Source organism: Hirundo rustica, chromosome 13, assembly GCF_015227805.2.
Source record: "Hirundo rustica isolate bHirRus1 chromosome 13, bHirRus1.pri.v3, whole genome shotgun sequence".
Taxonomy (NCBI): domain Eukaryota; kingdom Metazoa; phylum Chordata; class Aves; order Passeriformes; family Hirundinidae; genus Hirundo; species Hirundo rustica.
Genome location: NC_053462.1, coordinates 19,524,792 through 19,585,739, shown reverse-complemented (window position 1 = coordinate 19,585,739; position 60,948 = coordinate 19,524,792). Strand labels below are relative to the sequence as shown.

Sequence of the window (60,948 nt, the reverse complement as noted above, 5' to 3'; positions counted from 1 at the left end):
GAAAGCAGGACTGGACACGGGTTCTTGGACCATAAAAAACTTTACAGCACCTTGGAAGGGAATGAAGCACAAATGAAGTCATGGCTTGTGTTTCACATACAAATCACACTCAGGAATTTCCCCTCTTGGACTGAGCGCTGCTCTGGATGCACCTGGAGCTCCGCAGCTCGGCTCTGCCCAGGGCAGGGAGGATTGCCCTTCAAGGTTTTTGGGCATCCCCCACAGCCTGAAGAGTAAAAGGGGAAGGAATTCCTACCCAAACGCTCCTGCCCTCCTCCAGAGCCCAAGCAGCCAGCAAACCCTCCCCGGGACAAGGCAGGATTGTTCTCACACTGCTCCGGGAGCAGTGCCTGGGAGTACATTGGATATTCTAGTTAAAAATCAGCTAACCTCAAGAGAGGAGAACCTAGATCAGCAGGGGAAAAAAGGGATGCAGCCTGTAAGGCCACAGAAAAACACCTTAACCAAGCATTACACACTGCTACACACAGAGAAATGCAGGGACTGAGCACCTGGCTGCCCACCAGGGAGGGGATGTGCCACCCACTGCCACTGCCAGGACAGCTTCCCTCTGCTGCCCCAATGCTGGGAGCGAGCTGGGGCTCTCCAAACCCCAGAGGGACACAGCAATGGCTGTGGCAGAGAGAGCCAGCAACGGGGAGCTGGGGCACAGAGCCCTGCACAGCCCCAGCTGAAGGTGAAACTTTATTCCAACGCCCTGCCTCCACTTCTTAAATTAATTCTGGCTTCAGTGTGTAAACGTTTTAATGAAAATTACAGGAATGGGTTGCCGGCTTCAAGTCCCTTAAAGGAAAACAAAACAAAACAAAACAAACCCAAACCCAAAAATCCCTACCCCAAAGGGTGGGCAGAGCCGGTGGAATGCTGGATGCTCACCTCAGAGATATAAAAATAATAATAAAAGTCAAGGTCTGTGCTGGCCAGCCAACACCTGTGAGAGGCTGCAAATGTCAAATGATAGCACCATAAGCATTTCTGAGAGCTCTTCCCCGAAATATTGCTGCTTTCAGCTCCCCTTCCCCCTTTGCTTCCCCGCGGGTCTCCGGGGCAGAGCGGCCCCGGCGGGTCCCGGAAGGTCGGTGGGAGCAGCGGGACCCCACCGATGGTTTGAGCACCGTTGGAGAGCAGCACGGACCGGAGAGCCCGGGGCGTGCGGCACGGAGCGGGCCCTGGGGACGGCGCCGTCACCTCCGGGAGAGGCGCAGGTGGCCGGGCGCTGCCGGCAGCCCGCGCCGGCCGCAGCTCCGGCAGCACTGCACCCGCACCGTGGGCAGGTGGCACCTGCCCAGCAGCCGCAGCGTCTGGCAGAAGGCGAAGGTCAGGCGGTCGCGCTCGCAGGGGACGCCTGGAGGGGACACAGGAGGACAGCGGGGTGTCAGCGTCGTCGGGCGTGCGATGTGAGAACGTCCCCGCGCCTGGCACGGGTGGAACGCGTCGCCCTGGGTTTTTCTGAGTTTTTTTAAAGCCTTTTGATTGTTCATAAGATGGAGTCAGACCTTTTAGCTACTGTAGAATATTAGGAGCAGTTTTTGCCTTTTCTCACAGATGTAACATAAACGAATCCTTTGTTTTTCATTCTCTGTCCTTTGTTTGCACATTTCTAACCTGAAAACAATTGTAACTGACAGCTGCTCTGGCCATTTGGCTGAGGGGTGAAAACTCCAGAAGCCAATCTACATCAGACCCACAAATGTGTAAAGAGTAAGAAATAAACAGGCAGAGGGGCTCTGGGCCTTGGCCCTCTCGGAGGAACACCTCTGCCCCGCAAAATCTCTCGTCTCCGTGTGATTGCTTTGCGTATCCCGATCACAGGCACGACCTGAGCTGAAGGTCCCAAACCAACCCAAACCATTCCCGGGGTTCTGGCTCCGGCTGGGCAAACACGGCCCCTCTGCACTGGGGCACCTGTGCCACGTCCCACCCACAGCAGAAACCACACCGGGAGCTCCGAGCATCCTCCCGGGGCAGCGACACTCCCGGGGAGCAGGGGACAAACCCCCCGTGCTGCCACCTCCCGCCGGTCCCCAGCGCCCCCGGTGCCAGGAGAGCGGCGCCAAGGCCACGATTCCTTTTTCTTTGAATTGCTTTGGTTATTTTGAGAACCTGCATCATCTGGTTCGCTTCCTGCAGGTGTCCTGCAGCCCTCAAAGCAACTCCGGTGCTGCGCCGAGGACGGGCTTTGTTTTGGGAACGGCTGCTCCAGCAGCACAGACCCACCACCAAATGCTCATGGTTTATATGAAAACAGAGCTGGTTTGTTTGAATTTTCCGTTTCCTCCTCCTCCATCTCCGAGCAAGGCTCGGCTCCCTGAGCCTGCAGCTCCTCACCCAGTGCTGCGAGACTCGTTTAAATCACATCAACTCAAAATCTGACTCCGTTTTACCTCCTGTACCAGGAACTCAAACAAATGGCAGCTTTTCCCTGGAGAAGGGCAGAGCTGATCCACTCCGGGGCCAGGCCCCCCGTTGCCTCCCCCCGGGCACCCTCCACCAGCACCACGCAGAGCAGGGACAGAAATGGGGCAGGGAAAGTGGGATTTTCTCTTTCTCAGGAGGGAAAACACCGTGACCGAGCCCGGGGAGCTCTGGCTGACCACTGCCCCTGGCCCTGTCCCCTCTGGGAACAACGGCAGTGCCGGGGGAACGGCTGCTGCCCCCATTCCCATGGGATGAGCGGCAGATGAGGGCAGAGACTTTTCCCCCAGTCTGGGATTTCGGTCACAGCCCCCTCCCCCAGCCCAGCGGTGAGGAGGAACCACACTGCTCCAAAATTTATTTTCTGTTTCAGCTGAGGTATTTCCTCCCTGCTCTCTGTGCCCGGCCAGAGCGTCCCTGTGCTCCCAAAAAGCGATTTATCACTGGCCCCAACAGTGCCGACAGAGCGGGATGGATGCTGCGGATGCCAGCCCCACATCACGCTCCAGGCTCGCTCCAGCCCCTGCTGGGGTGAGACACCGTGGGTTTTCCCTGCTGGGGGAGCAGAGCGGATGAGAAATCTCTGCAGAGCCCAGCCAGGGCCGGGCCAGCAGCGCCCTGGCTGGATGTGACACCGTGGGCGCATCCCGTGAGAGCACCAGAGCCACTGGGAAAAGGGAAGTGCTCGCCGGTGCTCCGCTCCACGGGGCTGCCAGGATAAAATTCCCTTGGGAGCATCCCTGTGGCTCCACAGGGCACCCCCCGAACCCCCAGGGACACTGGAGCACAGGAACGCGGGTACTGCCCTGTGCTGCAGGACAGGGAGGGCTCAGCAGGGCTCCTGAGACGCCTCGGGGTGTCCCAGGAGAGTGGGAACGAGGCTGGATGCCCACGGATGGATGGGGATGGATCTGGGCACTGCTGGGGCATGCTCTGCCCTGCCCAGCCCCTCGGTGTTTGCAGCGCTCGCAGCTTCCTAGAGAGTCATTCATGGATCACAGCCGAGCTGCCTCCTGCCGTCCTTGGAAGGAGCTGGGCAGGGTCACGCTGGGAGGCTGCTGTCCGGGCTCGGAGCCACGGCTGAGCTCTCTCCTGACCCCTTCCCAGCACCCTGGGCAGCAATGAGCCCACCCTGCCGGGGGCTGCCGCTCTCTGAACCTCCTCAGCCACAGAGGATGGGGATACCACGGAAAACAGCAGGGATGGGCTTGGGGCCGGGGGAGAAGAGCCACCACCCTTGGCTGGAGGCTCCGCTGACCTCGCAGGAGCCCAGGGGTCCAGAGCCAGATGATCTCACAGATCAGAAACTATCCGGACTGGAAGGGACCCAGAGGGACCATCCCGGAGGGTGCTGGCCCTGCACAGCCCCTGACCCCACCCCACGGCCGGGAGCGATTTCCCGCCGCTCCCTGAGCCCAGGGAAGTCAATGGGAGCCGCGCAGGGGCTGAGTTCCCACCGCTCCCCAGATCCCGCTGCACTCTCAGGGTGGATCTGCGCGGGGTCAGGCTCAGGTCTGAAAATCTTGGCCGAGCTTGCGATTCCTCCCCGGAATTTGGTCTTGGGCAAGGGAAGCTGCAATAAGCACTTCATTTGTCAGCTCTTCGGAGAGGGACGCGCAGAACCCACCCAATCCTCATTTAATCCTTTTACTGCTGTTTCTTTCTATTAACAATATTTTTTATATAATCCTTGCACTTCATTTGGAAACACGTTCCGTAAGTCCACGCCAATTTTTAGGCTAAAGAAACAGCTTAGAGCAGGGCTTTAAAAATCCAGGCTAAGTCAGCACATTAGAGACTGAAAACCCCCACTTTTTTGGGGGGGCTGTTTTTTTAGGTCGGTGTGGAAGTCGCTTTAAATTTCATTTAAGCTTCTGCCAGCCAGGCCTAAGCTTTTACTTTTATTCCTGGGAAAAATAAACTTCCTGGAACACGTTTTGTGAAAACAAGGAAAGGTTGAGCCGGGAGCTGAGCTAGCAAATCCAGGGAATTAGGCTGCTGACCTCTGGCCCTCGGGATGCTCTCGGAGCCAGGGGTGAATTTAACGAGTTAATTATCCCAGGGTCCTGCTCTGGGGCTGAGGGGCCTCCCTGTGGTCTCTGGTCAGTGGGATGGGATCATTGGGATGGGATCATTGGGATGGGATCATTGGGATGGGATGGGATCATTGGGATGGGATCATTGGGATGGGATGGGATCATTGGGATGGGATCACTGGGATGGGATGGGATGGGATCATTGGGATGGGATGGATGCACGGGATGCACAGGATGCATGGGATGCATCCCCAGCTGCCAGCCTGGCACTCACATGGCCACAGCTGGGAAAACTGGGAAAAAACCACAAACCCCACAGCTCTCAGCTGTTAGCCCTGCTGCAGGCAACATCTTTCTCCTACATTTTATCCAAACAGGGAGTCCTTTCTGGAGCATCCCTTTCCCCGCTGGCTCCTGTTGTTAATTAGCAGTTAATTAATTGCTCTCCATGCCTCACTCAGCAGCACCTCCTGGCCTCACCACTTGGATAGGGCCTTACACGCTCAAACGACGGAGAAAATTGGGATTTGCTGCAATTATTTCCCACACGGATCCCTTGTGGACGAACTCTGCGACTCGCAGGACCGTGAACAATAATTCCATTTCCCCGCTCGGAGCAAGCAGGGGCACCAACCACGTTTAATTGCCAATTAATCCTGCGGAAACGCAGCCAGCCCTGGCTAACGAGCCGGCGAAGGGGAGCAGTGCGGAGTGAGGGGTGTCTGGGCTGTGAGCAGAGCCCCGTTCCTCGGTCCCCCGGGTGCTCCCACAGCCCCCAGCAGCGTCCCCGGGGCTGGGCTGGGCTCCATCCCCACTGCTGTGTCCCTCCACACGCTCTTGTCCTTGGGCCAGGGAAGTTTTTACCTCATCCCTCTGGAATTCCCAGCTCAGACACCTGTGCAACAGCCGAGTTCGCTGCTGGAGCCGAGAAGCGGCCCCAGCACCTGCCTGGGGCAGCTTTGGGGAGCTCAGACCGCCCCGGGATGGGATCCAGGAGCGGATCCATGCCACGGCACGGCCACGAGGAGCGGCCGGGGCTGCCCCGGGGTGTGCTGGGCAGGGATGTGCCACCGTGCCACACGCAGCACGGGCAGCAGCCTGCAGTGCCCTGCAGTGCCCGGCTCCACGCAGCCCTGCTCCCTCCTCCAGCACACAGCGATTCCCACTGCGCTGCTCTGAGCTGCTGAGCTGCTGCTGAGCTGCTGCAAGAACTGCTGCATGAGCTGCTGCATGAGCTGCTGCCTGAGCTGCTGCATGAGCTGCTGCATGAGCTGCTGCATGAGCTGCTGCCTGAGCTGCTGCCTGAGCTGCTGCAAGAACTGCTGCAGCCTCCTCCAGTCCCTCATGCAGACCTGGGGCTCAGCTCCTTTCCAAGACACCCTAAACAATTCCCAGATAAGTGTCCCAGCCTCTGGAGCATCCCAGGGAGGCACTGGGGTGCCCACGGCCCTGAAGCTCCCAGAGCCACCTAAGGACACCCTCACAGCTGGCTGCAGCTGCAAGACAACAGCCACGCTCAGAAATAACCTTGGTGAAATCTCCAATTAATTTATAACCTGGCAGCGGCTCAGCTCTCTGCTTCTAATTAATCCCGACCTCCTTTAATTGAGGAGCCGATGGCTGCGAGATGCTTCTCTGTGCCTCATCTGCTCCCTCTCTGCTCAAAACCCATCTGATCCCGGCTGGAACATTTAAACCCTGCCCTGCTGGGGTCACTGGCAGTGTCCAGTGAGGACACGACCGCTCACAGACCCGGCCCTGCCTCTGCTGCTACCGGAGCCCCTCGTGCCACAGGAGGGAGAGAAGAAACACGTCACAGAAACACGCATCGCTCCAGCCCGAACCCTCCTCGTGCAGTAAGGACCCCTTAAGGCACAGGAAAGGGCTGGAATTGCATTTATGTCTTTCTGGGAGCCTTCGCCTGTGCATTTACACATCTGGGATTTCCTGCCATGTGAAAGTTTTGTTCCCCCTCATGCTTTGGCTGGAAACGTTTTGTATTTCCAAGAGGCGTTTCCTGCCCTGGGCTGCAGCCAGAGCATTTATGTCATTTCTGATCCAGGATTTTACCATTTATTTGTGTGCTTCCTACACATCTCAGTGGTTATTCTGGTCCAGCCTTGGCTCCGCAGCTCTCATCACCAAGCCTGGCACGGAAATTTTCCCCTGACCAAAACAGCCGGAACCACACATCGTGACTTGAGCAGGGCTGACTCATCATTTCCTAAAGGCCGGAGTGCCCCACGGCCCTGCAAACGCTCCAAAAAGGAGCAAATTCACGGCTAAAAACATCCTGGTGGCCAACGGTGCCCGAGTCCCAGTTAACCAAAGGCAGCGCTCCTGCCTGCCCTGGAATAGCTGCCAGGAGGAACTCGCTGGGCACGGGATAAACACAGAGAGCTGGGTGTCCCAGGCCGCAGAGGGGACCTCAGCCATGGATCCAGCTCCTCCACCCCAGGCACCAGCTCCTGCTGCCCCCCTGCCCCATCTCTCAGCCCTCCCTTCGTCCAGCAAACCTCCTGGAGGTCCAGCAATGCTTTCTGGGCAGCCAAAGAGCTTTTTCTTCTGCACAGACACATTAAAAAGATGAAGCTGATATCAGTGACATCTAACCCCTCATTATACTGCTGCTCTGCAGGTGCTGTTAACCCTTGCAGTGCCCAGGCTCCCAGGGAGCTGCCTGGTGCTCGGGATGGATCGCTGCGAGCGGAGGAGGGAGAGGAAGCCGAGCCAGTGCCCGTGGTGTGGCCAAGCACGGTGGCTGCAGCCGGGGCAGGTAAATGACAAGCGGGTTAAAACGGGGCTGGCTCCCTGGAGCACCTGCTCACACACACCTGAATACGCCGGAGAAATGCTCTTTACTCTGTTTCCTGACGCTGGGCCCAGCTTGTTTCACAAGTCTTGTCTCCTGGGACTTCACCGCCCAACAGCTTCCTGAGAGCTCCATCGGCGGCTGTTCCCTCTGCCCTCCTTTTCCTGAATGCCCCCTGGCTGGGTCCCTTCGCCCCAGAGCCCACCCCAGGGCTCCCTCGGCTGTCCCTGAGCCGGGTGACGCTGCTGACCCCAACCAGCACTTCCCGGCCCGCATCCGTGCCAGCAAAACCCTGCCTGGCCCCCGGAGGGACGGATGCTGCGGACATTGATAGACGGTTACAACATTCCCACCTAATTACCAATTAGCCAAGTCAGCCTTGCACAACCCGGGCGGGAAGCGCTGGCTCCACCTCCCCGCACGCTTCCCGCACCGCTTCCCGGAGCGGCTCCGCTCACCCGGCTCGGGGCTGTCGCAGTCCTGCGGGTTGCACTTCTGGGTGCTGTCCGGCCAGGGCTCGTGGTCACACAGGCTGCTGTCCTCCTCGGCCACGCCCGTCCTGGTGTCCATGCACTTCACCTGGCGCCGCTGGATGCCCCCTCCGCAGGGAGCCGAGCACTGCGGGGCCGGGGGTCAGCCTGGGGACAGCCCAGTGCCACCCCGGCCCGAGGGCTGGCACCCCACTCCCTGCAGGGGACAGCCTGGGGACAGCCCAGTGCCACCCCGGCCCGAGGGCTGGCACCCCACTCCCTGCAGGGGACAGCCTGGGACAGCCCAGTGCCACCCCGGCCCGAGGGCTGGCACCCCACTCCCTGCAGGGGTCAGCCCCAGTGTCACCCCATTCTATGCAGGGGACAGTCCCGGTGCCACCCCATTCCCTGCAGGGGACAGCCCCGGTGCCACCCCATTCCCTGCAGGGGACAGCCCCGGTGCCACCCCATTCCATGCAGGGGACAGCCCCGGTGTCACCCCGTTCCCTGCAGGGGACAGCCCCGGTGCCACCCCATTCTATGCAGGGACAGCCCCGGTGCCACCCCATTCTATGCAGGGACAGCCCCAGTGTCACCCCATTCCCTGCAGGGACAGTCCCAGTGTCACCCCATTCCCTGCAGGGACAGCCCCAGTGCCACCCCACTCCCTGCAGGGGTCAGCCCCGGTGCCACCCCGTTCCCTGCAGGGGACAGTCCCAGTGTCACCCCATTCCCTGCAGGGACAGCCCCGGTGCCACCCCATTCCCTGCAGGGACAGCCCCAGTGTCACCCCGTTCCCTGCAGGGACAGCCCCGGTGTCACCCCGTTCCCTGCAGAGGATAGCCCCAGTGTCACCCCGTTCCCTGCAGGGACAGCCCCAGTGGCACCCCGTTCCCGCGGGCCCCCGTGCAGCGCAGCAGCCCCGCTCACCTGGCCCCAGGATCCCACCACCCAGGTGGTGCAGGGCTGGCTGTTGCAGGGCCGGGTGCTGTTGGGCCTCGATGTCTCCTCGCAGCGCCCCGGCTCCGGGCACGTCACCAGGCGCGCCTGCTCCCCGCCACCGCAGGGCTCCGAGCACTGCGGGACACACCGGGCACGGCGTCAGGGCTCAGGGCTGCAGCGCCTCGGCCCCACAGAGAGCTGGGAACGCTCGCCTGGAGAGGAGAAGGCTCCAGGGAGAGCTCAGAGCCCTTTCCGGTGCCTAAAGGAGCTCCGGGAGAGCTGGAGAGGGGCTGGGGACAAGGGCTGGAGGGACAGGACACAGGGAATGGCTCCCAGTGCCAGAGGGCAGGGATGGATGGGATTTGGGCAGGAATTGTTCACTGGGAGGGTGGTGAGGAGCTGGGATGGAATTCCCAGAGCAGCTGTGTCTGCCCCATCCCTGGAAGTGTCCTGGGCCAGGCTGGACAGGGCTTGGAGCCGCCTGGGACAGTGCAAGGTGTTCTTGCCTGTGGTGATGCCTTCAGTTTTGGATTTTGTGTATTTCGGGTTCTGCGCTGCCCAGGGGCACAGCTCTGAGCTCACACTCGGTGTCACTCAGCTCTCTGCACACAGCAGGGACACAGAACAAATCCTTCTGCTGATGGACAACTTTCAGCCCAAAAGCACAAACAAGGGTGGCTGGAGGGAGGAACGGGAAGGACGGGACCTCACAGCCTGGGGATGGAATGGGACAATTAAACCCCAAGGTGCAAATGGACCAAAACTTATAAAAATGTAAGGCCTCGTTATTGGTTGTCCATTTTGTGACTGTTTTGGGTCCATTTTGAGACCATTTTGGGTCCATTTTATGCCCATTTTGAGACCATTCTGGGTCCATTTTGTGACCATTCTGGGTCCATTTTGAGACCATTTTGGGTCCATTTTGTGACCATTCTGGGTCCATTTTGAGACCATTTTGAGACCATTTTGGGTCCATTTTGGGTCCATTTTGGCTCCACCCTGTCCCACCCAAGGCGAATCCTGGAGGACCTTTCAAGAAAGAGGCCTCCCATTCATTCTCCAGCTCCGTCCGGTCCCTGTCTCAGGTGGCCCTTCCCACGGCAGCGGCGGCGGCTGTGAGGAGCCCGTACCTCTCTCCAGGAGGACGTGTACCAGGCCAGGCAGGGCGCGGCGCGGCACGGCAGCTGCGCCGGCGGCTGCGCCAGCCCGGCCCGGCAGTGGAACGGCCGCAGCAGCCGCTGGTCTCTGGTGTCCACGCAGTGAACGTCCCGAACCTTGGTGCCCCCGCCGCAGCTCCTGGAGCACTGCAGGGGACACAGCGGGAAGGGCAGCGCGGCCGGAGCCCTGCGGGGACGGGAGCCGACCCCAGGGACGTGCTCTGCCCTGACGCTGCGGCGCTTTTCCCCTCGCGCTGCAGGCCAGGCTGGAGCCCGTGAGCGAGGTGAGCGAGGTGAGCTAGCGCGTGCAGCTCATCTGCCACCACCGCCCCCGCGAAGCCAGCTGTAACAAGAACAACCTCTGTGCCTTCAAGGGCTGAGCGTCCCAACCAAGGAGCAGCCGCCGCCCAGGGCGAGGTTCCCCGCCACCAAACCTGCCCAATTCGCCCACCCCGACTGCGAACGTCCCTTGGCAGCGCGGGGCGGCCAGAACCTTGTCCAGAGACTGACAAATCATAGAACCCCCGGACGGTTTGGGGTGGACCTCAGAGACCCCCCGGTTCCAAGGCCCTGCCACGGGAGGACACCGCTGACCAGGCCGTCCAGCCCCACCCAGCCCGGCCTTTCACCGCGTCGCTTCGTTCAGCTTTTGCAAATCCCTGACTTCCTTTACCGGCCCAAGCGCAGGGAAAACGACAGCGCTGCGGGCTGAGCGGTCCAAACCCCGCTGCAAGCCGAAACCTTCACCCGCGTGAGCCACGGCGCAGGAGCTGCCCCCGAGGGCGGCCGCGGCCCCGCGGGGTTCGGGGGCCCCGTGCCCCCCCTTACCTTGCTCCAGCTGCCCACACGCCAGGACGAGCAGGGTCTGAGGGAGCAGCGGCGGGCAGGGACCGGCCTGTCTGCCACGGCGCAGCCGCCGCCGCCGCTGCTGCAGCGCACCGGCCTCCACACCGCGCCCACGCCGCACGTGGCCGAGCACTGCAACACAGGGAGCTGCTGCGGCGCCGCAACACGGGGAGATGCTGCGGTGCTGCAACACAGGGAGATGCTGCGGTGCTGCAACACAGGGAGCTGCTGCGGCACTGCAACACGGGGAGATGCTGCGGTGCTGCAACACAGGGAGATGCTGCGGTGCTGCAACACAGGGAGCTGCTGCGGCGCCGCAACACGGGGAGATGCTGCGGTGCTGCAACACGGGGAGCTGCTGCGGCACTGCAACACAGGGAGCTGCTGCGGCGCCGCAACACGGGGAGATGCTGCGGTGCTGCAACACGGGGAGCTGCTGCGGCGCCGCAACACGGGGAGCTGCTGCGGTGCTGCAACATGGGGAGCTGCTGCGGTGCTGCAATGGGGGGAGCTGCTGCGGCGCCGCAACACGGGGAGCTGCTGCGGCGCCGCAACACGGGGAGATGCTGCGGTGCTGCAACGGGGGGAGCTGCTGCGGTGCTGCAATGGGGGGAGCTGCTGCGGCGCCGCAACACGGGGAGCTGCTGCGGTGCTGCAACACGGGGAGCTGCTGCGGTGCTGCAACACGGGGAGATGCTGCGGTGCTGCAACACGGGGAGATGCTGCGGCACCGCAACACAGGGAGCTGCTACAGTGCCACAAAATGGGGAGCCGCTGCAGCGCTGCAACACGGGGAGCTGCTGCGGTGCTGCAATGGGGGGAGCTGCTGCGGCGCCGCAACACGGAGATATGCTGCGGTGCTGCAACACAGGGAGCTGCTGCAGCGCCGCAACACGGGGAGCTGCTGCAGTGCTGCAACACGGGGATATGCTGCGGTGCTGCAACACGGGGAGCTGCTGCAGCTCTGGAACACAGGGAGCTGCTGACCCAGCAGAAAGGGCCCTGGGCACTCAGCTCCTGCCCCTTCACGGGCACTGGGAGGTGCTGGGGGAATGGGGGCTGCAGGCAGTGTGGGGACAGGAGCTTTCCCCTCTCAGGAAGCCCAGGGAAGGAGGAGGAGGAGGAGGAGGAGGAGGAACACGCTCCTCCACAGCCCACTGCAGTTGTCCCTGCTCAGGAGGGTTCTCTTGGGAGCATCCTCATCCCATCTGGGAAAAGGGGCAGCACCCTGGGGCTGGGGCTGCCTTTAGCTCTCGCTTATCAGTTGTTTATTAATTAGCACTAATGACCCCAGGCACTGACTGCTGCCCAGAGCAACGTCCCTGAGCCAGGCAGGACAGGGACAGGTCCCACATCCCTGCTGGCCATGTCACCCCTTCAGCGGGGCTCACCACCACCTACCTCGCTCCAGTTCCCGACCTCCCAGCTGGGCTTGGCAGCGGCTGCTGAGCTGGTCGATGGTGGAAGCAGAGCCTCCTCCTCCTCCTCCTCCTCTTCCAGCCCCTTCTCCCAGAGCACGGGGGGCAAAGGGGTGGGCTGGGACAACTCGTGCCCCCCAGCACTGGAGACAGATGTCCCTGGGGGCGTCCATGGTGTCTCTGGGGGTGTCCATGGTGAGGGTTCCCTCAGAGGTGTCCCTGGGGGTATCCATGGTGTCCCTGGGGGTGTCCCTGCGGGTGTCCATGGTGTCTCAGGGGGTTTCCATGGTGAGGGCTCTCTCAGTGATGTCTCTGGGGGTGTTCCTGGGGGTTTCCATGGTGAGGGCTGCCTCGGTGGTGTCCCTGGGGGTGTCCATGGTGTCTCTGGGGGTGTCCACGGGGGTGTCCATGGTGAGGGCTCCCTCGGTGGTGTCTCTGGGGGTATCCATGGTGTCTCGGGGGGTTTCCATGGTGAGGGCTCTCTCAGTGATGTCCCTGGGGGTGTCCATGGTGTCTCTGGGGGTGTCCTTGGGAATTTCCATGGTGAGGGCTGCCTCGGTGGTGTCCCTGGGGGTGTCCATGGTGTCTCTGGGGGTGTCCACGGGGGTGTCCATGGTGAGGGCTCCCTCGGTGGTGCCTCTAGGGGCGTCCATGGTGTCTCTGGGGGTGTCCATGGTGAGGGCTCTCTCAGTGATGTCCCTGGGGGTATCCATGGTGTCCCTGGGGGTGTCCATGGTGTCCCTGGGGGTGTCCATGGTGTCCCTGGGGGTACCCACGGGGGTGTCCATGGTGAGGGCTCCCTCGGCGCAGTGACTCTGAGAGGGGTCCCACGGGCGCTCAGCTGGGTGCGGGGCGATGCCGGATCCGGGTGCTGGGTCACCCCCTCTGTCCCCCATTCCCGGGGGGACCCTGCTGTGTGGGCAGGTGTGCCGTGAGCCGGGGCAGTGCCCACGGCTGGGCCCGGGGCATCCTGCAGCATGGGGGTGACCCGGGGGGCCGGCGTGGGCAGGGCGGGGGACAGGGACACCGCAGGGGCTGCCGTGGCCACCCAGGGGGGCGAGCCGGGGGCTCTGGGGGCGTGCAGCTCTGGCCGGTGCCCTCCCCATCCCACGGGAGCCCCCTCAGCACCCGCAGGAGGGGGGCTCACGGCAGGCTGGGGGCTGCCAGCGCTCCCTGCCGCCTCCCAGCCCGGGACCTGCGGGGTGGGCAAGGCGAGATCTGCCCTCTCCATCCCCCGGGACTGCCCTCCGGCCTGCGTGCCCAGCACCCCCTCTGCCGCTCCCGCCCGCCCGTGCCGCCCCGTGGGCTGCGGGGCTGCGCCGTTGCTGTCACCGCCGATGGCCAGAGCCGTGTCCCTGGAGTCCTGGTGGCCTGTCCCTGCAGAGCTGGCCGTGCCGTGTCCCTCTGTGCCCACACGGCCCCGTGCTCCCGGCCCAGGGGACGCCGTGGGCAGCGGGTGGGGACCCCAGGGAGCGGGGCCATCCTGCCCAAGGCTGGTTCTGGTGGGCACAGCTCTGCGGGGCTCATCCCAGGGCTGCTGGCCGTGGCTCACGGAGCTCTGGGTGGGCAGGCGGTGCCCAGAGCGGGGCACGAGCGCTGCTTCCTCCTCCTCCTCCTCCTCCTCACCCAACAAGCCAGGGGTGGTGGATCTGGGGGTGGCAGATCCCACATCCTCGGGGAGCACGCTCAGGAGGTCCCTCGTGGCTGCATCCCCGCGCTCTGTGTCTCGCCCCTCCGCAGGAGCAGAAGCGTTTTCCTGCTGGGTGCCCGGGCGCTCCTCGCCGTCCCCTCCCAGCTGGCGGGGGAGCAGGGCCTCGGTGGGCAGCTCCCGGGGCCCCTCCGTGCCACCAGCGCCCGGCTCCTCGCCTTTGGGCTCCTTCTCCGTGAAGGGGTAGTAAGAGAGATCCTCGTGGAAGTTGATGAAGTTATAATCGTAGTAAAAATCGTCCACAAAGACGTTTCCCTTCCTGGCCGAGAAGTCCTCCTCGGCGATGACGTTGACGTCGTTGGACTCCGGGACGTTTGGGACTAAGGGGCTGAATTCAGGAATGTGGTTGCTGGGGATGTAATGGATCTCATCGAACACCTCCCTGCTGGAGGAGCCGCTGCCAGACCAGTCCGTGTCCCAGCCCTGGTGGCAGGGCGGCAGGGAGCAGGGCCTGGCGGCGCCGGGTCTCTGGGCAGGGTCGCACGCGGCCCCGGTGCTGTTGCTGCAGAGCACAGGGCGCCGCTGGGTCCCGTTCCCACAGGTCACGGAGCACTGGGAAGGGAAGAGAGAAGGGACAGGGCTGTGGGACGAGGCCGGAGTGCTGCCCTGCCCTCCCTCCGTGAGGGCTCCGCTGTCCCCTGTGTCGCTGTGCCAGCTCTCAGCACCCACCCAGGGCCCTGGCCGGCTCCTGTGCCAGTCCCGGCCCTGCTGGGGTTCTGTTCACGCTGGGAAAGCAGAGCATCGCTGCCCAAATCGCCCTCTGGGGCTGGAGCCCGGCCCCGAGCAGGGCTGGGGCTGCGGGGACTTTGCTCAGGGTGATCCCTGCCCTGCACTCCAGCCAGAAGGAGTTTTCCCGGGAGATGGGCGCTGGGAAGGGCAGGGGTGAGATGATCTAATAGGTCTTTCCTGTGGCCTCGTGCCACGAATTGCATCTCTTCTCCTAGAAGAGCGCTCTCTGAAGCGGGGAACAACAACACGGGTGTTGTCCGAGTAGGGAAAAGGCAAAGGTCAGGGAGGAGCTTTGCTGGGGACACACCACCCCCCATAAAGGGCTCTTTGAGATGGCTCAGCACAAAAGAAACAGAGAGGCTGGGAAGGAGAACAGCAGCGCTTTCTGCCGCGTTTGGGGCCGGGAGCAACCTGGGCTTGTGAAAGGCGTCCCTGCCCACGGCAGGGCAGCGGAACCGGGTGAGCTTTGAGAGCCCTTCCACCCCAGAGCATTCCAGGATTCCCTGGTAACCCCACCTGGCACTTCCAGGAGCTGGAATCAAACGTTGCCACCCGGCAACGCCCCTGAGAGGGCTGCAAGGAGCTGCTCCTCCCGCCGGGAGGGCACTGCCAAGCCAGGGAGAACAGATCAAACTTCCCAGCTCCATCCAGGAGATAACTCCAGGCACCACGGGGGGGCAAGGAGGGAGGTTATTTACCGGGGCTGGGTTATCAGGGGAGCCCTCGGGACGCAGATAAGGAGTGAGGGCTGCCAGGAGCACACCGAGCTTGGCGGAGGGCTCAGCTGGCACGGCGGGATGTGCTGCTGCCAGGACACAGCCACCCCGCTCGGGAGCTGAAGAGCAGCAGCCCGGCCCTCTGACCACATCTGCCTCTCTGGAAAGCCCTTACAGCTGGATGCACTGTGCTCAGGGGTGCTGCTGAGGGGCTGGGTCCCAGCTGTGGCCACCTAAACCCCAGAGAGCCCCTCTGGCCCCTGCGGCAGTGCCAGGTGGGCACACGGGGACACAGCTGCCCCACCCTGCTGGCACTGCTGACAGAAGGAGCACGGTCCTGGGGAGCTTCCAAGCCCCTCCAGTTCCCCTAATGATGGCGGTGGAAATGGAGGAGAAAGAGGTCCCTGACTTTAAATTAAAGGACAGGAAAATCGCAGAACCTCAAAATCCCAAGCACATTTCTCCCGGGCTCACAGATCCATCGGTGCCAGCACGGCAGAGGACGGCTCTGAGGGCTGGGGCTGGCCCTGCCCAGCACCGACCCACCAACAATTCCCCACCAGTAATTTCCCCGTTAAACCACTGCTTCCATCTTTCTCAGCCCTTAATTGTGGCTTTCGTGGGCCCCTAGAAAAACATTTCCAACTCGCTCTCATCTAGCCTTCAAATTCTCCGTTCACATTTGATTCCGTTTGTTCCTTAGCAACAAGCTCTGTTCCCAGGCTCTCCTTTCTCTCCTGATATTTGTCTTCTCTCTGAACACTTTTGGAAGGGCTGCTTAAATTAGGAGTTATCATTTTCTGCTTGAAACCCTCAGCCTGTGGCCAAGCTGCTTCACATAAACATAAAATTAAATCAGGGCTACAGAGAGTGTCACCACCAATCACCCCGTGGAATCATTTTGGCTCGGAAGCGTCCTTGAAGTCGCTCCAGCCCCACGCCCCGCCACGGGCAGGGGCACCTCCCACTGCACCGGGCTGTTCCAAGCCACGTCCAGCTGGAAACCTCACTTCTGCCCTCCGTGTGCCAAGCACGGCCCTCGCCCCGCGCGAGGGAGCTGCGAGGCTCAGAGATGGGGCACGCTCAAACCCCCAACGCTCCTTCCTCGCCCCCGGACCTCTCCAAGCAATGGAATTCCTGCCACGGGAGCCGCTGAGCGCGCAGAGACGCATCCATGGGCTTCGGACGGGCATCCAGGAGCGCACCCGGGGCGGGCTCGGGCGTCCGGGGGCAGCTCCCACCCCTCGGCACGGCGTCCCCGGCGCTCCCTCTCACCTCAGACCAGTTCCCCGCGGCCCACGGGGAGGGACAGGGCACCTCGGGGTGACAGGGCGCGGCGGCGGGGGGCCGGGGGAGGTGCTGGCAGTGCGCCGGTGGCAGCGCCCTCTGCTCGTCCAGCCCCACGCTCTGGATGCACAGCACCGTCCTCTTCATCAGCCCCGCGCCGCCGCACGAGGCCGAGCACGGCTGCCACTCCGCCACCCACCACCTGCGGGGACGGGGGAGAGGGATGGGGATGGGGGACAGGGGATGGGGGACAGGGGATGGGGGACAGGGGATGGGGGACAGGGGATGGGGGACAAGGGGATGGGGGACAAGGGGAGAGGGACAAGGGGAGAGGGACAAGGGGAGAGAGGACAAGGGAAAGGGAGGGGGAAAAGGACAGGGAAGAGAGACGGGGATGGGGAGATGGAAGAGGGACAGGGAGAGGGACAGGGGGAGAGGGGAAAGGGGAAATGGACAGGGACGAGGGAAATGGGAGAGGGGAAAAGGACCGGGGACAGAGACGGGGACGGGGAGATGGGAGAGGGACAGGAAGAGGGGGAGAGGGGAAAGGGGAAATGGACAGGGACAAGGGAAATGGGAGAGGGGAAAGGAGGAAGGGGGAAGAGAAAAAAGGAAAGATCTCAGGCAGAGCAAGCAGCCGTGCCTCATGGATCCATCCCATTGCCCATCATGTGGGGCCACGGGGAAAGGAAGATCCCAAATGTGCCAGCCCAAGGTCTGGGAGCTCGGACAGAGGGTCAGGGACGGGACAGTCCCTGAGCCGTGCCGGGGTTACCTGCACAGAGGCAGAGAGGAGAATCCTGCCAGGGCGGGACCTCGCGTGAGGCTCAGCCACGGACAGGCAATGCCCGGCAGGGATGCTGCCATGGACCCACACGGGGCCTGGGCACAAAACCAGGAGGAGGGCGGGGCAGAGCGGGGCAGAGCGGGCTCACACCTGGCAGGGCAGGCTCACAAATGGTGGGGCAGGGTAGGGTGGGGCAGGGAGGGGCAGGGAGGGGCAGGGAGGGGCAGGCTTGCACCTGGCCAGGCAGGGCGGGGCGGGGCAGGGAGGGGCAGGCTCATACCTGGCGGGGCAGGGTGGGGCAGGGCAGGGAGGGGCAGGGCAGGGCAGGCTCACACCTGGCAGGGCGGGGCAGGGAGGGGCAGGGCAGGGCAGGCTCGCACCTGGCCGGGCAGGGCTCCTCGCTGCAGGTGCGCTGCTGGTCGTCGGGGCGTGTGAGCGCGTCGCAGAAGCGCTCCTCCACCAGGCCCGCCAGCCTCTCCACGCAGTGCACCGCCTGCCGCTGCACCCCTGCGAGAAACACGCATCGCACAGCTGGCTTCTGGCAAATATTAACCGTCTGTGCAACGGGGAAAGACTGGACTGTGTTTTCAGTCATCAGTAGAGCTTAGAGCTGTGATGAATGTATATTCTTTTTATGATTGTAACATAGTGTTAACAGTAAAAGACTGGGGGTTTTTTTGTAACATCTAAACTGGCCAAACCAGAAGGTAAGGGGAGTCATCCTTCATTCCTGCAAGAAGATTGCTGACCAAAAAGCTACTGAACTTCTGTTATCAAATATCTTATCCCAATGAAGATGAGCAAAACCCCGGGAGAAGAATTTCTGGGACTTGTGCTATCAGAGGGAACGGAGCCACCCGCAGATGGATCTATTGGATAAAACGACTGGGGGGGCTTGAAACCGAACAAAGAAATTCACACTCAAAAGAAATGTTTGAATCATGCGTGCGAATTTATAAATATGCTACAGGCTGATAACTTTTAAGGAGCAAACATTTTGTTAGCAGGCATGCTGGCTGGCTAAGTGCCAAGCACCCTCGGCCTGGAAACTGTATTTTGCTTTTTTCTCTCCTAACTGCCTATTTTTATTTATTTTTTTTCATTTTTATTAAACTTATAATTTTTTCCAAGAAAGTGAACCTTGTTTTTCACAGGAGGGACGCTGAGGGCACCCCTGGGAGCACCAGGGACAGCTTTGCAAACCTGAACAGCCCTGGTGACGCGAGGATAGCGGGAAGGAAATGAAACCACCCCTTGGAGCTGCGAGCTCGTTCGTGCTGAGGGTGCAATGCCCTCACGGAGCCCCACGGCACCCGTGCAGCTGGAGCTGCTGCGGCGTCCCGGCAGCACCGCAGCCCGTGTGCCCCGCGAGCTCTGGGGGCTGTGGGCAGCACGCAGCTCCTCTGGCAGCCCCAGCCCGGCTCAGGGACACGACACCGCCCAAAGGCTCGTGTCCCTGTCTGCTCACGGGGTTTTAGGGGTGACCTCGGCACACCGCCTCTCTCCGGCCTCTGTCCCCGTTTCTGTAACACGTGCTTGACCTGTGACACGGAGAGCTGTCACCACGGGCTCAGCTGAGACTGACAGAACCCTGCTGGAGCTGCTGGGCTGCGCCCCGGCTCAAGCGCTTGGGAGCTTACAGGGCCCTGGGACTCACCAGAGGCTCAGCGTGAGCTCTCCCAAATGCAAATCCCATCTCACACCATCACTCAGGGCAGGAAGAGGGGGCTCGGCCCTCCTCCAGCTGCTCACCCTCACCCTGCTCCTGCCTGATTCACTCCTCGATTTCCCTTCTGTTCTGGAAGCCAAGCACTCGAGTCACACAAAGGAAAGCTGGTTTTAAACAAAGCCCACCACGTCCTGGCACTCTGTGCTACCTAGAAAGCACCAGCCTCCTTGAATTCCCCTTTTCTGCAGCGCCAGCTGCGCTCCAGGAGGCGCTTGCTGCTCCCAGCACTGCCTGGCAGTGCTCCAGAAACGTCCCTCTGCCCCCAGAGCTGCCCTGGGGACCCCGGCACGCCCCGGCAGTGGGGCAGGATGGGGGGAAGCAAACGTCCACACGCGGACACCGTGGGACCCCAGCGCTGCCCGTAAAACCCCGGTACTCTCCCCCCGCGGAGGGGCCCGGGCAGGCAGGAGGCAGCCGCCCTTCCACACTCCCTGGTTTCTCCAAAGCTCCTTTGTCTCCATCCCCTGCCGGGCAACAGGACACCGAGGCGGGAGCCAAGCGCTGATGAAGCCCTGGGGTTCCCGGGGAGCACCACGGGGAGCCCTGACCTCAGCGCATCTCCATTCCTTCTGTCCCCCAGACCCAGGAACGGCCAAGGCTCGCCAGGGGGCTGCACCCACCTGTGCCGCAGGTGGCCGTGCAGCTGGTCCAGGAGCCGAAGCGCCACAGGAACTCGGGCTGCTCGATCTCGTTCTCGCTGTCGGCCGGGCGCTGGATCGTGTACTGGTACCTCACCCCGGGGTTGGTCTCCTGGAACAGCAGCTGGGGGACACAGGGGACAGGCAGGGGGTGAATGGGAGCTGGGGGACACAGGGGACAGGCAGGGGGTGAATGAGAACTGGGGGACACAGGGGACAGGCAGAGGGTGAATGAGAATTGGGGGACACAGGGGACAGGCAGGGGTGAATGAGAACTGGGGGACACAGGGGACAGGCAGGGGGTGAATGAGAACTGGGGGACACAGGGGACAGGCAGGGGGTGAATGAGAACTGGGGGACACAGGGGACAGGCAGGGGGTGAATGAGAACTGGGGGACACAGGGGACAGCCAGGGGTGAACAGGGACTGGGGGACACAGGGGACAGGCAGGGGGTGAATGAGAACTGGGGGACACAGGGGACAGGCAGGGGGTGAATGAGAACTGGGGGACACAGGGGACAGGCAGGGGGTGAATGACAACAGGGGGACACAGGGGACAGGCAGGGGTGAACAGGGACTGGGGGACACAGGGGACAGGCAGGGGGTGAATGAGAACTGGGGGACACAGGGGACAGGCAGGGGTAAACGGGAACTGGGGGACACAGAGGACAGCCAGGGGTGAATGGGAACTGGGGGACACAGGGGACAGCCAGGGGGTGAATGAAAACTGGGGGACACAGGGGTGAACAGGAGTTGGGGGACACAGGGGACAGCCAGGGGGTGGCCGGGCAGGGCAGTGGGAAGTGACGTTGCCCCAGGAACTTCTCAGGAGAGAAGGAGCTGCCCAGCAGGGCCAGGGGGACGTGAGCCTGTGCCCAGCTCCGCAGCAGAGCTGGATGGGCCGCTGCGTGGAAGCTGTCCCTGCCCAGGGGTGGAATTTCCTCCCGCTCCAAAGGGGGTCCTGCTGCTCCCGGGGTTGACACGAGCCCTGCTCAAAGCGCCTCCCGCACCCGCGCTCGCGAGGGCCGGGAGTTCATCCCTGTTTTCCTTAGCCTAAGCGCTCCCATTATTGCCAAAGCTTTGTTGTTCTTGGAGCTCCGGCGGGAGCCAGGGCGTCTCTCCAAAACCTCTCCGTGAACATCGAACCGTCCTCGTCCAACGGTTTTAATTAGGCGGTGAATCCCAGCCAGCCATCCGTGGGTGCCGAGCGCTCCAGCGCTCCCAGCAGCAGCAGCAGGCCCAGGATCCCGCTCACATCCCAGCCCCAGCTGCTGCTGGAGCCGAGGCAGAGGCAGATTTGGGCTGCTCGGGGTGCTGAGCTCCGGGCGGGCCCGTGCAGAGGTGGGGATGCTCCGGGGAGCGCCAGGGCAGGGGGTCCTGGGGGTCCCCAGCACGCAGCTCCGTGGCCATCAGCACCTCTGCACCGCAGCTGGCACCACGAGGGAGCTCGGCCTGCTGCCAGCTGTGCCATCACCCGTGGGATGATTCCCACCGGTTTCTCCAGAGGAAGGCTCGGAGAATTGGGCACAAGGACACTGACTCCCGACAGCTCTGCGTGAGCTGGCAGCTCCCTCACTGCCGACTGTCCGGCCCAGCCAGAGGCACTGGGGCTCCTTCCCTGCTCACGATAAGCTACGGGAAAGGCCTCAGGAAACGGCTCTTTCTCCTCACGCTCCCTCTCCCGCGAAAATATTTTGCGGAACGCTGCAAAGGGGATGAGGCTCAGCTGGAAGCGGCGAGGGCTGGAAACACTCCCAGAGAAACACGCCCCGAGGAGGCGCAGAGCCCGGCCGCTGGGTGCAGGGAGGGCCCGGGAGGGAGCGGGGAGGCTCAGCCCCACCAGGACGGCAGGATCCATCCTACCTGGATCCACACGGGCTCCACGGTCGGCCCCGGAGAGGTGAGGTTCTCCCAGTTCCCTGTCCTCTTGTAGGTGAAGGTGGTCCCTGCCACCCTGTAGTCCCCGTTCCACTGGATGGTCCAGCCACCGTTCAGGAAATACTTCTCCGGGTCCTCGCTCCGCAGCGCCAGGAAATTCCCGGCTTCTGCCACTTCTTCAATCCGGATCTCGCGGGCTCCCACGGGGATAATCCCGATGTCGACGTAACCTGGGAACGGAACCGAGCGCTGGTCTGGGGGGAGGCAGAGGTGTCCGAGGCGATTTTTGTCCCTGGGTGGGTGCTGCGTCCCCTGGGTGCCAGCACTGTGCCAATCCTTACACCTCTGTAAGGGCACCAAGCCCCACCTCGCCCCGAGCCCACCTGCGTTCCCTGCTGCCTTATCCCCCAAAAATCGACAAGCTGGAATTAAACACCCCCCCCCCCCCGTCCGAAGGAGCAGCAGCAGCCCAGCGGTGCTCCGGGAGCAGCACGAGGTGCCCTCACCCAGCCCCTCGCTGTCCTCGAAGGTTTTGTGCACGGTGTGGCAGGTGGAGCCGTCGCCGTGGCACACCCCGCAGCGATCCTCCACGGCGTGCGAGTCGATCTCGTAGTCACAGCCCACGTTCTGCAAGGGAGCCCCGTCAGCCCCACAGCAGCGTCCCCGCGGGGCCCCGGGATGGCTCGGGTCGGAGGGGACGGTAAAAACAGCCCGGTTCCAGCCCCCTGCCACGGGCAGGGACACCCTCCCCGGGAGCAGGCCGCTCCGAGCCCCGTCCACCCCTGGGCTGTGCTCTGGCTCCCCGAGGCCAGCGCAGAGGCTGACACAGCGCTCACCCCCCGGGAACGGGGAACGCTCTGCACGTGGGCGTTACCCTGGTTTTTCTGAGCCTTTTGATTTTCTTAAATGGAGTCAGATCTTTTTAGTTATTGTACAATACTAAGAGCAGTTTTCTACCTTTCTCACAGATGTAACATAAACAAACCCTTTGTTTTTCATTCTCTGTCCTTTGTTTGCGTATTTCTAACCTGAAAACAACTGTAACTGACAATTGGTCTGGCCACTGATGCTGAGGGGTGGAAACCCCAAAAAGCCAATCTTCTGCCGGACCCACAAATGTATAAAAAGTAAAAAAATAAACAAAGGGGTCTCCATTCTCTCCGCTCTCTCAGCTGGGAGCTGGATCGGAAGAACCTCTGCGAAAATCTCTTGTCTGCGTGTGACTGCTTTGCATGTCTCGGTGACACGTGGGGACTGCCAAAAGGAGCGAGCTCAGCGCGTAGGGAGGGGACGCTGAGCACCCCCGGGTGCGTCCTGCCCGCGGCCCCGGGCCGCGCCCGCGTCCCCACCTTGCAGATGCCGTTGATGCAGACGTCGCGGCTGGCGTCGCCGTCGTAGCAGGGCGTCCCGTCCACCACCGCGTCCCGCAGCTTCTCCGCAAAGTACTCGTGCTCGGGCCGGCAGTGCAGCTCGCAGGGGCTCGCTGGGGAAGGGGCACAGCTCAGCCCCGCGGACCGCGGCACCCACCCGGGGCTCCCCGCCCTCCACTCACCGCTGTTGGGCACCGGCGTCCACTTGTAGAGCTTCCCCTTGTAGGGCATGGGGTTGAACTGGCTGCACTGCACCTGGCGGAAGGAGGGCCCGTCCGGCGGGCAGCGCCGCGCGTTGCAGATCCGGAACCGCTTCCGCTCCCCCAGGCAGTACCGGCCCCCGTACTTGGGCCTGCGGGAGGGCACACGGCGGTCAGGCAGGGCCTGAGAGCTGCGAATCACGGAGCTGTGCCACGCTTTGGCTCGGAAGGGACCCTAAAGTCCGGCCCTGTCCCAGGCCAGGGGATGCCTTCCACGGACCGGGCTGCTCCAAGCCCTGTCCAGCCTGGAGCCCGTCCTGCAGCTCTCCATCCCACCCAAGGAATCCTCCTGACCCTGCTCCTGTGCTGCCCCAGGGAATGGCAAAGCTGACACTGGACTTTTTAAAGCAGGAGAGGCGTGAGAAGCACCGAGAATGTTTTTTTTTTCCCAGATGCCAGCAGACCCTCACAACACAGCCGCCATCTCCCACCACGCTGCCTTCTCCTTGGGTCACACCACTGCCCACGGCCCAGTGACCTCACGGAAATTCCTTCTCCTGGGCACACTTTGCTGGAGAGAATGAAGCCAGTGGTTATTTTAGGGCTGTGTTTACATGCTCTGCCCTGAGGAATGGCTGTGGGAGGCGGGGGGGGATGCCCAGCACATATTTTCTCACTGCATCCCAAGGGCAAAGCTGAAGATTTACCTCCAGCAGCCAAAGCAAACAACCGCCCAGGAATCTCCCAGTGTTTGCTCTCCTGCCTGTCCACAGCTGTGTTTGGGACACTCCATAAACCACCAGAGCACCTCTGCCATGGAGTTTATGTCAAACACCAACCCAGGTCCCGATCCAGGACCGAGACGACACGGCACTGCCCTCAAGAGCCCAACTACACATGCCAAACTCACCCGAGGAAGAGGACGGGCAGAACACGTCTGGAAGGGTCAGGAGCTCCCTCCTGGGGCTGCCAGAGCTCCCCACGCCATGGAAAAACTCCTCTGGAACACCACTACAAAGCCCTTTTCCTCCCCATCCTGGGGTGCCCTGTTACTCTGGTTTTTTTGCGTTTTTTATAGCCTTTTGAATTTTCATAAAATGGAGTCAGATCTTTAGTTACTGCACAATGTTAGAAGCAGTTTTACCTTTTTCCCCACATATGTAACATAAACAAATCCTTTGTTTTTCATTCTCTGTCCTTTGTTTGCATATTTCTAACCTGAGAACAATTGTAACTGACAGCTCATTTGACCACTGAGGCTGAAGGGTGGAAACCCCAAAAAGCCAATCTTTGGCCAGACCCACAAATGTATATAAAGTAAGAAATAAACAAAGAGGCTCTCTCTCCGCCCTGTCTCGGCTTTGAGTCAGAACGGAGGAACCTCTGCCCTGCGAAACCTCTCTCCGTGTGACAGCTTTGCGAATCACGGTAATAGTGCCCTGACACCCGGGGGCTTTGGCTGAATCACTCCAGTGCCACCGTGATTTGGTGACCGAGGGGACATCTGAAAAGCAGATGGGCCAGCCCCGAAAGCCCAGCATGGAGAGAGACGGCAGCTCCTCCCGCGGCGCCTGGACCTTCCCAGCGCTGGCCCATGGAAGGCAGCAGCGCGATGAACCGCGGCGGGACTTTTCAAAACAGCTCTGAACCAGGCTCCAGGAGCGCCCGGTTTGCTGCCCTGCCACTGAAGGACGCCGGACGCGTTTCCCATCTCCGAGCGCGGAGCCTCCGCCCTTTGCCTGAGCCACGCCGCGACACCGCCGGGGCAGGGGCTGGAACAAGCCGGGAACATCCCCCCCGGCGCCCCCAGCCCGTGACCCCTGCCCGGGGCAGGGCTGGCTTACGTGGGGTGGCTGCAGTGCCTCTCAGCGCTCTGCACTCCTGCGCCGCAGCTGCGGGAGCACGAGGCCCAGGAGCTCCAGGAGCCCCAGCCGCCGTCGATGGGCTGGGGCCGGAATCCCACGGGGACGCACTCGCCGTTGAAGCACCACTGCGGGGACAGGCGGCAAGAGGGGGGACACGGGGTCAAGGACGGGGAGCACCGAGGCCGGGTTGTCCCGTGGAAATCCCCGCTTTGCTTGCGTGGAGGCACCCGGGGTCAGCTGGGCTCTGCCAGGAGCTCCTCGAGCTCCTCAGGGGTGTGGGGATGTTTGAGGATTTGAGGGAGGGGAGCAAGGGGATTCACAGCCCGGTGTCAGCTCAGAGGTGCCTCCCCAGCAGTGGGGAAGATCCCAGGGAGGGATCTCCATGGTCATTAACCGCAGGTTTCACCTTCCCAGGGGATCCAAGTGATCCTAAGCAAGGGCAGTCCCTGTCTGGGGCAGTGGGATGAGCCCACACCTGCCCTGGAGCCTGCAGAGCCCCTGTGAGAGCAGGGCCAGGGCTCCCCGAGGCCATGGAGAGGTGTCACCCCCCGTTACCTTGCTGTCCCCACACGCCGTGCCGTCCACAGCCGCGTCCAGCTTGGAGTGACACGTGTTCCCCACCGTGCACCACAGCGTGTTGCAGACGCTCTGTGGGAAGCAGAGGGACACGGTTCCTGCCTGGAACAGATCCATCCCTCCAAGAGAGATCAAATCCATCCCTGGGCACAGATCCATCCCTGGGCATGGATCAGATCCATCCCTCCAGGAGAGATCAGATCCATCCCTGGGCATGGATCAGATCCATCCCTCCAGAAGAGATCAGATCCATCCCTGGGCACAGATCCATCCCTGGGCATGGATCAGATCCATCCCTCCAGGAGAGATCAGATCCATCCTTGGGGCACATATCAGATCTACCCCTGGGCATGGATCAGATCCATCCCTCCAGGAGAGATCAGATCCATCCCTGGGCACTGATCAGATCCATCCCTCCCTGGGGCACGGATCAGATCCAGCCCTCCCTGGGGCACGGATCAGATCCAGCCCTCCCTGGGGCACGGATCAGATCCAGCCCTCCCTGGGGCACAGCCCCAACAAAGCCCCCCAGTGCCCCCCGAGCCCGCTGCCCTCCAGGGCCCCCCCTTACATCCATATCGTCGCAGAAGGTGGAGTAGGGGCCGTACTGCAGCCGGCACTGGTGGCCCACGTCGTACAGGACCCCCGGGGGCACCAGGGGGAAATCCAGCACCTCCCGGGCCGGGGGATCATCCAGGCACAGCCCCCAGCCCCGGCTGAAAGAGAGAGGCGACAGCAGCGTCACCCCGGGGGGAGCAGCAGCAACCAGCGTTCCCCTTGGGACACCACCGCGGCTCCGCAAGCCCCGCGCCGCCCCGCTGTGCGCGGGCACCTCTGGGTGCCTCCCTGGGGCGGGAGCCATCGCCCCGTGTCCCCCCGGGGTGGCAGGACACGGCGAAGGAGAGGGGACAAAGACGGGACAACAGCCACCGTCCCTGGAGCCGCGAGCTCCAGCGCTGTCCCCGCAGCCCCTGCGAAGGGGGACAAAGGGGATTTTCCCGCAGCCAGACGCTCCCCCCGCGCTGCCGGCACACGAGGGCTCCGGCCAGGCTGGGCTGGATGGGATTTCTGTGGAGCAGGGGTGGGAGCGGAGCGGCCGAGGCGGGCGGTGCCTCCCCCTGCTCCGGCCGCTTCTGCCAAAGGCGCAGGGAATTGTCACCGCTGTCACCAGCTCAGCCCGCGGTGTTGATTTAAACAAACCCGTTTCCAGCCAGGCCGAGCCTCTGGCAAGGCCGTGGTGGCGGATCGGGTTACTCGGGCTTGTTTGTGATTGGGAACGGCTCTGAATTAACCCGAAGTGAGATTCCTTTCCAAGCCCAAGCAGCGGCACGGAGACAAGGGCTGGGAGCAGCGGAGCCGCTGCTTTGGGGTGCCGGCAGTGCCACGGGGGGATGCCCAGCACCCCCTCCTCCCCTTGAGCCCCCCGTGCATCCTTACTGCGGTATTCCTCCAGTTTCCTACGGGAAAAGCCGGGAAATGCGCTGCTTCCCGCAGAAATTCCCCATTTCCAAACCCCCCGCGGCAGGAGCGTCCTGCTGCTCCCAGCCCGGCGGGAAGGGCAGGATGGCTGTGGGGGACGTGGAGCGTGGAATGGCAGCTGGGCACAGGCTCCTGGGGCAGCCTGCCTGGCACACGCTGCCTGGCACCTCCACACGCAATTCCACAGGCTCCTGGAATGCTCTGGGCTGGAAGGAGCCCTAAGGCTCATCCCATCCTGCACGCCTGGAGCGCTGTCTCTAAAAACGGAAGGCGTGGTGTCCTCACTGGGAGAGTCCAGGCTCAAGCACTCCACGCTGGATGAGCCCAGGGGTGACACTCGTGCTGCTCTGGGCTCTGCCCCCTACACTGTCCCCAAATCCTCCTGGGGCTCTCCCTGCCCTGCCCCAGCTCGCACAGGGGTCTCTGTCCCGTCTGGGGGTGATTGGGATCTGCCTCAACTTTCCAGCTTCTCCAGAATCTACTTCTTTGTTGAATATTTTACAACCGTTCTCCTGCTCTGTTCAATCGGCCAAAACACATCTCCTCCAAGCAGGGAAAAACTGGCCTGAGTTTCCCTCTGGCTTCCAGGGATGTGCAGTAAATCCCAGCCCACAGGGACAGACGCAGGGGCCTGCGCCGCTCTGCCTGCTCCAGCCCGCTCCTTAACAAGCTGCAGGATGGAGTGGATGGAACAACGATTAAATCCCCATCTGCGAGCAGCCTGAGAGGATCTGCAGATACATTTGAGAGCAGGATTAAAATTCCAAAAGCTCCCAGAGAGCTGGAGGAAGGGCCCAAAAAAAGCCAGGACAGAAGAAAAACAAAGGCAAAGCTTGGAGCCTGTGAGGAACCAGCTGCAGAATCATGGGGTTGGTGGGGCTGGCAGAGGAGGGGCAGGGGAAGGGGAAGAGGAAGGGCAGCAGCCCCAGGCCCTGGCAAGAGGAGGATGATGGAAGAAGAGCTCCAGCACGGTGGAAAGAGCCTGGAAACCTTGTTGTCTGCTGGTAGAGCAAAGACTGAAGGGTCCCTCCACCACCGGAGCGTCTGTGCCAGCATCCCAGCCTGGCCTGGGCGAGGGGCCACCTCCCCTGGGGACGCTGCCACAGCAGGGCCAGGACCTGTCCCAGAGTCCCCTGAGGTCCCTGAGCGGAGCCCCAGCTGCGGGCAGCGCTGGCCGCAGCGCCGGGGCCCTGCTGCTGCCGGGAATCGCTTTCACGCTGCCCAGCGCTCGGCGGTGCTCGTGAAATAACAATTCTCCCGGGTAAAACAATTAACAACCATCATTTTCCCAACGCGGGGTCTGTTCCAAGCACAGCCCAGCCTGGCCTGGCAGGGTCCCCTCCCCTGGCTCCCCGCTCTCCTGCCGACATCCCGGCAGCAGGCTCCTGTCCGTGCCGGCCCCGGTGACAGACGCCTGCCGGCCCCGTGCCGCTCCCGACGGAGAGCTGCTGCTCCTTCTGGGGCAGCAAAGAGACCAGGACCCCAGCGGAGCAGCTTCCAGCTGCTCTGTGTCCCCCGGCACAGCCCGGGCTCATCACGGGCAGGAAATTCTCCATTGCCAAGTGAAGGTTAAAAGCAGAGGGCCAAGAGCGCTGCGGATGCGGGAAAGCTCCGCTCCTCTGAAAGCCATAAATCGGCAATAATCCCCCCCCGCACGGGGCCAAGCCCACACGTCCCAGGCTGGGATCTGGGAGCTGGAGCAGCCTCGGCAGCCTCCCGGCCATGAACGCCGGCCCCTGGCCCGGCTCTCCCCTCGCTGCTCCTCACTGCTTTCAAAAAACGTTCCTCCAGTGCGAGGCCCTGGCTGACAAAGCAAACCCTCGGAACTTCCTAACAACAGGCCGAAAGATCGGCCACGGGCGCTAAAAATAAACAAAGGCAGGGAAGAATTTGGCTGGGCCCGGTTTGCCCGTGTCAGGCAGAGAGAGTCGAAGAGATTCTGCAGAAGCTGCAGAGAGCATCGAGGGAAAACACTCCAGCTTTATCTGTGCAGCCACAAAAGCTCCTGACCCCCCTTCACAGCACAGTGAGGCAACCCAGGGGGGATCCATGGAATGGTTTGGTGGGAAGGGACCCTAAAGCCAATCCCATCCCACCCCCTGGCATGGGCAGGGACAGCTTCCACCACCCCAGGCTGCTCCAAGCCTTGGGCACTCCCAGGGCTGGGTGAAAGCCCCCCAACACTGTGAGAGAGATGATCTTAGAGATAAGATCTGGCCCCCCAACACTCTGAGAGAGATGATCTTAGAGATAAGATCTGCCCCCCCAACACTCTGAGAGAGATGATCTTAGAGATAAGAGCACCCCCCTGCCTGGGCCCCGAGCCCCCAGCCCCATCAGGGAGGAGGGAGAGGAGGAAGAGGAGGAAGCACTCACTCTAGGAAGCGTGTGATGTACTCGCGGCTGCAGCGGGACCAGGTGAGTGGGGACGTGTCATACAGGAGCTGTGGAGACATGATGAAAGGTCTTTTCCCAACTGGCTCACAGTCATTGCTGCTTCCATCATGCTGAATCCCAAAACTGTGTAAGAGCACAGCCCACGGAGGGGAGGTGAGCCACGAGCACCGGAGCCGCCACCGCCACCGCTCCCGGCACAGCGCCATCCCGGCAGCTGCTGACAGCCCTCAGCTTTGTCCCTTCCTGCTTTCATTTCAGCTTCCCCACTGAAAACTCAGGAGCATCCAACGAGATCGTGCTGGTGGGCGATTTCCCACGCACGGATGTCCATTGGGAACCGCGGTGTTCAAGTGACCTCGTCGAAATTGGGACTGAAACTGGGGCAGGCGGAATTCTGCCGCTGATATTACAGACAGATCCTGCTTTAAAACCTCCCAACGGGCAGCCCCTGCTCCAAGTCCTTCCCAAACCACCCCAGGACAACACACAAGGGCGATTTCTCCAGGTTGCCTCGTGGCTCTCATTAAACCTGGGACAACCCAAAACTTAACTCTGGAATTAAACCCCCAGGGAGTGTTTGCACCCCTGAGGAACCACTTGAGAACCATCTCCCAAATTCCCCCCAGCCTCCTCCAGCCCCAGGGCGCACGCAGAGGAACAGGAACAGGGGGAGGAAGAGGAGGAGGGTGGTACCTGTGTCCGAGCTCGTGGGCCACGGTGAAGGCGAGGGGCAGCCCCGTGTCCTCGTTGATGTTGCAGCTCCGGTGGGGTTGGCACATCCCGGCCACGTGGGACAGCCCCAAGGTCTCACAGGGCCTGTTCATGGCAGCACAGATGTCCTTCCTTGGCCAGGCACACAGACAGACACACAGACACAGAGCAGAGAGGGCGTTGGAAGGCGGCAGGACCCGGCACAGGGACAGCGGCCAAACAGGAGCGAGAGCAACATCCTTCCACAGGGGAAACATTTGTGACCTTTCCTTTCCCCTTCCCTCTCCCAGTATCCCCAGCCCGTTCTCCAGCCTGATTAATGGGAGCTGCTGCCCGGCCTGGCCGCGTTTATTCCGCTGTATAAATAAAGCTGATGCTGGGGATAATCAAGGAACGCTATGGGGAAGCAGCCCGGAGGTGCTGCGGTTTTCCAGGGCAGCTCCAGCCACCCAGGAAGAACAGTTCCATTGAAGTACGAGGCCTGAAGTGCCTCGTTTCTGCTACAAAGCAGCCTCCCAGAGAAGATAAAGCTGCTGTGGGCTGTGAATCATCACCCAAACCACAACAGCCAGCTCAGGCAGCCCGAAAGCCTCAAGCCAGGCTTTGACTGCAAGGTACACAAACTTGGCCAGGGGCAGGAATTCCTGCCAGCTCCCTGGGAGGTCAGGGGCTTCCCAGAGGCTGCTCTGCCAAGCCCAGCCTCTGAGGGGAAAAGGAGAGTTAATTCCGTGTACAACTGCTGGGAGGATCCAGCCCTTCTGGGGCTTGGCAGCCACGGTGAAAACCTGGCTTGGAAACCTCAGCTGGGAGCTGTGTCCGGGTTCAAACCTGAGATTTGAGGCCAGTCCACGGAATCACGGACTCGTGGAACGGTTTGGGTGGGAAGGGATCCTACAGATCATCTAATTCCACCCCCCTGCCATGGGCAGGGACACCTTCCACAGCAGCTCCAGCCAGCAGGAAATCCCCCCCCGATTTCCCATTCCAGGTCTCACATGCAGGTGTCCAGGCAGGGAGAGGGAGATTCCCGAGGAGAGGTTTCCCCTGCCCGCCCCCAGCTGCAGCCAGGCGAGGTTTGAGCAGCACCCAGAGCCCCGCACCTGGTGAGCAGGACGGCGACGTCGTGGTGCAGGGGGTGCGAGTCTCCCTTCACGTTGATGCTCTTCTGCCACTTGCAGAAGCTTTTCAAGGTGTTGTCTGCGTGGTGGGAGATCTTCAGGTCCTCCTGCCAACACAAAGGGAGATCTGCTGGAGCTGTTTGGATTTTGGGGATGGGGAGGGGAGAGGTCTGACCCGAGTCAGGGTGGAATTGGGAGTGAGTGCCATCCAGAGGGAACTGCTCCACGCTTATAGCTGGGCTGGGTGGGAAGGCAGCCCTTTTCCTGCTTTCCTTTCATCTCTGGTTCCACCAAAACGTGAAATCACCCAGTGACAGGGGCTAAGGAGCACTGCAGGAAAACCCCCTGCGCTGGCTGAGGGTGAAGGACGTGGCTGTGGAGACCTCGGGTGCCCCAGAGCCACCACAGCCGCCTGGACACGGCCACCCAGTGACCCAGAGCCCTGTGCCACCACACTGCCACTGTGCTACCACAAACCAGCCCCAAACCAGGCTCTGCAGCTCCTCCGCCCTCACCATCCCCGGCTCTGCCAGCCAGGACAGGGAGGGAAACGTGGGCACCCCGATTCCTCCACACACGCTCAGCCAGGCCACCAGCACAGCCCGGGAGGGTTTGACAGCACAGCCCGGGAGGGTTTGTAGCACAGCCCGGGAGGGTTTGACAGCACAGCCCGGGAGGGTTTGACAGCACAGCCCGGGAGGGTTTATAGCACAGCCCGGGAGGGTTTGACAGGACAGCCCAGGAGGTTTTATAGCACAGCCCGGGAGGGTTTGACAGGACAGCCCAGCACAGCCCAGGAGGGCTTTGCAGGACACCCCAGGAGGGTTTCACAGCCCAGGAGGGTTTTATAGCACAGCCCAGGAGGGTTTTATAGCACAGCCCATCCCAGCCCATCCCAGCCCATCCCAGGTGAGTTTCACAGCCCAGCCCAGCTCAGCCCAGCCCAGGTGGGTTTAACAGCCCAGCCCAGCCCAGGTGGGTTTCACAGCCCAGCCCAGGAGGGTTTTACAGCCCAGCTCAGCCCAGCCCAGCCCAGGAGGGTTTTACAGCCCAGCCACCAGGGCTCAGCCCACCCTCACCTCCTCGTGCTCCAGCAGGATGAGCCGCACTATGGCGATGTTGATGGGGTTCCCGATGCTGGCGTGGTGGAACAGCCCGGCCACCTGCAGTGGGACAGCCACGGGGACAGAGCTGGGGACACAGAGCAGCCAGGACACGGCTGCAGCTCCCGCAGGCTGTGGACAACGCCTCGGGAGTTCCCCGCAGGCAGGGGCCGGAGCCAGGCCTGCCATGAAACCCATTTACACTCGATGTGATCTGCGCAGACACTGGAACTCCGCCAGGAACGCCCGGGGAGCCCCTCTGCCCTCGCTCCTCTTGGATGCGTTTAACATCCCAGAGGAACTCGGGGCTCTCTGGGTGCCTCCACCACCCCGCAGAAACCCAGGGATTTCCTGAGCTCCTCTGCCCAGTGCCACCCTCTCCCGGCCCCGGCAGCAGCAGAGGGATTCACTGAGCCACCTCCTTTTATCTGCTGGTTCCGTGGCACCAGCAGATCCCCGGTGGGGACCACCAGAGCGTGGCTCTCAGCTGTCCCCTCTGTCACCTCCCCGGGAGCCCACGTCCCCCATCCCCACGGAGGGAAGGAGCCCCCACGGAAGGTGACCCTGCCACCACCCGAAGCGCCCCGGGCTCCCAGTGCCGCTGGAACCCCGGTGGCCCAGCACTCACCATGTTCATGACGGTCAGCACGTACTTCTCGATGTTGTCACTGCCGTGGAACTCCACCATCTTGGTGTCCGCCACCACCAGCGTCTCCACCCATTTCTCCCTGCTGACCGAGCGCTGCCGGAGCCTTCTCCTCCTGGGCTGCTTCTGCTCCCACCTTTCCCTGCGCCTCTCGGACCGCTCCAGGCTCCCCTGGGACTCTGAGGGATTTAAGGGAAAAAAAAAAAAAAAAAGGAAAAAAATTCCCTGCTAAAACGCCTGTAGCTTTAATATCTTCTTTTTTTAATTCAAAGGACTCGCCTGTGATGCGGAGAAGGCTCCACGCTTGGACCCGTAACTCAGTAACTCACGTGTGTTCTGCTGCGCTCTGCTCCAAGGGACTCTGAGCTCAGCCTGCTGCACGTGAGCAGGACTCCAAAAAATGATATAAACAAAGCATTTGAAGGAATTTCTTTGACCAGAACGGGGTTTGCAATATTCCACGAGGAACGGGGAGCCTCCCAAAGCAGAGCCTTAGCGTTTGTAAGGAATTTACAGACAACGCTGCAGAGACTCTTGAGAAACAACCCGAGAAGAAGCCGCGGAGGCTCGACATTTCCCAGATCTGTGTTTTCCAGGAAGGGACGGCTCCCATCACCAAACCCTGTGCCCCAAAGCCGGGCTGGTGAGTGGAACCAAAGCCCAGCAGCAGCAGAGCCCTGGGCAGGCCGGGACGCTGCAGCCAGCTCCGAGATTCCCCCAGGCACCCGGGGAGCAGCTCTGCTCCTTCCCGAGGGAAGGGACGGGAATGTTCGCTGGGATGAGCCCGGGGGCGGAGGAGAGCTCCGCACGAACAGCGGCCACTGGGAATTCTCCAGCGGGGACTTTTCCTGTGACACGGCTCCAAGAGCAAGGTCAGGGTCAGCCCCAAGCTGGGTGAAGGCTTTACAAACCTCATCCCACACAGTGGGAATCGCTTTCGTGGCCGGTTTGGGAGGGCTCAGCCTCACTTCCCTAACAATGGACTCCTACATCTCCTGGGTTAGCCGTGAAAGGGCGTTTTATCCCCCGGCCCGAAAAAATCCCAACTATCTGGACCTCTTGATGAATTGCTAATACCGCTGTGACAGTTTAATCGCGGCAGCTTCCTTGGAGCTCGTTCCCATTGTGTCCTTGAGCTGCTGAGCTCCCGGCCGCTGCAGAGCTGGGGGTGCTCCTGGGGCATTTCCCCTTGGGATCATTTCCCCTTGGGATCATTTCCCCTTGGGATGATCCCTGTCAAACCCCACCCAGCTGAGCACGGCCCTGGGCATTGACAGGAGCCCAACAACCCCAGCAGCATCTGCCTGGCGTGGGGCAGAGCTCAGAGAGAGGATGGCAGTCACTGAAATCCCACAGCCCCTGGGACCCTTTTGGGATTGCTCTGCAGGGCGTGCACAGCACAGCCACCCCACTAGCGCTGATCACAGAGATCCACACTCTGGTACACCCAGGGAAATTAGTTTTTTCAAGAACAGACTTCAAAGTCCAGAGTGGACTGGAGTCAAGAACAGACCTCAAAGCCCAGAAGAAGCCATTAAGATTATGACCACAGATTAAATAATTAATTTAGATGATCAGGAGAATGCCTGAGGATAACCCTGTCATAGAAGCAAGCCCCAGTTTGTGGAAGCAAAGAGCTCCGGGAAATGTGCAGCACACAATGCACTGCGGATTCCTCAGGGACTAAAGCGCCCATGAGCTTCTGGGAACGCACTGAATTCCTCAGCACTTGAAATCCTGGATTTAGGAGTTTATCCAGCCCATCTGCTCCGCACAGGGAAGGACCCACACGCACTCTGCCCACAGCGGGAACTCCCGGGGCAGCGACCGAGTTCCACTCCCAGAGTCCCGCGCCCTGGCAGGTCAAAAAGCAAAGTTTTCATGGAAATGAAAGCAAAAGCTCTGTCTCCACATCATCCCCCTGGCTGCAGCGGGGCTGGGAGCAGCAGAGGGGAGCGAGAGGCCCGAGGTCCAGCACCCAGCGGTCACCGGTGGCACAGACTTTGCCCAGAGGAGGGGACGGTACCTCGCACGCCGCAGGGCTCCCGCGGGGCCGGGGCTCTCCTGCCCTGCTCCCCGCTGTCCTTGGGCACCTGGCGCTTGTAGATCCTGTGGGGCTGCGCTGCTCCCTCCTCCGGGGGGCTGCTGGACACGGGCTCGATGAAATAGTCCTCGTCCATGAGCTGAAACACGCCTTTCTGCCAGGGGCACACAGAGGGGCACCGTGAGGCCGCCTGCACCCCAGCTCACCCCAAGGAAGCCGGGAGTGACCACGGAATGACAGCACCATGGAATGCTTGGGGTGGGGAGGGACATTAGAGCCCATCCAGTGCCACCCCTGCCACGGCAGGGACACCTCCCGCTGTCCCAGGCTGCTCCAAGCCCCAGCGTCCAGCCTGGCCTTGGACAGGGATCCAGGGACTGCCACAGCTGCTCTGGGAATTCCATCCCAGCCCCTCCCCACCCCCCAGGGAAGGATTCTTCCCAAGATCCCATTTACACAGATACCTCCCGATATCCCCACAGAAGGATTCTTCCCAATATCCCATTAACTCCTGCCCTCTGGCACTGGGACACCACGGAGGATCCGGTGGAGCGAGAGACAGGAGCGTGAGCTCTGCCCCACCAGTTATTTGGGATCATTTCTGCAAACCCACAGGAGGTTTTAAACCCTTTCCCCCAGAGTGCCACCGCTCCAGCTCACTGCTGCCTTAGGAAATACCCACAGCGGAACGAGGCAGCGCAGAGCTCAGGAAACAGCTGCCAGCAGCAGCCTCCCCAGCCAGGGGCTGTGCTATCGCTAACACCTCCAGCTGCGTGCCCAGATGTGCTCCCCACAACCCTGTTTACGTAGCAGAAGGCAGAGAATTGCCCTTTATGGGGATTTGGACACAAACCAGCAAACCCAGCCCCGGAGAGTTCCCAAACCACAGCGATCCGTGGGAAATCCGCAGCGCGCTCACGCACGGCTGCAGCAGACCCGCGGGGTGAGGCTGACTCTGCTGCTGCTGGGAACTTTGGTGGCACTTTTGGCAGAGAAGAAGGGTTTCCCCCGGCTCCTGCCGTTCCCCTTTGGGCGATTAGGGCTCCGTGTGGAGCGGGGCTGTACTCACCAGGCCGTCGCAGGTGCTGAGGGCAGCCAGCCCGCCCTGCAGCGCCCGGCCCCGCACCTCCCCGATCATATGGCAGGAGTTGTAGGAGTGGGGCCGGATCTTGGCGCCGGCGATGCCCCCGAAACGCCTCTCGCTGACAAAGCCCGGAGCCAGGAGGTGCCTGTTGAGGCTCAGGTTGAATTTCAGGGGCTGCCCTCTGTAGTGCAGCTCATAGAAAGCGGGAAGCTTGCTCCTGGAGGCAGGAGACCTCCGGTGAAGGGCCCGGTGGGACAAGTCGTAGGACAGGAAGGATCCGCTCTCGTCGACCTTGATGGGATGGACGATGTCGCTGCCGGAGAGCGGCTCTGGAAGAGGGGGTGCGGTGGTTACCTGCAGGGGTCTTCACCTTTCCTCTCACACCCCTCTCCCCGCTGCGGCGGCGTCGGGGACGCGGACAGCAGCTGGCTCTGGTCACCGGTGCCCGGTGACGGCCCTGGGCGGTCAGCGCTGGGCTTTGCCGGGGGGCAGCGCTAAGGTCAGGGTGGGCGAGGGGGACTCGGGCAGCTCCGGAGCTCGGCTCTGTCCCGGCTGGCCCCGGTTACCACGCACACGCTCCCGCTGTTGAACTCCGGGTGCCAGCAAAAAAAACCCCCGCCGAACGAACAACGGAAAAAAACTCCCCAAAAATCAAATCCACACTTTGAGACGGCGTCGGGACGCCGCCTCTAGAAGCAAAGCAGCCCCGGGCACGGAGCGACCCGGAGCCTCCCCAGCCGGGGCTCGGCGGGGAACCGGGAGGGGACCGGGGCTGCGGGCTCCGACCGTGCCCAAGCCGGGGGGCGAGCGCGGCAGCGGCGGGGGCACCGGGCTGTGCGGGCCCGGCCCCGCCGAGCGCCCCGAGAGCATCCCGCGGACAGTGCCGCGGACACCCGGCGCTCATTCCCGAGGGCATCCCGCGGACAGTGCCGCGGACACCCAGCGCTCATTCCCGAGGGCATCCCGCGGACACCCGGCGCTCATTCCCGAGGGCATCCCGCGGACAGTGCCGCGGACACCCGGCGCTCATTCCCGAGGGCGTCCTGCGGACAGTGCCGCGGACACCCGGCACTCATTCCCGAGGGCATCCCGCGGACAGTGCCGCGGACACCCCGCGCTCATTCCCGAGGGCATCCCGCGGACACCCGGCGCTCATTCCCGAGGGCGTCCTGCGGACAATCCCGCGGACACCCGGCACTCATTCCCGAGGGCATCCCGCGGACAGTGCCGCGGACACCCCGCGCTCATTCCCGAGGGCATCCCGCGGACACCCGGCGCTCATTCCCGAGGGCATCCCGCGGACAATCCCGCGGACGCCCGGCGCTCATTTCCGCAAGCATCCCGCTCAGTCCCGCGGACACCCGGCGCTCATTCCCGAGGGCATCCCGCGGACACCCGGCTCTCATCCCGCTCAGCCCCGCGGACGTCCCGCACTCATCCCCGCGGGACCCCCGCGCCCCGCGGACCCCCCGCGCTCCCCCCCCGCGGTCCCCGCCGCGCTGTCCCCGCGGACCTGTCCCCGCCGTGCCCCCGCCCGCGGCCAGCGCCAGCGCGACGGGGACGAGGGGCAGGAGCGGGAGCAGCGCGGCCGGGGCCGCCATGGCTGCGGCGGGCTGGGGGCTCCGCGCCGGGGCGGGGCCCGGCACAACGGGGGGCGGGGCCGGGCACAGCGGGGGCGGGGCCTGGCACAATAGAGGGTGGGGTTATGTAGATCGGGGGGCGGGGCTATGCTCGTTAGGGACGGGATATTGTGCGTCCGGGGGCGGGTTGTGCACATCAAATGGGCGTGGTTATATACGACAAGGGCGGGGTTATTACATCGAGTGGGCGGGGTTATGTACAACAAGGGCGGGGTTTTGCATATTAATTACTGATATTCACATCAGGGGCGGGGTTATGTACATCAGGGGTGGGGTTTTGCACATTAAGCGCAGGGTTTTGGATATTAAATTGCGGTTATTCACATAAGGGGCGGGGTTATGTGCATTAAGGGCGGGGTTATGTACATTAAGGGCGGGGTTATGTACATTAAGGGCGGGTTTTGCATATTAAATTACTGAAATTCACATCAGGGGCGGGGTTTCTGTTACGCGCTGCCAGTGCGGCCCGTGGCGCCCCCTGGCGCTGCTTCGTCTGCCCGGCCGGGAGGATTGCGATTAAAAAAAACCCAAAAAAACACAAAAAAATCAGCGAATTTTCGGTCCGAAATGAAAAACGGCGCTTGGCTGATGCCGCCATGTCCCCCTCACCTCAGCCCGTCGCTGCCTCTTTTTATTTTCTCTCAGGTTAAAGCGCACCGGGAGCAAACACCCCTGATTACTGGGCGCTGTTAATTAACCCCCGGCGGGCTGCTCGCGGCCCCGGCATCCCCCGGCATTCCCGGGACGGCCGCAGCTCCCGGCGCTCAGCACATCCCGGGCTTGGGGATGGTGTTTAATTAGGCGACAATATTAAATATGCAAATCAGCCGGGGCACGCGCCCTCTGGCGGCCGGGGCGGGGAATGCGCGGGGCCGGCGGGGGGCGCTGCCGAGACTCGAGGCGGCGGGACTGTGCGCGTGGCGCCCGGCTAGCTCAGTCGGTAGAGCATGGGACTCTTAATCCCAGGGTCGTGGGTTCGAGCCCCACGTTGGGCGCATTCGTGTTTTTCTCCCTTTTTTTCATTTCTATTTTTCTCTCCGTTTTTATTAATTTTTTTTTTTTTTTCTCCCCCGCAGTCTGTCTCCTCACGGCGCGGACAGCCAACACCCGGCAGCCGAGCCGCTGCCACCCCCGGAGTGAGGCGGAGCGCCCGCGGACTCCATGTCCCGGCATGCCCGGGCCGCGGCTGCGCGGCGGGGCCGGGCCGGGCCGGGCAGCGCCGGGGCCCCGCGGGGAGCGGCCGGAGGAGGCACCGGCCCTTATAAATGGCGCCCAAGCAGGACCCCAAGCCTAAGTTCCAGGAGGGTGAGTGCGGGCAGGGCCGGGGGTGCGGGCAGGGCGGACTCGGGGGGCTCCGGGGGTCCCGGGCCGCGGGGGCCTCGCCTCAGGCCCCGCTGCTCCCGCTGCGGGGGGATTCGCCCCTCATCGCTCCCTGCTCGGCCCCACCAGGTGCGGATAGGTGTGAAAGCGGAATTCCCGCAGCCTTTGTCCCTTGCTGTCCCTCCTCTTTCCTCCCAGTAACGCGCGGGCCCTTCCCACCCCGTTATTCCCAATATCCTTCGTTTTCCTGCGCGGGCGGTCGTTGGCATTAAAATCCCTCCGAGTTGTCGGGGGTTTTGTTTTGATGCGTTTGGGAGGTGGTTGTTTGTTTATCGTCCCCTGCAAGGGAGGCCGGTGCGGGAGGATTCGTGGAGGCACATCAGGAATCCACATCTGTAACAGGGCAGCGGGGGTTAGGTGAACGAAGAGGAGCTGGGCTTTTTTAGGAGGGTTTTTCTGCGTGTGTTTTGATTTTTAGGTAATGGCTGCGGTTGAGATTTGATATAAGTAAGATAAATAAAACTAGCGGTGTAGTGTAAGATGGATGCCCCGTCCCTGGAGTGTCCAAGGCCGGGTTGGACACTGGGGTTTGGAGCAGCCTGGGGCAGTGGAAGGTGTCCCTGCCCATCCAGGGGTGGGATGGGATCAGCTTTGGTGTGAGGAGCAGCGTGTGGCTCCAGGGGACAGCCCTTGTGTGAGGCAGCAGGAGCCTGCCGGGGTGTCGCGGAGACAAAGAACCCTTTCTGCAAATCAGCCGTGTGGTTTTTTAAAAAAATGAAAATTCCTCAGTAACTGTGGGCATCTCTCCTGGAAAAGGTTGCACAGCTTTGAGGCAGAGGTGTGTCTCCTGCCAGCGCTGTGACAATGCGGGTGGTAATGTCACCTCTGCTTGTCTGCCCTGTCCCTGGGGACATTTTGAGATAAAAGCACCGACTGTGTGATGTATCAGTGTGGGCATTTCTGGGAGAACCCTTCTGAGCCTTTTCCTTTCAGAAGGCATTTTACAATTCTGCAGCTCATCCTCCCAAAAACCTGAGGCACTGCAGCTTCCAGGAGAGAATGTGTGGCCTCAGATATCCTGTGTTAAATACCCTGCAGTTCCACAGTGGAACCACACAATGAGGCTTGGCCGCTGAGGAGATAAAACCAGGCTGAAGGACAATCTGATCCTGCTTAAAACCCCGGAGTGAGGAGGTTCTGCTGCTGCACAGCCCCAGCCCTGACCCACAGGCTGGGGGGGAAGCAGCTCGGGGGTCTCTGCCCTGAGTTGGGAATGCCAGGTGCTGCTCTTCCTGCAAGAAAAGGACACGGAATGACGGTGGCTTTCAGGGCTCAGGAGCTTGAGGTGCAGAGGTGGGGTGTTAGGAGAGTGCCCTGGGTCAGTGACCCCTCCGAGGGGCAGCTTTACCTGCCCGTGTGGGGGCTGCAGCCCGACCTGAGGCTGGGGAGGAGTTCCTGGTGGGATCTGGGGATGTCTGGCAGCTCAGGGACGGGCAGGAATGTGGGGTTTGGTGCCAGGTGCTGTTTGTGTGCAGCTGCTCCTGCACGGAGATCCTCCGGGGTCCAGATAATCACAGCTCCGATCCCTCGGGTGGGAGAGTGAATTTGCTTCTCCAGTCAGTTCCTGCCTTGGAGCTGCTCCTGGGCTGGCTCTGCGCTGTTCCTGGTGGCACAAGTGATGGAAACGGAGCCCTGAGCTGTTTCTCTGCGCTTCCCTTGCAGGTGAGCGAGTGCTTTGTTTCCATGGACCTCTCCTTTATGAAGCCAAGGTAGGTGTGCGTGGCTGCAGGCGGCTCCTGCTGCTCCCCAGGAAAGCAAGGAAATGCTTTTGTCTGCTGTGCCTCTAGATGGGACCAAGGGCTGGAACTGAAATTAACAAAAACCTGCCTGAAATCAGTTCTAAACCCTGGGGCTCTATTCCAGAACAATTTCAGGAAGCCCGGTGGCACCGTGCAGCTATTCTGGGGAGCTCCCAGAGGCTGTTGGAAGATCCCAGAGCGCTGGAAATATCCCAGAACGCTGGAAATACCCCAGAACACTTTGTGCCTGCAGGATTTGGTGCCTGAGCTGCTGCAGGCACAGCTCTGGGTTTGAGTGCTCCCACCCCCTCTGAAAGGCAAGGAAAGGGCTCCTGGAGCCGTGTGGGTCGGAAGGCTTGCAGGAATTCCTGGGGCACCCCAGACAGGGATTTAGATCCTTTAGGATTTGGTGTCGGTGAAAGTTAACACAGGGAGGCAGGAGAAGCACTCAGCTCCTCTCTTCAGGAGTGTTCTACGGTGAGGAAGAGTTGTTGTAATGCTAAAATCACACCCAGAGCACTGAGAGGGTTTGGGGTTCTCCAGACTGTTCCTACTCTGCTCTTCCCCCTCTGGAACAGGAGGGTGAGGTTGTTGGGAATGTGTGACAATTCCCACTTTTTGCTGGGAATTGTGTGCTCAGGGTTGTTGTGCCAGTGCCTGCAGAGGGGAGGGCGATTGAGGCTCCTGGATTTGAGGGAGTTACCTTGTGCCACTCAAACAGCCCCGAGCTGCGTCCCTCCTCTTTCCAGAGTGGAATGAGTGCTGCAGGATCAGGCTGGGTGCTGGAAGGGATTTCCCAGCTCACAAGTGGGTTTTGTTTTGCCTGGCTCTTTGTACTGAGTGAATCCTTCTGAGTCCCTGCACTGGCAAAATGAACTTGAAGTTTAATTTTAAAAAGGTTTGACTCGTTTATTTTAAGGGGTTTAATTTTAAAAGCTGCTTTGCCAGTGGTAATGAATAACAACCTCGCCTTTCTTCCTGCTCCTTTGATCTGTTTTTTTTCTCCCGGGGTTCTCAGTCCAGCAGTTGTTTTGTTCCTGACCACATCCCTGGTGTCCCACAGCAAGGTGGTCAGAGCAGCTCTTTGTGGCACAGCATTGTGAGGGCTGGTGCAAACAGGAGCTGTTTGTGCCTCTCTGCCATGCAGAGTTAAGGGAGAGTCACTTCAGGCCCTTCCAGCCTCCAGCAGGGAAAATATTTTGCTACAGAACTTTATTTGAGTCACCTTTTGCTTGGTGCTGAGCCCTTTCATTCTCCAAAACAAGCAGAGACAGGCAGGGGCTGTGTGTGGCTTTAACTCCAGGCTGCCAGGACAGAGCACTGCTGCAGCAGAGCAGCCAGCAGGAGCAGGAGAACCTAAGTCCTGGCTGCAGGTTCACGTGAGCCTGGGTTTAAGTTCCATGTGTGGCGTTTTGCAGATGTTCCCTGGAGTAGGAGGTTTCTCTCTGGCAATATTTTGGAGTGGGTACAGCACAGTGTGGTCTTGAGAAAACGTTGTACAGCCAAAGGTTCTGCCCTCTCAAACGCTCCGAGGTGGCTCTGCATGCCAAGAAAATACCAATTGTAACTTCTGCGAGTAGTTTTTACTTCAGTGCAAGAAAAACCCCTCCTAAAGAGACTGAAATCTGGAGCCCTGCAGGCTCTACAGCAGCCTCATTCTGTCACTGCTCAGGGGGGCCGTGGCAGCTGAATCTCAGCACCTCCAGAACAGGACTGGAACTTCCTGGGGGAAGCGTTGAGTTGGTGGATTTGATTCGTACAGCCAAGAAGTTCAGGGGCTGGGAACACTCTGCAAGCTAAAGCAGCAAAATTCCCTGAGCTCTCCTTGTTTTCCCTGGGACTGACTGACCTTTCTTCTCTGTTCCAGTGTGTAAAGGTTGCCATAAAGGACAAGCAAGTGAAATACTTTATCCATTACAGTGGTTGGAATAAAAAGTAAGTACTGCATGGAATGGAGGCAGGGTTTCCCTTTCCTTTCCAGGGAGATGCTTTTGTCTGAGCGTGGGCTGGGTGCTGCAGCTCTGCCGTGGTCGCCCTCTGGGGCTGGACCAGAACATTTTATACCTGGGCTGCTGGTTTGTGTAACACAGGGAGAACATTGCCAAACTGGCCATTTCCTGCAGGGCTGTCAGGAGGCTGCTGGGAATGCTCTGGAACGTTCTGGGTGGGAAACGCTGGAATTCCTCCCTGGCAGAAACATCTGCAATGAAAACTTCCTTGGGAGGAAAGGCAGCTCCTCCTGAGGTGGGGCAAGACCGCTCAGATGGCCTGGCCTTGCCTCTTCCCCAGGTTTGGCAGGGGATTTTGGAGCAGGGCTTGCTGTGAGGGCTGGCTTCAGGCTGGGTTAGCAGCAGGTGTAGCCTGTGCTTCGGTTCCAGCCTCTCAGATTAAACTTACAGAGACTTTTCCCTCCTGCAAAACCGGCAGGGTTCCAGGTGGGAGATGGCTGAGGGTCACAGGCACCTCTGGGAGATAAATGTTGAGCCCATTAAAGGTGAAAGCTTCCATGGGGTTGTTATATTGATGTACTTTTCTCCTTTTTTTTTTTTTTTGAGTTGTTTTCTACCCCTGGGTTCAAGTTTAGGAAAAGTGGAGGTTTTTTCTAAGTGATTAAAAACCTCAGCTCTTCAGACCCAGAAGTCTCAGAGAGCAGTTTCCTGTTTGGTTTGGTTTCATTTCAGTGTTGAGCACTCTTAGTCACGGCAGCCTTGATCTCTGTGATGTGACTAAAAGCTGAGCCTGGTGTTTTAGATGTGACTTTTAATTGCATCCGCTCCCCCTCCTGCCAGAGGGACAGGGGATGTCTCCGTGTAAACACAACACTTACAGGCCGTAATCAGCTGGTGTGGTGGCTCCTCTCAAGGAGGCAGCATCAATTTGGCCCTTCCTTCCCTTGTTTGTGCCGTGGAGGGGGCCACAAGTGGTGTCCTGATCCCGCTTTTCTCGCTTGCGCTGGTTGGGTTTTTATTTCTGCCTCCAGGCTCCCAGTTAAGGACATTAAAAGTGGCGTTGCTGCAAGAGCCAGGGCAGCACAGCCTGCATTTGGCCCTCTGCAGCTGCAAGGGCCTGGCTTGGAATTATTTAGCCAGTATCAACAGTCAGGATACCAGGAAGCTTTGCCACCGTGGGGCACAGAGGTGTCACCGCTGGAGGGTCTCTCGCAGCTGGACAGGCAGGAGTGGGACACGTGGCTGTAACAGCTGAGCAAGGCGCTGCCCAAACCCCAGAGTGTCTGGGCACAGCTGGAGATGTTTCTCTGCAGCCTGGAGATGCTGCCCTCGCCTTCTCTCCAGCCTCTGGAGTCCTGGTGCACCTGGAGCAATATTGGTTTGGCCACGTGATGCTCCAAGACTGGCAGCTGCTGACAAATGGCACAGAGCTCTCTATTAAAAAAGAGCTTTAACTGATGTACTCCAGGTTACCTCGGCCACTTTTAATGTGTTTTATTTGAGATAAGTTGTCAGGTTGCTCAGCTGAGCCACTCTTGTGTTGAAGTGGAATTCCTGCTGGTAATGGCAAGTTCCCCAACACCTGTTCTCTTAAATCGTTCACTTCAGATTCTGCAAATATTCATGCCATCTTGGTTTCCTTCACAGACAGAAATCAGAGCTCTTCTCCTTACAGTAAGATCCTATTGCTGAATTTGTTAACCTATAAAATGTTGGAATAGATAAAGGAAGCTTCCTCAGTAATATACTATGGCTACAGATACCCCATAATTTTGTAAGCACAGAGTTTGGTTTGTTTTTGTTTTTTTTTTTCCTGTGATGCTCCATTTGAATTAAAGACTCTTCTCCCCCTCCTAAGCTGCCCATACTTCAAGTTTGGGAAGCTGGAAATGCCAGAGGGTTACATTCCCTAGGGAAATCATTCCAGCTCCAGTCAGTGGGAACGTTTGGTAACTTTGACCTTGAGCTGTGCCAGTCCATGACTTGACACAAAGCACAGCTTAGTCCCGAATTCTCTGAAACTTTTAACTGACTGTTGTGTGTAGAAGACAATCGTGGGACGGTTTTGAGTGACGATTTGTTAATCTCTGGGTCTTTTGCAGCTGGGATGAATGGGTTCCAGAAAGCAGAGTGCTCAAATACGTGGATACCAACCTGCAGAAACAAAAAGAACTCCAGAAGGCCAACCAGTGAGTCGTGGGGGAAAAGGGCTTGGCAGGGAATGTTTGTTTAGCAGAGCTTCAATCCAGACTTATCAGGGGAAGTTTCCGAGTTTCAAACCAAAATCAAAGAAGCTTCTTTTCCCACCAAAACCTTATTTCTGAATATGCTCTGTTTAAAGGGAACAATATGCAGAGGGGAAGATGAGAGGAGCTGCTCCAGGCAAGAAGACTTCTGGTCTGCAGCAGAAGAATGTTGAAGTGTAAGATTCTTTCTTATTGAAAAAACAAAAAACCCGAACCCTGCCCAAAACACCTCCCAAGCTTTGGCTCACCAGTTTTAATGGCTCTGCAGCTCAGCTCCATTTCTTGTGGCACGGCCTGTGCAAAGGCAGTTGAATGGCACCAGAAAGGCCTTTGTTCAAGTGTTGCATTAAAAAATGCCTTTCAGATGGAGCAGAGTTCATGCTGAATTGAGGTGCTGAGCAGACACTCTGCATTTTTTGCACTCTATTGTTGGTGACACGACACTCAAAAAGTGGTGATTCCTCACAAGTCTGGTATATCTCAGTAAAATCAGTTTCTCTACAGAACTTCCCTGCTCTTCCAAGTGCTTTGGAATAAAATCCTCACAATGCCTTCTGCCATTTGTCAGAACTTTTAAAGAGCCTTTCTTTGGCTGGCTTTGACAAAAGGAAGCCAATAAATACACAATTAAAAATGGGTTTGCATCCTAAGAGACCAGAAGCAAGCTCAGGCATCTGCTGGAAAAACTCAATTTGAGCTCTGACTGTCAGATTTCCTTCACTCCATCCTTTTGGTGTTTCAGGCCAGACTTTATGGTAGATTTTCAGACAATCCAGCTCTGCTTATTTGTCATCTTCTGTTTGGGCAGGGTTTCAGTAATGATGAACATGGCCCTTGCTAATGGGGTGTTTTGAATCCCTAACTTCATTTGTGATTCTGACTTTCGTAAGGGAGCTGCTGAAATGCCACCAGTTCTTCAGAAGTGGATTTGGCAGCAGCCTCAGGTTCAGTGTCTCACTCAGGGGCGGGTTTGGTATGAAATGTGAATCATGGCTTTGAGGAGAGCAGCACAGCGGGGACAGGGGATTGGGGTTTGCTCTGGAGCACTTTCACTCTGGGCTTGGTCAGGGCTGTAGCTGGCTCTGGTCTGGGGAAAGGGGAGCCAGGGGATCTGCCAGCTCAGGACCAGTCACTGCCTGTCCTCATGTGGGGTCAGACAAAACCCAGCCCGACTCTGCGTAGGCAGCTGATAACGAGCATCATTAAAACGTAATTAAAACAGGTCTAAATGGTGGCTGTGGCTAATCTGGCTGCTTAAGGGGCTGTTTCAGCTGAGTGTCTCCCATGTGAGTGGTGGGTGTGAGTTTGACTCAGCTGTGAGTGTTGTTGTTTGCCCTGCAGAGTGATACTGCCCAAAATCAAACCTCTGGATCGTGCCCTTGTGCATTTGTACACTGCAGATACGTGAAGTACTGGTGGTGGGGAGGGGGAGAAACCATTTACACGACTGTCCTAAAGGGGTAACACCTCCAGCCCTTGTGGGCCTCAGAATTTACCTTTTGTAGCACTCCTGGAGGACCTGAGGGAAAGGTAATTTATATCCTAACGTTTATTCTTCAGCTCACCAAGCAGTGGTGGCAGTAATGTGAGCACAGCTCATCCCCCGGGGTGTTCAGTGATGCTGGGCTGTGTGAGGCTGCCAGGAGCTGCTCTGAGCTCTGTCTGTGCCCTGTCCCCAGGTTTTTCCGGAGGGATGGAGCTCACACCGTGTGCTGCCTGGAGACCCCGGCCATCTCCACTCGGTGAGTGAGGGCTGGCGCGCAGCGCTGCCACGCTGGGCACCCTGCTCCCTTCCCTCCTTCCTTCCCTGCTTCCCGGGCAGATCCTGGGGGCCCTCAGCTGTCCTGGGGCGGTTTGGCAGCAGGGCTTTGCCTGGGGGTTTTTTAAAGCCCCTCTCCAGTTCCTGCCCTGCACCTTTTTGCTCGGGCTGGGCACAGTGGGAGGGCACTTGCAGCTGACTCCAGACTTTTGGCGCTGGATGCTCCCTCCCTCCCACCCAGGAGTTTTCTGGGGCAGTGCTGGCGCTGGGTGGGATTGCTCGGGACCTGCTCCTTGTGCTGTGTTTTTGAGTCTGCTCAGAGTCACTCTTCTGCAAACTGCAGCCAATGGTTCCGAAGGCTTTGAAGCAGTCTGTGATCAAGTAGAAATATGTATGAAATGCAAAGGTTTGGGTTTAAAATAATTACTCATCTTCTGATAACTGGAAGGTGTAGCAGAAAAAAAAATGTGGTTGAAGCAGGTTTTATGGCTGCCTGTGCAACACCTTCTGGCTCTGCTAAATGTAGCTCTGCTGAATTCCAGCTTCCAAGAGTTTATTCTACATTTCATGGGCCTAAAAATCAGGAAACAGTCAGAGTTAATGGGTGCTTGAAAAATAGGAAGGGTAACCAAGTGTTCTGGAGGGAAGATACAGCACTGAGTAACAAATCAGGGAATAACATCTGGTTTTAGATGATCTAAATGCAGTTTCAAGAGCTCTGCTTCTGCTCTAACTGTTAACATGATTTTTATCTTGTGAATTAATCCTGGGAAGGACTCCCTGTTCCTCCCTGTTGGCTTTTTGGGAGAAAAGCCTTTCTCTTCGAGGCACCAGCCCGCTGTTAGTGTCTTACTTTGGGAATTGCTGCCTCTGAGGGATGAACTTCACCCTGCCCACAGTTTCAGCCTCATTTCAGCTGCTTTGCCTTTAAACAAGCCCTTTACTCTCCCTATCTCCAGCCCTTCCTCAGACCTCTGCCTGTTTCCTGGCGCTGATAAACCCAGTCCAGAGCCTGAAAACAAGAGTCACTTGAGCGAGTGCTGCATTTCTGAGGGATTGGTGTTGGACTTGGCAGAGTTTTATCCCCCCAGTGCCCATTTTTTGAGCAGTGGATCCAGGCTGCTGTTGGCAGGGAGCAGACTGAGAATGGCAGTGGTAAAAACTCCCTGAAAATGGGTAGCAAATAGACAAGGTGCTCCTGAATCTTCCCTCTGCTGCTGCAGAGCTAAAGCTGGAGGTTTTTTCAATCTTTTACTGGAAGTCGATTCAGTTGAGTGAGATTTTTTTCTGGGAATTCCCAGCATTTTTGTTTCCTTGTGCCATACTCTGTCTGAAATAAAACACCAACGAATGTCATGGAGCCCTCCAAGAGCACTGGGGAAGGACAAAACTTCCCAAAAATGGTGAATTCTGACCTGTCCCGTGAAGAATCTCGTGGTACCACAGCTCTGAAGCCAGGTTGTAGCTTGTATTTCCTCTGTGTGTCCTGAGCTCCTGAGGATCTGCTCCCTTGAATGCTTGAAACGTTTTCTGCCTTTCTGCTGTGGCTTCCTTAAATACCACTCCCTTGACATGTGCAATAATTTGTGTTCTTCTTGCAGGAAAACAAAAAAGAACAAGCAGAAAAGTAAGTGTGTTTTATTTTGCATCTGAGTGGGTCCCTCTGGTGAAGGATTTGTAGCTGAAGTAAGACCTTCAACCTGCCCCAATAATTCACTGGCACCTTGTGCTGTCCCTCCTGGGGCTCTCCCTGCTCAGGAGGGGGAAGGTTCACACTTTTCTGGTTGGCACAAAATCTCCTGGTTTCAGTCTGTCGGGATTTCGAGCTCTTGCAGTTGAAAAGCAAAGCTGATCCGCTGAAATAATTCCCTAAGTCAAGCTTAGGTTTTCTTACTGAGATGGAGACGTGACACAGCTGCAGACCTGAGCTGCTGGGTCCAAAAATTCTCCCCCAAAAAGTATGACAGACTGGTGAGGTTCTAGAAACCTCCCTCAGGTGAGGGAGTGCAGCAGTTTAAAGTGGCACAAATCAGAGTCCCAGAACACAAATCATATTTAAAACAACCAAAAAAAACCCCCAAAACAAAACAACAGGTGCAAAGCTGACCTGAGAACAATCTGAGCCTTACTTTGAAATGTTCCTCCTAAATGTTCCGTGCTGTTTTTTCCTGCTGCTGGGTGTGCTGTGCACAGCTCCAGGCATTGGGGAGGGGAGCAGCACCAGTGAGACTCCCCAGCCGCCCAGGAAGAAGAGGGCTCGGGTGGATCCAACAGTTGAAAGTGTGAGTGTTTTCCATTCCCTCCCAGGGGTTTCGGGTGGAAAACAGGAGGGTGCTGTGCTCCCAATTAGTGCCTGAGGGTAATTAGTCCGGCTTGGCTTTTCTCAGGAGGAGACGTTTATGAACAGAGTTGAGGTGAAGGTGAAGATCCCCGAAGAGCTGAAGCCGTGGCTGGTGGATGACTGGGACTTGATCACCAGGCAGAAGCAGGTACCTGTGAAAATCCTGCCCAGCCCTGCGGGCACCTTCCACTCTCCCAGGCTGCCCAGCTTGGCTGGGTTTTTTAATGCCCAGCTAAACTCCTGGAGGAGTTCCTTTCCTAACCTGTACCCTCTTAACCTGCTGATTTCCTCCTAGAAACACCCTGGTGAGAAAGGTCTCAGTTCAGCTTCCAGGTGTAAATGTCTGCAAGAATGAGACAAACTTGTATTTGTTCTGTTTTGCATTTGTAGCTCTTCTACCTCCCTGCCAAGAAGAACGTGGACTCCATTTTAGAGGATTATGCAAACTACAAGAAATCCCGAGGAAATACTGATAACAAGTGAGTAGTGCTTGCTGCCAGCCTCAAACACCTCCCTGGCTGTTGTTGTTGGACTTGGGGTCCATGGAAAATGGAATAAAGCTGTGAAACCTGACCCAGACCCATGTCCAGTGCCCAGGGAGGGTGGTGGGGGTGTCCAGAAATCCTGAGGGAGGAACTCCAGACTGCATCTCCTGCTTTGTGGATATGATTTCTGCTTCCCCACTTGCCCTAAGCCTTTTCCTGAAGGAAGCTGATAGAAACTTCCCAGAAAAGCTGTGTGGGGTGAGCTCAGTGCCCTTGGGCTCCCTCACGGGCCCAGGGGCCAGGGAGGTGCACAAGGGCTTGGAAATACTCAGATGGGCAAAGCCAATTATTGTTTGTAATTACCCCAGCAATCAGCCCTGAGCAAAACAAGGTGTGTTTACTCTGCAGGAGACTTTCCTGTTTGAAAGGGAGAATAAAAAGGGGAAGTCATTTTCTTCCACTCAAGAGGAAGCAGATGATTGACTTGTCAGGGTGTTTTAACCTCCTCTGATGTAATTGTCCTGATGCCTGTTCCAAATTTGTTGGCAGGGTGGGGCGAGGGCTGTGCTCCTGTGTCACTGCCAGATCCTGTACGGGCAGGGTGAGGTTGGAGGCCTGCAGGATTCTGGCAGGGGAGGAAGGGAGCAGGTGCCTGAAATCCTGGGGGGCTGTCCCCCTGTTCAGTGCAATTAATTCAGTACTGTCCTTTGAAGCTGGGGTGACAGCAGAAAGCTGCTGAGTGTCCCCAGAGCTGCCTGTGGCTTCAGAGAGGCTGCTCCAAGTCCATCTCCTGGAGAGGATGACTGAAAACTGCTGCTCTCGGTTTGCCTAAATCCTGGCTTAGTTCAGAGCAGCCCATTTCTCCAGGGAGGTCTGGAACTGCATCCCCTCCCCGTGGCTGTAGATTTTAAGGTCTCCAGACAGATTTCCTTGCAAGACGTGACTGCCTGTGGAGGATTTTGGTGGTCTCCCCAAGCCCAGCCTCTCCTGGAGCGGTGCTCGGTTGGGTCCTTGGAGCAGGCCCTGCAGAGCTCTCTGTCCGCAGGGAATACGCTGTCAACGAGGTGGTGGCTGGCATCAAGGAGTATTTCAATGTCATGCTGGGCACTCAGCTGCTCTACAAGTTCGAGAGGCCCCAGTACGCCGAGATCCTGGCGGATCACCCCGACGCTCCCATGTCCCAGGTCTACGGCGCCCCACACCTCCTGAGGCTCTTTGGTGAGTGCCACCTGGGGGGGGATGAGGAGCACTGGGAAGGACTCAAGTGCTTGTTTTGCTCCCTGGAGCCTGTGGCAGGCAGCTCTAAAGTGTGGGTTCATTTCCTGTCCGTCTATCCAAAAGGCTCAGAGCCATCGCGGGGTTTGGGATGGAAATGAGTTTTTAATGTTTGGTTGTTTGGGGTGAAATTGTGCATACTGGAATAGATTCCTGGGCTGCTTTTCTGCGAAGCTGTGGGCTCACACAAGGACTCGAAGCAGGGTTTGTGACAAGTGTCCTTCCCTCGAGCAGTGCGGATCGGAGCCATGCTGGCCTACACGCCCCTGGATGAGAAGAGTCTGGCTTTGCTCTTGAACTACTTGCATGACTTCTTAAAGTGAGTACTTGTGAGGTCTTCCAGCAAGGCAGAAAGGTCAGGCTGCTGTGAGGCTTTTCAGGGAGCTGTTGTATGTCTGGGGCCTGTGTGGGGATCTTCCCCACGGCTGCACTGAAGCCTCTCAGACTCCACTTCTCTGGTTCTGTTCATCTGCACTCCTACCCTGTCCCGTCTGCTCCTTGTTGCAAAATAAATGCTTCAACGTTTATTTATAGCTGCTAAAAAAAGCAGATGATAATCCCAGCAAGCTATTAAATTATGCAACGGTTACTCAAGAACAATTGAGCAAATGTTTAAAAACTGGTGAACTTTAGGAATGTTATTTCTGGGACAGACTGTCACCCGGGGCTTTAGTGTGCTGCGGTACCCTGTTAGCCATGGGCTGTTTAGGAGGAAAACATCCTGATAATAATAATAAAACAGTTCAGTGTGAAATGAGGTGAGCTTTAAGGGCCCTTCCAACCCAAATCAATCCATGGTTCTATGGTTAGGAGCTACTGGAAGCTGAAAGAAAACCCTCAGTAAATCCAGGGTGGCTCTGCAGGAGAGCTTGACAGGAATCAGCCTGGTAGCCAGGGAAAACCTGCCCTGGGACAGCCCTGGTCTTTTGGGGCAGTCTGAGGTAAATGCAGGTGCTGAACAGCTCTGGCTGTGAGGTAGGAATGTGAACCCTGTGACCAGGAACCCTGAACCCATTCCATGAGAACTGATGGCACAGGAGCCTTACCTTGTTCTGCCATCCTCCGCTCAGCCCTTGAGGGTCCCTGTTCCTGCAGACACAGCTTCCTGTGTCCTGCTCTCTGTCCCTGCTCCTCTCAGTAGAGCAGTACCAAATGGATTCTTGGTACAGAGCTGCCCGAACCTCGGACGGCTCCATCCTGTTAATCCTGAGCTGCTGGAGCTCACCTGGCGCCAGGGGTGCTTGGCAGCTCGTTCGAGATGGATTTTTGGCTGAGCTGTCAGATCTGTGGGTGCTTGGCAGGGCTGACGTGAGCAGCCCCGTGTGGGACTGCAGTGTGTCTGGGCAAACGCCTCCAGATTCACTGAACGACAGAGGATTTGGGCAGGAGGCGATGTAACATTTTCTGTTGTTTCCGTAGGTATTTAGCGAAGAACTCCTCCGCGCTGTTCAGCGCCAGTGACTACGAGGTGGCGCCGCCGGAGTACCACCGGAAAGCGGTGTAATCCCGCTTTTCCACGGAGCACGCCCCGGATCCTGCACCGCTGGCCACTTGTGCGTCCTGCCCTTCACCTCCCCGTCACACAGCTCCTGTAAACGTCACGTGAATAATGAAGGTGTGCGTGTCAAATGGAACTGCCGCCTAAGCCCGGAAGATTTCTTGGTTCCCCAGCGGGATTTCTCGTCCCGAAGTGGACGAGCCCCAGCGCTGGGATGTAAAGGAAATGTGTTCTGGTGTGTCATTGTCTGACCTCAGTGCTCTGCCCGGAGGCCTGGCCTCGCTAACCCGCTTTATTCCATAGCAATGGCAGACCCTCGAGGGCTGCGTCACCTGTGTTGGTGCTATTGACTGTCTCACTCACCCCAGTGACTTTTTGGTGTTGGAAGTTCAATGTTTGGTTCATAAATGTCTGCTTTTCATGGGGTAGTTGAAGGACTGTGACTTTTTTTTTATATTCTAATGATAGGAAAATGCATTCTCATCTCGTAGTGTTTGGAAATGTTGGTCTTTCGCAGACCTGTTTGGCAGATCTGCAAATAAAACTTTTTTTTTTTTTTTAATTTCAAATGCGGTTTCTGATGTTTGTGTTTGCATCAGTCTCTGCCACGTGAGTGTTCTGGCCTGGCTGAATCAGGGGAATGAGGGGTTTGGATCTCTTAATGGCAGTGCATGACTTGGCTCTGAGTTAGCTGCTCTTTGCAGGCAAAATACCGGGTTTCAATCACAGATGTTACTGCAGGAAGCCACAGTGGCCAGGGAGCTGGGACCCATCCTGCTCTGGTGCAGCTGGGCTGGGACCGAGCCTTTCCTGAGGGGCAGGAGCGTGGGCTGATGGGCTGGGGGAAGGTGTGAGCACATTCCCGGGACAGGAATCCAGCAGGGTCGTGTCCCTCCCTGCCCTGCCGCCCTCCCGTGCTGAGCACAGCCCCCGGGGCTGCCGGGGCTGGGATGGTCCGCTTGGATGAGGAGCTGTTTGAAAAAGCAGCAGGAGCTGCTGTTCCATGGAAAAAGAACAATATTGAGCAATGGGGTGAGGGGAAGTTGCCACGGAAACTGAGGCAGGGCTGGGAGCAGCTGTGGCACTTCCAAGGCGGGTTCCTACTGGGAATTCTGTCCAGGGCAGGCAGGGAGTAGGGAAGGGGCACTGTGGCAAGGTGGGTGCTCCTCTGGCTCCTGTGCTGTTCCAATCAGTGCCTCGGCATTGTTAATTAGCCACTTCTCATCATTTATCCTGGCCATTACCGGGAGCCAGGCTCAAGTTCCAATCCGAACAATGGATTCATCCTTTGCCAACTACTCCAGGAGTGAAGCTGTCCTTCTGCTGTCAGTGCAGGTGTTGACAGAACGGGGTTTGTACCAGACCTGTTGGGATCTTCCGGCGATTCTGTTTTATGTGGGAAGGTCGCTGGGCTCCTGCTGGCAAACCAGGGTTCCCAGGGAGAGGACACCTGGTGCTTTGCTGTTCCTCTGTGCTGGGAGTCTCTGCTCCTTCCAGCTCTTCCTGGAAAGGGTGAACTCTCCCAGGCTGGCCTGAGGCAGCAATCGTTGGCTTCCCTTTTTGGCTTTCTTGGCTTCCTCGGCCCCCACGGAGGCTGGGTGTGCTCGTGACTGTTCCTCACACAGGGCTGTACCCCCTGGAGAAGCTGAGGAGTTTGTAGAGCAGGAAATTAAATCTTTGCAAGGGGGGACTGCTGAAGGCCGAGCCCTGTGCCCAGGAAGGGAGGCTCTTGGAAGCGGAGTCCCTGGCACAGCACGGCGTGACAGAGCCTGGGGGAGCTCGGCTGGCTGAGCTCCCTCCTGGAAAAGGTGCTTGGACACATGGAAAGTGATTGTATGAGATCGTGAGGAGCGGTGGTGAACTGTCCCTGTCGGGGTGACCCCAGTGAGAGAGTGGGGCTGTGCCATTCCTGATGTTCTGGCTGTGCCATTCCCGATGTTCCAGCTGTTTCCAGTGTTTCGGCTGTGCTGTTCCCAGTGTTTCAGCTGTGCCATTCCCGATGTTCCAGCTGTTCCCAGTGTTCCAGCTGTGCCGTTCCCAATGTTCCAGCTGTTCCCAGTGTTTCGGCTGTGCCATTCCCAATGTTCCAGCTGTTCCCAGTGTTTCGGCTGTGCTGTTCCCAGTGTTTTGGCTGTGCTGTTCCCAATGTTTCGGCTGTGCCATTCCCGATGTTCCAGCTGTTCCCAGTGTTTTGGCTGTGCCATTCCCGATGTTCCAGCTGTTCCCAGTGTTTCGGCTGTGCTGTTCCCAGTGTTTGGGCTGTGCATCCTGCCCCACACGCTGTCTCCTTTTTCCTCCCTTTGCTCCAGAGTGAGGGTGGTTTCCTGTGCTGCAGGGTGCGGAGGGCTGGGTCCATCCTGGCCCTGTTTTCCTGCTGCCCTTTTGAGCCTGCCCGGCGCAGCAGCGCTGTGCCAGATGCGATCCCAATGCTCCTCCATCCCCAGGGCCGCTCCCTGCCCTGCTGCCTCGGCGCCGGCTCCACAGAACAGCTGGGACAGGAGAGGAGAGAGCAGGGTGATCCCCGTGGGACAGGAGGGGAGAGAGCAGGGTGATCCCTGTGGGACAGGAGGGGAGAGAGCAGGGTGATCCCTGTGGGACAGGAGGGGAGAGAGCAGGGTGATCCCCGTGGGACAGGAGGGGAGAGAGCAGGGTGATCGCCGTGGGACAGGAGAGAGCAGGGTGATCCCTGTGGGACAGGAGGGGAGAGAGCAGGGTGATCCCCGTGGGACAGGAGAGAGCAGGGTGATCCCTGTGGGACAGGAGAGAGCAGGGTGATCCCCGTGGGACAGGAGAGAGCAGGGTGATCCCTGTGGGACAGGAGAGGAGAGAGCAGGGTGATCCCTGTGGGACAGGAGGGGAGGGAGCAGGGTGATCCCCGTGGGACAGGAGGGGAGGGAGCAGGGTGATCCCTGTGGGACAGGAGAGAGCAGGGTGATCCCTGTGGGACAGGAGAGAGCAGGGTGATCCCCGTGGGACAGGAGAGAGCAGGGTGATCCCTGTGGGACAGGAGAGGAGAGAGCAGGGTGATCCCTGTGGGACAGGAGGGGAGGGAGCAGGGTGATCCCCGTGGGACAGGAGGGGAGAGAGCAGGGTGATCCCCGTGGGACAGGAGGGGAGAGAGCAGGGTGATCCCCGTGGGACAGGAGGAGAGGGAGCAGGGTGATCCCCATGGGACAGGAGAGAGCAGGGTGATCCCTGTGGGACAGGAGGGGAGAGAGCAGGGTGATCCCCGTGGGACAGGAGGAGCCAGAGCAGGGTCATCCCCGTGGCACTGCCCGAACCCAGCCATGGCATCAGCACAGGTGAGTGTCCCCATAACCCCGTCCCGGTGTTCTCCTGGCTGTGTCCTGCCTGTGCCGTGTCCGTGTGCCCCGGGATGTGCTGGGGGCTGTGCCCTGCCCGGGCTCTGTGCTGGGGGTGCTGCCTGTGACCCTGGGGCTGGTGGGGGGTGACGGAGCTCGGCCCTGACGCTGCTGGGGGTTCTGGAGCTCCCTGAGATAAGGAGCTTACTGCAGGGGATAAGGAGCTAACGGGTCCCAAAGCCCATTAAAGCTCCATGGGGCTCCCTGTTACCTGCAACAGGCACGTGCTCACCGGGCTTTCCACACACTCTAATGCCAAGGCCTTGCTCTACTCTCTCCTGTTAATTACTAACTGGGATTAATGAGATGAAGGGTGGAGAGATGCAGGGAGCACCACAGGGGATGCTCCCCTGGCCCATCACCCCAAGGACCCGCTGGTGCCCCTGGAGCCAAGGCCACCAAAGCCTCCAGCCCCGCCGTGGGTTCTGCTGCCTGTGTGGCCTTCCAGGGTGTCAGGGAGCTGTAATCGGCTTCTTTGGAGTAAAGCAGCTTTCTGCAGCTGCCCTGGGCCATGAGCAGGGGGTGTCAGGGGCTGCCAGGAGCCAGGTGTGTGCCCTCGAGGACCCTGCTGCTGCTGTGGGGTTTCCATTCCCGGGGCATTCCCACGGCTTCACCAGCTGCTGGAGGGTCTGGAAGGCCTTGGCCGGGCAGCACGCACTGGCACCAGGAGTGGGTGGAGGGTGGGAGTCCCACGGGATCCAGTCCCTGTCCTTGGCAGGAGCAGCCAGGGCAGCAGGGCCAGGGAGCAGGTCAGGCTCAGCCGCTGCTCTCACCTGTAATTGGCACTGAGGGGTTGCTAAATGCAGCAGCGGAGGCTGCTGGCTAATTAGTTTATTCTCCAGAACAGCCTTTCAGGAGCGGCTCGGTGATCTGGGAACGGCCGGGGTGAGACAGGGCTGTCATTACCTCGTTAGGCCAGCTAATGGAGCTGGGAAACACGAACCTGTGCGCGCTCCACTGCAGGTGCGCAGCAGATGCGGGTCCCTGAGTCCCTGGTGTGATATGGGCACTCCTGAACCTGGGAAACAGCGCCGAGCGCCTGCCCTGGCTCCCGGCCCTGCGACACCCCGAGGGAAGCGGCTTTTGCAGAGTCCGTGCGGGTGTGAGCTGCTCGGGACACCCTCCGTGCGGAGCTGCGGGCGCTGTCAGCCGGACGCGCCCGCTGCCACGATCGCTGCTTTTGTTTCTGAACTGGGTGGGGAGTGGAAAACCAGCGTCCCTTCTCGTTATCCACGGCTCCAGTGCTCGGAATGGCACTGATGGAGCTTCCACCTCTCTCCATCTCTTCCGAGCTCTGTCGAGCTCTCCATGGAAATGGCATCAGCATCATCATCATCATCCCCGCGAGTCCCACAGCCGCACTGGCGTTATCAAGGCTGGGGCTCCAAGCTGCCACAAAAACAGTTGTGCCCTCCCTGGACTGAGAGGCTGTCCCGATCCCTGTGTCCTCCCTGGATTCAGAGGGTGCTCTGATCCCTGTCCTCTCCCCGGATTCAGAGGATGCTCTGATCCCTGTGCCCTCCCTGGATTCAGAGGATGCTCTGATCCCTGTGCCCTCCCTGGATTCAGAGGATGCTCTGATCCCTGTGCCCTCCCTGGATTCAGAGGGTGCTCTGATCCCTGTGCCCTCCCTGGATTCAGAGGATACTCTGATCCCTGTGCCCTCCCTGGATTCAGAGGATGCTCCGATCCCTGTCCTCTCCCTGGATTCAGAGGATGCTCTGATCCCTGTGCCCTCCCTGGATTCAGAGGATGCTCCGATCCCTGTGCCCTCCCTGGATTCAGAGGATGCTCCGATCCCTGTGCCCTCCCTGGATTCAGAGGGTGCTCTGATCCCTGTGCCCTCCCTGGATTCAGAGGGTGCTCTGATCCCTGTGCTCTCCCCGGATTCAGAGGATGCTCCGATCCCTGTCCTCTCCCTGGACTCAGAGGATGCTCCGATCCCTGTCCTCTCCCTGGACTCAGAGGATGCTCTGATCCCTGTCCTCTCCCCAGATTCAGAGGCTGCTCCGTGTCTGAGGGACGGCTTGGCCCTTCCCTTCCCCTCCCCTCGCAGGAGCTGCGGGCACAGCAGCAGGGCAGGCTCCTGGCGCTCTCGCTGGCAGCGGGACAGAGCAGGAGAGCTGCACGGCGGGGACCGCGCTGTCCCGATTTTCCCTGCTCCCTCCCTGCGTTGAGCAGTAGGTGATGATGCCGGGAGCGAGGAATGCAGGGCTGGCCGAGCTCCTCCTGCCGCTGGCAGCCCCGGCAGCCCAGGGCAGGGCAGGTATCGCCACCACACCCAAACCTGTGCGGGGAGCCCTGACCCCGACACCTCCAAGCGTGCGCCCGAAGCCGGCCGCAGGTGGGGGCGATGCTCCGAGGAGGAGGAGGAGGAGGAGGGATAATTACTGGCCCGGGCCATCCTTGCGTGCTTCTTGGTCCAGCGGCTCAGCAATTAGCGCTTGGGAGCGGCCGGGGAGGAGCTCCTCGTGATCCTTTGTCTCTCGGCGTTTCCCAGCAGAAGCCGTTCCCCGCGATTTGCTCTGAAGTGTCGCTGCCCCAGCTGAACCTGTGCGGCAGCTGCTGCCTCACCTGCCCGCAGGTCTGGGCAAACAAAACGCTGGTCCCTCCACAGAGTCAACATCCCAGCAGGCTCTGATTATATCTTGCAAACAGATGCGGTCACACATACCTATTATATTTTTGTTTCACCCCTGGAGAATTAATGATAGAGAAAAATTAATTTTGATTAACAGCTGGTGTGTCGCCAAAAGGGATTTTTATTTTTTTTTTTTTTTAATGAGTGAAAAAACAGTTATGCCAGAATAATCCCAAACTGGTGCCTCAGCCATTCCTCTGAGGAGACTGGATCAGTGCTCCAGGAGCAGACGGAGGCGAGGGCTGGTGCTGGAAGGAGAAGGTGCAGTAGGATGGAGATCTGTCAGAGGCTGGCTTGGGGACCCTGTCACCTCCCTGCGCTCCATGCTCAGCTCCTGCATCCCCGAGCCCGGGACAGCGCCGGCCCGGCTGGAGCTGGGGCAGGACACGGCAGGTCAGCCCGGCACGGTGACACCGCTGACTGAAATCTCGGCGACTGACCTGCAGAGCCCGGGCACCTTCCTGTGCCCGCCCAGCACCTCCTGCCCTCGTGTGTGGCAGCCGGGAGCTGTCCCGGGCACAGCCCTGTAACCAAAGCCGGGAGCTGCCCCGACGGTGTCTGGAATGTTCCCGAGTGGGAAGCGGCTGGAGCGGTGGGATGAGAGCGCTGCATCCATCGCATGTTTCTACTTTTAACACGCTGAGGATCGTGTCTGTAACCTGCCCTAATTTTAGGCATTGGTCTCTGGTGCTGAATTCCCACAGGGAAGGATGAGTGCAGGTGTAAAATTAGCCGGATTATTTCTGGGCTGGCGGTTACCAGTGCTCCATCACGGAAATGTCCGGCTCAGCCGTGTCTGTGCTGCTGCCTCCCCCGCAGCCCTGCTCCCGCCCCAGGATCGGCCCGCAATCACAGTCTTGTTATCCAGCTGGAGGTTTAGAGGGAAAGGACATCGTTCCTGCAATTAGGGATTGATCCATGTCAGGGGCAGCTAAACAAAGTAGCCTTTCAGTCCCAGTGGAAGAGCTTGGGAAGCAGAGACTGAGCAAGGATAAATGGTGCATTTCTAGGCTCTGCCACAGCTGCAGAAGAGATTATGTGAAATAACTAACGTGGAAATGTTAATCAGCATTAGCTGTAGTCCAAATTCCATTAGAGGAATGCTAAACAAAGAGAAGGAAAAGGCTGGGATTAGGGTGGCTTGGCAACAGGCTGTCCTCCCCAAAGTTTGGCTCTTGTGCTCCAGGATTTACGCTGTTATTTAAAATACAAGTAATTTTCTTTCCCTCCTCGGTGCAAACACCAGAATGTCCAAGCGCGGAGCAGCTGGAACCGGCGCACGGAGTGTGCAGCAGCCTGGAACTGAGGACACAGCAGAGCAGCAGCTCATTAGCGTGGGCACAAACATCCCTGCCCAGGCCGCTCCTGGCATGGCGCTGCCAGGGACCGGTGTCACCGAGAGGCGGTGACCAGGTGGGGCTGCAGGGGACACGGCCAGGCTGGGCAGCTGAGGGGACTCTCAAAGGACATTTCTTGGGGGTTTGGTTTTTTCATGCTTGGACATGATCTCCTGAGCTTTTGGGGTTTTTAATACTTAACGTTACCTCGTGTTTGACTGCTCACTCCCTGGCCACAGTGCTTTTCCCTGCTTGCTTTGTCCTGGCTTGTCACCCTGGTTTTTCTGAGTTTTTTAAAGCTTTTTGATTGTTCATAAAATGGAGTCAGACCTTTTAGCTACTGCACAATATTAGGAGCAGTTTCTACCTTTTTCTCACACATGTAACATAAACAAACCCTTTGTTTTTTCATTCTCTGTCCTTTGTTTGCATATTTCTAACCTGAAAACAATTGTAACTGACAGGTGCTCTGGCCATTGGGCTGGGAGGTGATAACTCCAAAAGCCAATCTTCAGCCAGACCCACAAATGTATAAAAAGTAAGAAATAAACAGGCAGAGGCTCTCCACCTTGTTCTCGGCCTTGGCGCAGCCTTATGCTCTCTAAGAGGAACCCTTTGCCCAGCGAAATCTCTCGTCTCTCGTGTGATTGCTTCGCGTATCCCGATCGCACTGGCTCTTTTTTGCTGAGTTTCCAGAGTTAATATTTCTGAAGTAACTCAAATTCCTCCTGTTCTTCCCCTAAGAAGCCAGGCTGGGAGTGCTGGGGGCGTTCAGCCTGGGGATGAGAAGGCTCCAGGAAGACCTTGGAGCCCCTTCCAGTGCCTAAAGGGGCTCCAAGAGACCTGGAGAGGGACTTTGAAAAAGAGCCTGGAGTTACAGGATAAAGGGGAATGACTTCACAAAGCTTTAAGGTCCCTTCCAACCCAAACCGGTCTGGGATTCTGTGATCCTGCGTTCTCATTTGAGCTGGAAATGCAGGAGGACGTGGAGCTGTGGAGTCTGACACAGGGGAAACCTCTAGGGCAGAGTTCACCCCAGTCCAGCAGAACTGGAACTGGTTTGGATTCAGCTGTGCCTCTTCCCCCACTCGCACACCCCTGAAGGGCTGCAGGG

General features: G+C 59.2%; 2 protein-coding genes and 1 non-coding gene across 5 annotated transcripts; 2 read left to right on the top strand and 1 right to left on the bottom strand.

Annotated features, from left to right (window-relative positions):
- Nucleotides 1-1,205: 1,205 nt before the first annotated feature.
- On the bottom strand, nt 1,206-37,784 carry ADAMTS7 (ADAM metallopeptidase with thrombospondin type 1 motif 7). Its single transcript, XM_040077067.2, has 24 exons — nt 37,696-37,784; nt 36,168-36,511; nt 35,081-35,252; nt 33,037-33,233; nt 32,385-32,468; nt 31,288-31,412; nt 30,170-30,319; nt 29,456-29,599; nt 26,172-26,316; nt 25,580-25,672; nt 25,004-25,149; nt 23,142-23,311; nt 22,939-23,072; nt 22,096-22,216; nt 21,575-21,819; nt 19,694-19,835; nt 17,725-17,851; nt 16,546-16,759; nt 12,101-14,377; nt 10,682-10,831; nt 9,827-10,000; nt 8,685-8,831; nt 7,743-7,902; nt 1,206-1,366 (listed from the first exon to the last, which is right to left on the bottom strand). Exons 1-24 carry the CDS (start codon nt 37,781-37,783, stop codon nt 1,206-1,208), a joined length of 5,910 nt encoding a protein of 1,969 aa, XP_039933001.1. The 5' UTR covers nt 37,784.
- Nucleotides 37,785-38,744: 960 nt separating this feature from the next.
- On the top strand, nt 38,745-38,817 carry TRNAK-CUU (transfer RNA lysine (anticodon CUU)). The gene has a single exon. It is a non-coding gene; the product is annotated as a tRNA-Lys (tRNA).
- A 197-nt stretch (nt 38,818-39,014) lies between these two features.
- Nucleotides 39,015-53,063, top strand: MORF4L1 (mortality factor 4 like 1). 3 transcript variants are annotated; one of them, XM_058422396.1, is made up of 14 exons: nt 39,017-39,127; nt 40,865-40,911; nt 42,809-42,876; nt 44,499-44,564; nt 44,993-45,079; nt 45,232-45,312; nt 46,816-46,878; nt 48,497-48,522; nt 49,089-49,177; nt 49,283-49,384; nt 49,627-49,715; nt 50,767-50,939; nt 51,231-51,315; nt 52,416-53,063. In XM_058422396.1, the coding sequence occupies exons 1-14, from the start codon at nt 39,088-39,090 to the stop codon at nt 52,498-52,500; spliced, it is 1,101 nt and encodes a 366-aa protein (XP_058278379.1). In that variant the 5' UTR covers nt 39,017-39,087; the 3' UTR covers nt 52,501-53,063. The 3 variants fall into 3 exon arrangements, with proteins under 3 accessions (XP_039933497.1, XP_058278379.1, XP_039933499.1); XM_040077563.2 differs by lacking the exon at nt 44,499-44,564 and having other exon boundaries at nt 39,015-39,127; XM_040077565.2 differs by lacking the exons at nt 39,017-39,127; nt 44,499-44,564 and adding an exon at nt 39,217-39,271.
- Nucleotides 53,064-60,948: the final 7,885 nt, after the last annotated feature.

Coding starts and splice junctions, on each gene's coding strand:
- ADAMTS7 (XM_040077067.2), bottom strand. CDS start 37,783: ATGGCGGCCCCGGCCGCGCTGCTCCCGCTCCTGCCCCTCGTCCCCGTC. Junction 10,832..12,100: donor AGGTCGGGAACTGGAGCGAG/GTAGGTGGTGGT, acceptor CCTGTGTTGCAG/TGCTCGGCCACGTGCGGCGT. Junction 8,832..9,826: donor ACACGTCCTCCTGGAGAGAG/GTACGGGCTCCT, acceptor TGTGTCCCGCAG/TGCTCGGAGCCCTGCGGTGG.
- MORF4L1 (XM_058422396.1), top strand. CDS start 39,088: ATGGCGCCCAAGCAGGACCCCAAGCCTAAGTTCCAGGAGG. Junction 45,080..45,231: donor GAACTCCAGAAGGCCAACCA/GTGAGTCGTGGG, acceptor CTCTGTTTAAAG/GGAACAATATGCAGAGGGGA. Junction 49,385..49,626: donor TGATCACCAGGCAGAAGCAG/GTACCTGTGAAA, acceptor TTGCATTTGTAG/CTCTTCTACCTCCCTGCCAA.